The 60,948-nt window shown below is 45.4% G+C and overlaps 1 protein-coding gene across 1 annotated transcript; it reads left to right on the forward strand.

The window, feature by feature from the left end:
- The first annotated feature begins 15,068 nt into the window (after positions 1–15,068).
- On the forward strand, positions 15,069–59,108 carry ATP1B3 (ATPase Na+/K+ transporting subunit beta 3). The gene is made up of 7 exons (XM_077291208.1): positions 15,069–15,407; positions 44,167–44,295; positions 51,702–51,806; positions 54,039–54,229; positions 55,302–55,352; positions 56,962–57,045; positions 58,218–59,108. Exons 1-7 carry the CDS (start codon positions 15,299–15,301, stop codon positions 58,386–58,388), a joined length of 840 nt encoding a protein of 279 aa, XP_077147323.1. The 5' UTR covers positions 15,069–15,298; the 3' UTR covers positions 58,389–59,108.
- Positions 59,109–60,948: the final 1,840 nt, after the last annotated feature.

Here is a 60,948-nt window from a genome sequence, read left to right on the forward strand (position 1 = left end):
ATGGAGTGAGTGTGTGTCAGGGTGGACACACTTCCAGGTGTCCTGGCTGGACACTGCAGAGTGGCCTGTGTGTTGGACGGTTCCACGTGGGGACAGACGTCCTGAACAACACACAGAGACCATCTTTAGGCTGGAGAGCCTACATGCTGGACATAGCACGGTCTGTGTGCCCACAGACGTGAGAGAGCGGAGCTCTACTATGGACATTGGGGAATCACCTGTCTGACGTAAGACTGTTTACCTGTTGTTCCTGTTGCAATGTGGTTTATGGAGCAATAAACCTGTGAACTTTTAAGGAAACGTGTCTCCTGAGTGTCATCCGCCGCACCTAAGCGAGTGTCCCCTAGACCCGTAGCGGGTGAAACGCTACACAGCCTTCAGCTTATCTGCATTGTTGGGTCTTGTGTCTCATCTTCCTCTTGACAATACCCCATTGATTCTCTATGGGGTTAAGGTCAGGAGAGTTTGCTGATCAATCCAGCACAGTCATACTGTTGTCTTTAACCCCTTAATCTCATATGAGGTACTATCCCGTCGAGGTGACCTGGGACTTAATTCCCAGTGACGGGATAGTACGCCATATGCAATCGGCCGCGCTCAAGGGGGGAGCGCGGCCGGGAGTCAGCTATCGCAGCTGACATCCGGCACTATGCACCAGGAGCGGTCACGGACCGCTCGTCTCACATTAACCCCCGGAACACAGCGATCAAACATGATTGCAGCGTTCCTGGGGCATAGGGAAGCATCGCGCAGGGAGGGGGCTCCCTGCGGGCTTCCCTGAGACCCTTGGTACAAGGCGATGTGCTCACCTTGTACCGAGCGTCTCCTCCCTGCAGGCCCCGGATCCAAAATGGCGGCGGGGCTACTTCCGGGTCCTGCAGGGAGGAGGCTTACCAGCGCCTGCTCAGAGCAGGCGCTGGTAAGCCAGGAGCAGTGCATGTCAGATTGCTGATCTGACACAGTGCTCTGCAAAGTGTCAGATCAGCGATCTGTCACTATATAGTGATGTCCCCCCCGGGAAAATGTGATAATGTAAAAAAAAAAAATATTTAGATGTGTAAAAAAAATAAAAATAATTCCTAAGTAAAGAAAAAAAAATATTGTTCCCATACATTTCTTTATCTAAATAAAATAAAACAAACAATAAAAGTACACATATTTAGTATCGCCGCGTCCGTAACGACCCGACTTATAAAACTGTCCCACTAGTTAACCCTTTCAGTGAACACCGTAAAAAAACAAAAAAAACGAGGCAACAAACAACGCTTTATTATCATACCGCCGAACAAAAAGTGAAATAACACGCGATCAAAAAGACAAATATAAATAACCATGGTACCGCTGAAAACTTCATCTTGTCCCGCAAAAAACGAGCCACCATACAGCATCATCAGTGAAAAAATAAGTTATAGTCCTCAGAATAAAGCGATGCAAAAATTATTTTTTCTATAAAATAGTTTTTATCGTATAAAAGCACCAAAACATAAAAAAATTATATAAATGAGGCATCACTGTAATCGGACTGACCCAAAGAATAAAACTGCTTTATCAATTTTACCAAACATGGAACGGTATAAACGCCCCCCACAAAAGAAATCCATGAATAGCTGGTTTTTGGTCATTCTGCCTCACAAAAATCGGAATAAAAAGCAATCACAAAAAGTCACATGCCCGAAAATGTTACCAATAAAAACATCAACTCGTCCCGCAAAAAACAAGACCTCACATGACTCTGTGGACCAAAATATGGAAAAATTATAGCTCTCAAAATATGGAGACGAAAAAACTATTTTTTGCAATAAAAAGCGTCTTTTAGTGTGTGACAGCTACCAATCATAAAAATCCGCTATAAAAGTAAATCAACCCCCCCCCTTCATCACCCCCTTAGTTAGGGGCAAATAATAAAATAAAAAAAATGTATTTATTTCCATTTTCCCATTAGGGTTAGGGCTAGGGTTGGGGCTAGGGTTACAGTTAGGGTTAGGGCTGAGGCTAAAGTTAGGGTTAGGGCTGGGGTTAAAGTTAGGGTTAGGGCTAAAGTTAGGGGTTGGGGCTAAAGTTAGGGTGGGGGCTAAAGTTAGGGTTTGGATTACATTTATGGTTGGGATTAGGGTTGTATCAGGGTTAGGGGTGTGGTTAGGGTTATGGTTGGGATTAGGGGTGTGGTTAGGGTTGGGATTAGGGTTAAGGGTGTGTTGGGGTTAGGGATGTGGTTGGGATTAGGGTTAGGGGTGTGTTTGGGTTAGGGGTTCAGTTACAATTGGGGGTTTCCACTGTTTAGGCACTTCAGGGCTCTCCAAACGCGACATGGTGTCCGATCTCAATTCCAGCCAATTCTGCATTGAAAAAAGTAAAACAGTGCTCCTTCCCTTGCGAGCTCTCCCGTGCGCCCAAACAGGGGTTTACCCCAACATATGGGGTATCAGCGTACTCAGGACAAATTGGACAGCAACTTTGGGGTCCAATTTCTCTTGTTACCCTTGGGAAAATAAAAATTTGGGGGGCTAAAAAACCATTTTTGTGGGAAAAAATGATTTTTTATTTTCACGGCTCTGCGTTATAAACTGTAGTGAAACACTTGGGGGTTCAAAGTTCTCACAACACATCTAGATAAGTTCCTTGGGGGGTCTAGTTTCCAATATGGGGTCACTTGTGGGGGGTTTCTACTGTTTAGGTACATCAGGGGCTCTGCAAATGCAACGTGACGCCTGCAGACCAATCCAAGTCTGCATTCCAAATAGTGCTCTTTCCCTTTCGAGCTCTGCCATCTGCCCAAACTGTGGTTCCCCCCACACATGGGGTATCGGCGTACTCAGGACAAATTGGACAACTTTTGGGGTACAATTTCTTCTGGTACCCTTGGGAAAATAAAAGATTGGGGGTGAAAAGTTAATTTTTGTGAAAAAATATTTTTTATTTTTACGGCTCTACATTATAAACTTCTGTGAATCACTTGGTGGGTCAAAGTGCTCACCACACATCTAGATAAGTTCCTTAGGGGGTCTACTTTCCAAAATGGTGTCACTTGTGGGGGGTTTCAACGTTTAGGCACATCAGGGGCTCTCCAAACGCAACATGGCGTCCCATCTAAATTCCAGTCAATTTTGCATTGAAAAGTCAAATGGTGCTCCTTCCCTTCCGAGCTCTGCCATGCGCCCAAACAGTGGTTTACCCCCACATATGGGGTATCGGCGTACTCAGGACAAATTGTAGAACAACTTTTGGGGTCCATTTTCTCCTGTTACCCTTGGTAAAATAAAACAAATTGGAGCTGAAGTAAATTTTTTGTGAAAAAAAGTTAAATGTTCATTTTTATTTAAACATTCCAAATATTCCTGTGAAACACTTGAAGGGCTAATAAACTTCTTGAATGTGCTTTTGAGCACCTTGAGGGGTGCAGTTTTTAGAATGGTGTCACACTTGGTTATTTTCTATCATATAGACCCATCAAAATGACTTCAAATGTGATGTGGTCCCTAAAAAAAAATGGTGTTGGAAAAAGGAGAAATTGCTGGTCAACTTTTAACCCTTATAACCCTAACAAATAAAAATTTTGGTTCCAAAATTGTGCTGATGTAAAGTAGACATGTGGGAAATGTTACTTAGTATTTTGTGTGACATACAGTACAGACCAAAAGTTTGGACACACCTCATTTAAAGATTTTTCTGTATTTTCATGAGTATGAAAATTGTACATTCACACTTAAGGCATCAAAACTATGAATTAACACATGTGGAATTATATACTTAACAAAAAAGTGTGAAACAACTGAAAATATGTCTTATATTCTAGGTTCTTCAAAGTAGCCACCTTTTGCTGTGATGACTGCTTTGCACACTCTTGGCATTCTCTTGATGAGCTTCAAGAGGTAGTCACCGGGAATGGTTTTCACTTCACAGATGTGCCCTGTCAGGTTTAATAAGTGGGATTTCTTGCCTTATAATTGGGTTTGGGACCATCAGTTGTTACCGCAGGTAATATCAAAGAAATTTTACCACTATCATGAAGCCCAATATGTCACGAGAAAACAATGTCAGAATCACCGGGATCCATTGAAGCGTTCCAGAGTTATAACCTCATAAAGGGACAGTGGTCAGAATTGTAAAAATTGTCCTGGTCATTAATGTGCAAACCACCCTTGGGGCTTAAGGGGTTAAACCAGGTATTGGTACTTTTGGCCGTGAGGACAGGTGCCAAGTCCTGCTGGAGAATGACATTTCCATCTCCAAAAAGCCTGTTGGCCGAGAGAAGCATGAAGTGCTCTAAAATTTTCTAGCAGATGGCTGTGCCGACTTTGGTCTTGATAAAACACAGTGGACCTACACCAGCAGAGGACATGGCTCCCCAAACCATCACTGATTGTGGAAACTTCACACCAGACCTCAAGCAGCTTGGATTGTGGCCTCTCCACTCTTCCTCCAGACTCTGGGACCTTGATTTCCAAATGAAATGCAAAATTTACTTTAATCTGAAAACAACACCTTGGACCACTGAGTAACAGTCCAGTTCTTTTTCTCCTTGGCCCAGGTAAGATGCTTCTGGCATTGTCTATTGGTCATGAGTGGCTTGACACAAGGAAAGCGACACTTGTAGCCCATGTCCTGGATACGTCTGTGTGTGGTGGCTCTTGAAGCAATGACCCCAGCAGCAGTCCACTCCTTGTGAATCTCCCCCAAATTTTTGAATGACATTTTCTTAACAATCTTTGCAAGGCTGCGGTTATCCCCATTGCTTGTGCACCTTTTTCTACCACACTTTTTTCTTCCACTCAACTTTCCATTAATATGCTTGGATACAGCACTCTGTGAACAGCCGGCTTCTTTAGCAATAACCATTTGTGGCTTCCCCTCCTTGTGGAGTGTGTCAATGACTGCATTCTGGACATCTGTCAAGTCAGCAGTCGTCCCTATGATTGTGGAGCTTACTGAAACAGAGACCTTTTTTAAACTCTTAGGAAGCCTTTGCAGATTTTTTTTTGTTAATTATTCTAATTTACTAAGATAATGACTTTGGGGTTTTCATTGGCTGCAAGTCATAATCATCAACATTAACAGAAATAAACACTTGAAATAGATCACTCTGTTTGTACTGACTCTATATAATATATGAGTTTCACTTTTTGTATTGAACAACTGAAATAAATTAACTTTTTGATATTTTAATTTAGTGAGAAGCTCTTGTATATGGTCAAGTGACCACCCTCTCTCACCAGCAACACTGAAGTATACAGACAGCGTACGGTGCACATGCTGTAAGGATTCCGAAATCTGCAACGAAAGACCGCAAATCCCCTTTAACCCCTTCCCGACCTTTGACGCATACGCTGCGTCATGAAAGTCGGTGCCTTCCCGACCTGTGACGCAGCGTATGCGTCATGGAGGGATCGCGCTCCTGCAGATCGGGTGAAAGGGTTAACTCCAATTTCACCCGATCTCCAGGAACAGGGGGAGTGGTGCTTCAGCCCAGGGGGGGGTGGCTTCACCCCCCCGTGGCTACGATCGCTCTGATTGGCTGTTGAAAGGGAAACTGCCAATCAGAGCGATTTGTAATATTTCACCCAAAAAAACGGTGAAATATTACAATCCAGCCATGGCCGATGCTGCAATATCATCGGCCATGGCTGGAAAACCTAATCTGCCCCCACCCCACCCCACCGATCGCCCCCCCAGTGCTCCGGTGCGCGGTCCGCCCCCCTAATTCGTTCTGTCCGCTCCTCCGTCCTCCTGTCCGCTGCCCCCTCCCTGTGCTCCGGTCCCCCCCCCCCTGTGCTCCGGTCCCCCCCCCCCCGTGATCCGATCACCCCCCCTTCATACTTACCGGGCCTCCCGATGTCCGTCCGGCTTCTCCATGGGCGCCGCCATCTTCCAATATGGCGGGCGCATGCGCACTGCGCCCGCAGAGTCTGCCGGCTGGCAGATTCATTTCAGAAGTATTTTGATCACTGCGATATAGCCTATCGCAGTGATCAAAATGAAAAAAAAAGTAAATGACCCCCCTTTATCACCCCCATAGGGACAATAATAAAAATAAATAAAATATTTTTTTTTTTTTCTGCTAGGGTTAGGGTTAGAACTAGGGTTAGAATTAGGGGTAGGGTTAGGGTTAGGGGTAGGGTTAGGGCATGTGCACACAGTGCGGATTTGGCTGCGAATCCGCAGCGGATCGGCCACGGATCCGCAGCGGATCGGCCGCGGATCCGCAGCGGATTGGCCGCTGCGAATTCGTAGCAGTTTTCCATCAGGTTTACAGTACCATGTACACCTATGGAAAACCAAATCTGCTGTGCCCATGGTGCGGAAAATACCGTGCGGAAACGCTGTGTATTTTCCACAGCATGTCAATTTTGTGCGGATTCCGCAGCGTTTTACACCTGTTCCTCAACAGGAATCCGCAGGTGAAATCCGCACAAAAAAACACTGGAAATCCGCTGTAAATCCGTAGGTAAAACGCAGTGCCTTTTACCTGCGGATTTTTCAAAAATGGTGCGGAAAAATCTCACACGAATCCGCAAAGTGGGCACATAGCCTTAGGGTTAGGGTTGGAATTAGAGTTAGGGTACCGTCTCACAGTGGCACTTTGATCGCTACGACGGTACGATCTGTGACGTTCCAGGGATATCCATACGATATCGCTGTGTCTGACACGCAGCAGCGATCAGGGACCCTGCTGAGAATCGTACGTCGTAGCAGATCGTTTGGAACTTTCTTTCGTCGCTGGATCTCCCGCTGTCATCGCTGGATCGTTGTGTGTGACAGCTATCCAGTGATGCGTTCACTTGTAACCAGGGTAAACATCGGGTTACTAAGCGCAGGGCCGCGCTTAGTAACGCGATGTTTACCGTGGTTACCAGCGTAAAAGTAAAAAAAAACAAAAAACGTACATACTCACATTTCGGTGTCCTTCAGGTCCCTTGCCGTCTGCTTCCCGCTCTGACTGTCTGCCGGCCGGCAAGTGAGAGCAGAGCGCAGCGGTGACGTCACCGCTGTGCTGTGCTCTCACTGTACGGCGGCGCTCAGTCAGAGTGGGAAGCAGACGGCAAGGGACCTGAAGGACACCAAAATGTGAGTATGTACGTTTTTTTTTTTTACTTTTACGCTGGTAACCACGGTAAACATCGGGTTACTAAGCGCGGCCCTGCGCTTAGTAACCCGATGTTTACCCTGGTTACCCGGGACCTTGGCATCGTTGGTCGCTGGAGAGCGGTCTGTGTGACAGCTCCCCAGCGACCACACAATGACTTTCCAACGATCACGGCCAGGTCGTATCGCTGGTCGTGATCGTTGGTAAATCGTTATGTGAGACGGTACCCTTAGGGTTGGAATTAGGGCTAGGGTTGGAAATAGGGTTAAGATTAGGCTTGTGGTTAGGGTTAAGGATAGGGTTAGGGTTGTGTTGGGGTTACAGTTGTGGGTAGGGTTGGGATTAGGGTTAGGATTAGGGTTGGATTTAGGGTTACGGGTGTGTTGGGGTTAGGGTTGTGGTTAGGGGTGTGTTGGGGTTAGGGTTGTGATTAGGGTTATGGCTACAGTTGGGATTAGGGTTAGGGGTGTGTTGGGGTTAGTGTTGAAGTTAGAATTGAGGGGTTTCCACTGTTCAGGCACATCAGGGGTCTCCAAACGCAACATGGCGCCACCAATGATTCCAGCCAATCTTGCGTTCAAAAAGTCAAATGGTGCGCCCTCCCTTCCAAGCCCCGACGTGCGCCCAAACAGTGGTTTACCCCCACATATGGGATACCAGCGTACTCAGGACAAACTGGGCAACAACAATTGGGGTCCAATTTCTCCTGTTACCCTTGCAAAAATAAAAAATTACTTGCTAAAACATAATTTTGAGGAAAGAACAATTATTTTTTATTTTCATGGCTCTACGTTATAAACTTATGTGAAACACTTGGGGGTTGAAAGTGCTCACCACACATCTAGATAAGATCCTTTTGGGGTCTAGTTTCCAAAATGGGGTCACTTGTGGGGTGTTTCTACTGTTTAGGCACATCAGGGGCTCTGCAAATGCAACGTGACGCCCGCAGACCATTCCATCAAAGTCTGCATTTCAAATGTCACTACTTCCCTTCCGAGCCCTGACGTGCGCCCAAACAGTGGTTTACCCCCACATATGGGGTACCAGCGTACTCACAACAAACTGGGCAACAAATATTGGGGTCCAATTTCTCCTGTTACCCTTGTGAAAATAAACAATTGCTTGCTAAAACATCTTTTTTGAGGAAAGAAAAATGATTTTTTATTTTCACGGCTCTGCGTTGTAAACTTCTGTGAAGCACTTGGGGGTTGAACGTGCTCACCACACATCTAGATAAGTTCCTTGGGGGGTCTAGTTTCCAAAATGGGGTCACTTGTGGGGGGTTTCTGTTTAGGCATATCAGGGGCTCTGCAAACATAACATGATTCCCGCAGACCATTCCATCAAAGTCTGCATTCCAAATCGTCACTACTTCCCGTCCGAGCCCCGCCATGTGCCCAAACAGTGGTTTACCCCCACATATGGGGTATCAGCGTACTCAGGAGAAACTGGACAACAACTTTTGGGGTCAAATTTTTCCTGTTACCCTTGGGAAAATTAAAAAATTCTGGGCTAAAAAAATATTTTTGAGGAAAGAAAACACATTTTTTATTTTCACGTCTCTGCGTTATAAACTTCTGTGAAGCACTTGGGGGTTCAAAGTGCTCACCACACATCTAGATAAGTTCCCTTGGGGGTCTAGTTTCCAAAGTGGGGTCAATTGTGGGGAGTTCCTACTGTTTAGGCACATCAGGGGCTCTGCAAACGCAACGTGACGCCCGCAGAGAATTCCATTAAAGTCTGCATTTCAAAACGTCACTACTTCCCTTCCGCTCCCCGACGTGTGCCAAAACAGTGGTTTACCCCCACATATGGGGTATCAGCGTACTCAGAAGAAACTGCACAACGACTTTTGGGGTCCAATTTCTCCTGTTACCCTTGGGAAAATAAAAAATTGTGGGTTAAAAAATAATTTTTGAGGAAAGAAAAATAATTTTATATTTTCATGGCTCTGCGTTATAAACTTCTGTGAAGCACTTGAGGGTTCAAAGTGCTCACCACACATCTAGATTAGTTCCTTGGGAGGTCTAGTTTCCAAAATGGGGTCACTTGTGTGGGAGCTCCAATGTTTAGGCACACAGGGGCTCTCCAAACGCGACATGGTGTCCGCTAATGATTGGAGCTAATTTTCCATTCAAAAAGCCAAATGGCGTGCCTTCCCTTCCGAGCCCTGCCGTGCGCCCAAATAGTGGTTTACCCCCACATATGGGGTATCATCGTACTCAGGACAAACTGGACAACAACATTTGGGGTCCAATTTCTCCTATTATCCTTGGGAAGATAAAAAACTCCGGGCTAAAAATCATTTTTGAGGAAAGAAAAATATTTTTTTATTTTCATGGCTCTGCGTTATAAACTTCTGTGAAGCACCTGGGGGTTTTAAGTGCTCACTATACATCTAGATTAGTTCCTTGGGGGGGTCTAGTTTCCAAAATGGGGTCACTTGTAGGGGAGCTCTGTTTAGGCACACAGGGGCTCTCCGAACGCAACATGGTGTCCACTAACGATTGGAGCTAATTTTCCATTGAAAAAGTCAAATGGCGCGCCTTCCCTTCCAAGCCTTGCCGTGCACCCAAACAGTGGTTTACCCCCACATATGTGGTATCGGCGTACTCAAGAGAAATTGCCCAACAAATTTTAGGATCCATTTTATCCTGTTGCCCATGTGAAAATGAAAAAATTGAGGCTAAAAAATTTTTTTGTGAAAAAAAAGTACTTTTTCATTTTTACGGATCAATTTGTGAAGCACCTGGGGGATTAAAGTGCTCACTATGCATCTAGATAAGTTCCTTGGGGCGTCTAGTTTCCAAAATGGGGTCACTTGTGGGGGAGCTCCAATGTTTAGGCACACGGGGGCTCTCCAAACGCGACATGGTGTCCGCTAAAGATTGGAGCCAATTTTTCATTGAAAAAGTCAAATGGCGCTCCTTCGCTTCCGAGCCCTGCCGTGCCCACAAACAGTGGTTTACCCCCACATATGAGGTATCAACGTACTCAGGACAAATTGGACAACACCTTTTGTGGTCCAGTTTCTCCTTTTACCCTTGGGAAAATAAAAAAATTGTTGCTAAAAGATCATTTTTGTGACTAAAAAGTTAAATGTTCACTTTTTCCTTCCATGTTGCTTCTGCTGTTGTGAAACACCTGAAGGGTTAATAAACTTCTTGAATGTGGTTTTGAGCACCTTGAGGGGTGCAGTTTTTAGAATGGTGTCACTTTTGGGTATTTTCAGCCATATAGAACCCTCAAACTGACTTCAAATGTGAGGTGGTCCCTAAAAAAAATGGTTTTGTAAATTTTGTTGTAAAAATGAGAAATCACTGGTCAAATTTTAACCCTTATAACTTCCTAGCAAAAAAAAAATTTCTTTCCAAAATTGTGCTGATGTAAAGTAGACATGTGGGAAATGTTATTTATTAACTATTTTGTGTCACATAACTCTCTGGTTTAACAGAATAAAAATTCAAAATGTGAAAATTGCGAAATTTTCAAAATTTTCGCCAAATTTCCGTTTTTTTCACAAATAAACTCAGAAATTATCGACCTAAATTTACCACTAACATGAAGCCCAATATGTCACGAAAAAACAATCTCAGAACCGCAAGGATCCGTTGAAGCGTTCCTGAGTTATTACCTCATAAAGGGACACTGGTCAGAATTGCAAAAAATGGCAAGGTCATTAAGGCCAAAATAGGCTGGGTCATGAAGGGGTTAAAGGGGTTCCCCAATGTTATAAATCGTATAGGGATGAGACCAAACATCTCTTTATGATCCATGAAAGACCAACCTCTGAGACCCCCAGCAGTAAAGGGAATGCAGTGCTGGTGGACACTACACCCCATTTCAATTTGTCCCTGCGCAGCTTCCCGCAGCTAAGTGAACAGAGCTATGCTGCAGCTCCCTGCACAGATGAATGGCCAGGCTCTATTATTTAATAAAAACCAGTGATCAGGACACTGTGCTGTACCACCACTGCATAATTTTCATTCCCAAGATTGCTGGGGGTGGATCGAGAGGTCAGAAGAACCCCATCAATCATAAAGTGATGGCATAATGGCATACCCTCCCATACCATTGCTTTATGCATACTTGTCAACAATCCTGAAATGTCTGGGAAAATTCCATATAAAGGATAGCTCTCCAGACTCATGGGAAAATTGACAAATCTCCAGTTTGGATTTTGAAGCCTCAGCCAGAAAAAGGTAAAACTAAAAAAATGTTTTTTATAATTCACTTTAGCATTGGAATGTCACATAGTCATGTGATCTCATTGCTTGTGTCAATGATACCTTGTGCATACGCAGAACCGATGCAGATCGCTGGTGTAGGATAGGAGGGAAATATAATGGTGTCATAGAATAACATCAACTTTAATAATTAAGAATGTATTTTTTATTATTTTTTTTATTAGAATTTTCTTCTATGCATCTCCGACAACCCTTTGTAATGGTTTGGTTTGGCCACCTGCATTTAAAATCCACTGCTATCACTACATGACACCCACTGGTTCGATTGGATCTGTGATGACCGGCCATGATACGCCCATTCCGGTCACCCATTCACCAGATTCTCCATTTCCACGGTGCTGCTGAGCACAAGGCTCGTTCTTTTCTCTACCCTCTCCCGTCACCTCTTCAATGAGCAGAGTTCACTCAATGAAAGGGCCATGTATACATTCAGTTTTTGAAGGTCACTAAGATCAGGAGCCAATTGGGTGAAGGGTCCTCCGAGTGACCTCACATGGTTAACGAAGGGGAGTCACTGATGGAAGAGAAGAAAATAGCAGAGAACGTCACTTACTAAACAAGATTTTATACAGAAGTTACCAGTCATTTATCAAACTGATCACAGAGGCCTGAGGCAGGTGCAACCACTGGTCAGTGGGGCTATGTGGCTGTAAAACAGGGCTCTGCCGGGGCACACGGAGTGCCTGACATTGGACACACATCAGGTCTCTCCCACATCCCCCCAATACATGTACCCCGAGAACAAAATGACCCAATGTCCCAATTCATTCCCAATATCTTCTGTCTGCATACACGTTAGAGGATCAGCTGGACATTTTGCCCCCAAACTAGTGACAACCACAGTGCCCCCGAAACTAGTGACAGCCACAGTGCCCCCCAAGCAAGTTACAAGAGTGTCCCCAAACTAGAACTAGTGATAACCATAGTGCTCCAATCTAGTGACAGCGACAATGACCCCAAATTAGTGACAGCGACAATGACCCCAAATTAGTGACAGCTACAGTGCCCCCAAACAAGTGACAACCATAGTGCCCCCCAAACTAATGACAGCCGCAGTGCCCCCAAACAAATGACAGCCGCAGTGCCCTCCAATCTAGTTACAAGAGTGTTTGGGGGCACTGTTGCTGTCACTAGTTTGGGGGGCACTGCGGCTGCCACTAGTTTAGGGGGCACTGTGACTGTCACTAGTTTGGGGGGCACTGCAACTTTCACTAGTTTGTGGGCACTACGGCTATCACTAGTTTGGGGGGCACTGCATCTGTCACTAATTTGTGGGGCACTGTGGCTGTCACTAATTTGTGGGGCGCTGCAGCTGCCACTAGTTTGGAGGCACTGCGTCTGTCACTAATTTTTGGGGCACTGTGGCTGGCACTAGTTTGGGGGGCACTGTCACTGTCACTAGTTTGGGGGGCACTGGGACTGTCACTAGCTTGGGGGGCACTGCGACTTTCACTAGTTTGTGGACACTACGGCTATCACTAGTTTGGGGGCACTGCAGCTGTCACTAATTTGTGGGGTACTGTGGCTGTCACTACTTTGGGGGGACACTGCAGCTGTCACTAGTTTGGTGGCACTGCGTCTGTCACTCATTTGTGGGGCACTGTGGCTGGCACTAGTTTGGGGGGCACTGTGACTGTCACTAGCTTGGGGGGCACTGCGACTTTCACTAGTTTGTGGGCACTATGGCTATCACTAGTTTGGGGGCACTGCAGATGTCACTAATTTGTGAGGTACTGTGGCTGTCACTAATTTGTGGGGTACTGTGGCTGTCACTAGTTTGGGGGGACACTGCAGCTGTCACTAGTTTGGTGGCACTGCGTCTGTCACTCATCTGTGGGGACACTGACTGGCACTAGTTTGGGAGGACACTGCTTATGTCACTAATTTGGGGGGCACTGCGGCTGTCAATATATTGGGGCACTGTGGCTGTCACTAGTTTGGGGGGCACTTTCTCTCACTAGTTTGGGGGCCACTGTGGCTGTCACTAGTTTGTGGGACTCTGCTGCTGTCACTAGTTTGGGGGGCACTGCGGCTGTCAATAGTTTGGGGGGAAACTGCAGCTGTCACTAGTTTGGGGGCAGTGTCTGTCACTAATTTGTGGGGCACTGTGGCTGTCACTAGTTTGTGGGCACTGCGGCTGTCACTAGTTTGGGGAGCACTGTGGCTGTCACTAGTTTGTGGGGTACTTTGGCTGTCACTAGTTTGGAGGCTCTGCTGCTGTCACCAGTTTGTGGGGCACTTTGTCAATAGTTTGGGGGAGACTGTGGCTGTCACTAGTTTGGAAGGCACTGTAGTTGTCACTAGTTTGGGGGGCACTGCGGCTGTCAATAGTTTGGGGGACACTTTCTGTCACTAGTTTGGGGGGCACATTGGCTGTTACTAGTTTAGAGGGCACTGCAGCTTGCAGCTGTCACTAGTTTGGGGGGCACTTGCAGCTGTCACTAGTTTGGGGGACACCTGCTGTCACTAGTATGGGGGGCTCTTCTGTCACTAGTTTGTGGGGCACTTCGGCTGTCTCTAGTATGGGGGCACTGCGTATGTCACTAGTTTGTGGGGGCACTGCGGCTGTCACTAATTTGTGGGGGCCACTGCGGCTGTCACTAGTTTGGGGGGGCACTGCGGCTGTCACTAGTTTGGGGGGGGGCACTGCGGCTGTCACTAGTTTGGGGGGGGGGCACTGCGGCTGTCACTAGTTTTGGGGGGGCACTGCGGCTGCCACTAGTTTGGGGGACGCTGCAGCTGCCACTAGTTTGGGGGGCGCTGCGGCTGCCACTAGTTTGGGGGACGCTGCAGCTGCCACTAGTTTGGGGGACACCTGCTGTCACTAGTATGGGGGGCTCTTCTGTCACTAGTTTGTGGGGCACTTCGGCTGTCTCTAGTATGGGGGCACTGCGTATGTCACTAGTTTGTGGGGGCACTGCGGCTGTCACTAATTTGTGGGGGCCACTGCGGCTGTCACTAGTTTGGGGGGGCACTGCGGCTGTCACTAGTTTGGGGGGGGGCACTGCGGCTGTCACTAGTTTGGGGGGGGGGCACTGCGGCTGTCACTAGTTTTGGGGGGGCACTGCGGCTGCCACTAGTTTGGGGGACGCTGCAGCTGCCACTAGTTTGGGGGGCGCTGCGGCTGCCACTAGTTTGGGGGACGCTGCAGCTGCCACTAGTTTGGGGGGCACTGCGGTTGTCACTAGTTTGTGGGGTACACTGCGGCTGTCAGTTTGGAGGGCACTGCGGCTGTCACTAGTTTAGGGGCACTGGGGCTGTCACTGGTTTGGGGGCACTGCGGCTGTCACTGCATTACTTTGTGGTGTGACTTATATTTAAAGGGGTTGGGAAAAGTCAGAAAACTAGCAGCACTATAGAATCGGCGGGTGCCCCATACAAGAGATGTCCGGCCCCGTCGTACACACCAGCAGCCGGTGGTCCCAGGTGGAAGCACATACATGCATGTCAGGAGCCGCCGGCTCCGGGATGGGGGCACATGTGACCAGACTGCAGATGTTGGAGGGCAGCACCAGTTCCCGCTTCACGATGACGCGCTCAGGCGGGGACGCGCACTGCTTCATTCTACCAGGCTCGTCCCCGCATCCATCTACACAAACCGCCCGCTAGCAGGCTGGGCGCGATCCCCGTTATGCAGCAATAATTCTGATTGGTCTCTAGCTCTTTGACCACGCCCTCCTGCGCAGGGCTTCCCTCCACTAGTCTTTAAAGTCACGCCCATAGTTGCCTGGTACTGGGTTTCCAAAACGTTAGACTCCGCCCTAACTTTCCCTAACTGGATTCTGATTGGCTAAACATCAATACGCCCCGAATCTGCTGTGCCGGGGAATTGCGTGCTAGTGCCGCAGCGGCCTCAGATTGGAGAGCGGCCGGCGGGGACGTAGTGGTCCAGGCTGCAAGTCCACGTTATCGAGCGCATCGCAGCTCCGGGAGTCTTTGCTTCACCCACCCCGCCATCTCCAGCAGCACCATGGCCAAGGAGGAGAACAAGGATGCGGAGCAGCCATCGTCTGAATGGAAGCAGTTCATCTACAACCCGAGAAGTGGGGAGATCCTGGGCCGCACAGCCAGCAGCTGGGGTGAGCGCTGCCGCCGGCATTCATCTGGGGCGGGGGAGCGCGGCCGCTGCAGGGGGCGCTGGGATTGATGGGATGGATGGCTGCGGTGACTTTCCCTCCCTGTAATGCAGCTGTGCATCCTGACTGCAGGCAGCGGTCACATGGGGCAGAGTCCTGCAGAGGTGACCGTCACTGAGCTGCCACCGATCATCAGAGAATGCCTGTCACACTGAGCATATCCGAGGGCTGATACAGGATGATGGGAGGCATTGTGGGAGTAGTAGTGCTTGCAGTCTATATTGAGGGGACAGGTGATGGCCCCCTGGGGAGACTTCTTCGGATTTTTTGGTATTGATGACCTCTGCTGTTCTCATTGATACATTTGCAGAGGCTGTATTGCGGCTTTCTCCTGTGTAGTGTCTCTGGAGGGGCTCTCCCCTGGCTGATCGTTTCTTGAACACTTATGTATTACACGTATGTGAGCTATGGTGCTATAAAATCGACAATCCTGGATGTAGCGCCCCTAATGGTGCTGTACGATCCCTAATCTTGGATGTAGCGCCCCCTAATGGTGCTATAAAATCCATAATCCTGGATGTAGCGCCCCCTAGGGGAATGGTGCTGTACGATACATTATCCTGGGTGTAGCGCCCCCCAGCCCCCTGATATGGGATGGAGACATGTTCTGGGGGATAACTGCGGTGATAACCTCTCCATAAAGTGGTGACCTCTGGTGGGGGACAATGTGTGCCATCACTATTGGGGTCCTATTTATCGGCTATGGGATGACTGGGGACATGAGCCGTGCTCCTACAAACTTGGTACAGTGTGATGATGGGGTGGGAAATGCTCGTCAAGGTGTGGCACCAGGGCATCCTGAGCAGTGACAGGAGTGACGTTCCCAGACCCCGCATCATTCTATTATCATATCTTTTTGTGTTTTTCCATTGTGGGCTGATCCATCGCCTGTGACTAGATAACGCACAGCTGTCGCGCCATGGTCGGTGCTGGCACAATGACGTTGCTTTGCCCATCGGCATCCTAGAGCCTCCATCTCCTCATCATTGCAGAACACCTGGCATTAACCATTTGTTGGCTGCGGTGGGGAAGGCTCTGTATCGGTGGTGTGACCCATCATGGTGGATGGGAGGCGGTGGGGGGCGCCTCTGAAGTCAGCCACATTGGATGCTATAAATAGCGCTCTGTGTGACTGTGGATGGGAGACAGCAGAGGGGGGCTGCCATCTTATTCCACATTGGCAGAGAATCCTTACACCCCCCCTCTCCCTTCGTCCCCGCTCTTTAATTTGTGCCCCCCTCGTCCACATTTTATAAGGAGATGTGGGGGGGAGGTCGGCAGTCATCGCAGCATCAGCTCCTTCATGGCTTCCCTTTTGACCGTCTTGGTGGTTTTTTTTTTCTCCCCATCGTTTTGTTTTGAATGAAGCTCTCAGCCTCTGGAGGAGATGGAGGCAGGGGGGATGGTCTGTCACAGTCACAACTGCAGATCTGCTGCAAGACCACAATCTGTTAACTCCTTGTCATCCTGATGGGATAACGAGGAATCCTGTAGAGGAGCATTGTCAGCGTCCCCGGGCAGCGCTGCATTTACTATTTATTGTCAGCGTCCTCAGGTAACGCTGCATTTACTATTGTCAGCGTCCTCAGGTAACGCTGCATTTACTATTTATTGTCAGCGTCCTCAGGTAACGCTGCATTTACTATTATTGTCAGCGTCCTCAGGTAACGCTGCATTTACTATTATTGTCAGCGTCCTCAGGTAACGCTGCATTTACTATTATTGTCAGCGTCCTCAGGTAACGCTGCATTTACTATTATTGTCGGCGTCCTCAGGTAACGCTGCATTTACTATTATTGTCAGCGTCCCCGGGCAGCGCTGCATTTACTATTTATTGTCAGCGTCCTCAGGTAACGCTGCATTTACTATTATTGTCAGCGTCCTCAGGTAACGCTGCATTTACTATTATTGTCAGCGTCCTCAGGTAACGCTGCATTTACCATTATTGTCAGCGTCCTCTGGTAACGCTGCATTTACTATTATTGTCAGCGTCCTCAGGTAACGCTGCATTTACTATTATTGTCAGCGTCCCCGGGCAGTGCTGCATTTACTATTATTGTCAGCGTCCTCAGGTAACGCTGCATTTACCATTATTGTCAGCGTCCTCTGGTGACGCTGCATTTACTATTATTGTCAGCGTCCTCAGGTGACGCTGCATTTACTATTATTGTCAGCGTCCTCAGGTAACGCTGCATTTACTATTATTGTCGGCGTCCTCAGGTAACGCTGCATTTACTATTATTGTCAGCGTCCTCAGGTAACGCTGCATTTACCATTATTGTCAGCGTCCTCTGGTAACGCTGCATTTACTATTATTGTCAGCGTCCTCAGGTAACGCTGCATTTACTATTATTGTCAGCGTCCTCAGGTAACGCTGCATTTACTATTATTGTCGGCGTCCTCAGGTAACGCTGCATTTACTATTATTGTCGGCGTCCTCGGGCAACGCTGCATTTATTATTATTGTCGGCGTCCTCGGGCAGCGCTGCATTTACTATTATTGTCGGCGTCCTCGGGTAACGCTGCATTTACTATTATTGTCGGCGTCCTCAGGTAACGCTGCATTTACTATTATTGTCGGCGTCCTCGGGCAACGCTGCATTTACTATTATTGTCGGCGTCCTCGGGCAGCGCTGCATTTACTATTATTGTCGGCGTCCTCAGGTAACGCTGCATTTACTATTATTGTCGGCGTCCTCAGGTAACGCTGCATTTACTATTATTGTCGGCGTCCTCGGGCAACGCTGCATTTACTATTATTGTCGGCGTCCTCGGGCAGCGCTGCATTTACTATTATTGTCGGCGTCCTCAGGTAACGCTGCATTTACTATTATTGTCGGTGTCCTCAGGTAACGCTGCATTTACTATTATTGTCGGCATCCCCTGACACTTTATTGCTACCTTCCCTCTAGTTTTGCTGACATCCTCGGACTCGTACATCACTCTAACAGCCCCACAAAGCTCAGGACAACCCTATGAATCACTGATTGATTAGAATCATGTTCCCAGGAGTCATTCTGAGGGACGTTTGCACCATCGGTGGTAACTACATTTTCCTTATGGATTATATAAAATAATCCTTTTTGATCAGGACGTTTGCACAGACCTCCTGCGGTGTTTGCCCCATAAAGGACCAAGGTCCTAAGGCCGACTGTACACAGAAGATGAATGAGCTGACATGACTCCCTTTGATCATAGATTGCTGACGGCAGACTACAGTGATCCTTCATGATGGGATCATTGTCGGCTGAAGTGTGATGTGTATGACTTGATTGGCCGAGCGATTACCATTTTGTACAAGCCTGACTAAAGTTTTTCTAAAAAAAGAAGTCTTGGATCTGACATGTAGATGTTCAGGTCACTCATAAAAAAACAGCAGATATAGATTCATCAGTCTGACAGGTCTGAATCTTTATAGGGGTTTTCTGGGACTTGGCACCCACCATCACTAACACGCTCAGTGGGATCTGGTGTCTCCACCAATAGGATGACTGAAGATCCCAAGTAAATAGAGCTTGCAATGCCATTTTTAGCCACTTGGTAGGAAAAGAAAGGATGGTGTTCTGAGATGTCGGTAGGGATCCAAACGAGGATTCAATGAAGGTAATAATGCGGCTTATTTCCAGCGCGTTTCAGTCATCCAACTTCTTCATGTGAAAAAAATCATAATATTGTAGTTTTTCCTGATAAAGTTGGATGACTTCAAAACGTGTTGACAATAGACCACATTGTGACCTTCATTGAATCTTGGTTTGGATCCCTACCAGCAGCAGAGCACCCATCCTTCCTTTTCCTACCTGGCATCATATTGGTTTGTCGGACCATGGTGCTGCAGCAGTTGGTACTTTATGCATTTTACACTATATGTTACGTATAACACAACTGAACCAGAGGAGCTTTACCTTTCCTCTATTATCTCTGCTCGTTGGATAAAACCCTATTGTGCTTTCCCTAGTCACTCCGCCATCTTCAGCCGCTAGACTTTCCATCGAGCAGTGACACTTTGCAGCACCTTTACCCTACTGATCGGCTGGCACTGTCTGGAGTCGGACTAACAGAAATCTGATATTGATGGCCTATTGTTAAGATATATATTGAAGTTCTGGAAAATCCCCTTAAGGCCATGTTCACACGTTCTGTATTTGGTCAGTATTTTACCTCAGTATTTTTAAGACAAAACCAGGAGTGGGTTATAAATGCAAAAGTGGTGACTAGGGTTGAGCGACTTTTGCTTTTTTAGGATCGAGTCGGGTCTCGTGAAACCCGACTGTCTCGAAAGTCAGATCGTGTGAAATCGGCCGATTATTGTGAAAAGTCGGGGGCCAACCGAAACACGAAACCCTCTCTCCCTCTCTCTCCCTCTCTCTCCCTCTCTCTCCCTCTCTCTCCCTCTCTCTCCCTCTCTCTCCCTCTCTCTCCCTCTCTCTCCCTCTCAAAAATGGCGGGGAAAGCGTCATATGAAACGCGACTTTGGCGCGAAGATCGCCGACCGCATGGCCGATCCCACAGTGGGATCGGGTCGGGTTTCATGAAACCCGACTTTGCTGAAAGTCGGCGACTTTTGAAAATGTCCGATCCGTTTCGCTCAACCCTAGTGGTGACGTGTGTCTATTATACTTTTCCTCTGACTGTTCCACTCCTGGTTTTGGCTTACAAATGCTGAGGTAAAAAATTCACCAAATACTGAACGTGTGAACGTGACCTGAGTACAGCCACCATTACAGTGGAAAGGGGGCAGATTGCTGGTTGACTCTGAAGCGAATTGCTACCTGCATGGCCAGATGTAATGGATTGTTGGTGGAATATTCCGTAATGGGCAATTCTTCTAATATCCAAAATATTAAACGGTAAAGTGCTAAGAATGTCACTTGTCATCGAGGATGTGGATTACTGAGATCAGCGCTAGTTTAAGGTCCCTCTGTCCAATGTAAAGCTGACCATATACATAAGTCTAAACAATGCATGAAATCCTTCTCCTTGTGAGGTTTCAGTGTCGCACAGCTACTAATCATGGTAAATGTGGCCATTTTGCCGCCTCTAAGTTACCTCTTCCGTGGCACGACAGCAGAAATCCCAACTTGAGGGATTTCAGCACGAGCACATTTACATTGTCATTAACTGCAGTTTGGGCAGCACGCTGCTGGATCGGGATGTGCCCAATTACTGACTGCAGCGCTGGCTTTCCTTTTGCAGGGTTCAGTAAAATTCCTTTATTATGACATCTGACAATTCAGATTCTCTGATCATTTAATCTGTTTCCAGCACCAATCTGCAGCGTAATGTAGAATTTCACAAGACTGTAGCAGAGTGAGGGTATGTGCACATGATCAGTAAACGCCGCAGGCAGGGCCGGCTCCAGGTTTTTGAAGGCCCTGGGCGAAAGAGTCTCAGTGGGCCCCCCCTTTAACACATACCACAAATCATGATGCACAGATACAGCAGAGAAATATAGCACAGCCCACGTAGCATATAGCACAGCCCACGTAGCATATAGCACAGCCCACGTAGCATATAGCACAGCCCATGTAGCATATAGCACAGCCCACGTAGCATATAGCACAGCCCACGTAGCATATAGCACAGCCCACGTAGCATATAGCACAGCCCACGTAGCATATAGCACAGCCCATGTAGCATATAGCACAGCCCACGTAGCATATAGCACAGCCCACGTAGCATATAGCACAGCCCACGTAGCATATAGCACAGCCCACGTAGCATATAGCACAGCCCACGTAGCATATAGCACAGCCCACGTAGCATATAGCAGTGTGGGCACCATATTCCTGTTAAAAAAAAAAAAAAAAGAATTAAAATTAGTTATATACTCACCTTCCGGCGGCCCCCGATCCAGCCCAGGCCTTAGCGATGCTCCCGCCAGGTCCGTTCCCAGTGATGCTTTGCGGCAATCTGGGGTCATTTCGCAAGGCATTACTGGGAACGGAGCTGCCGAGAGCATCGCGAGGATGGGGAAGGCTGCCGGGGACGCCGGAAGGTGAGAATAGCACGATTTTTTTATTTTTTAAATTATTTTTAACATTATATATTTTTACAATTGATGCTGCATAGGCAGTATCAATAGTAAAAAGTTGGTCACACTTGTCAAAATGGGCCCCCCGTCTCGCTAGGGCCCCGGCACTTGCCCGGGTGCTGACGCCGTCCCTGGCTGCAGGTTGGAAGTGCTGTACTTGTGCGGCGTCCAACCCACAGGGTCCAGATGTTACAGCATATTGGATGGGATTTCAAGAAACCCCATGAACACTGTCCAGAAACGCCCCTGGCTCACCCGCGGAGATGGACATGCGGCGCGTCTCTCCAGACCGCAGCATGTCTATTTAGCTTGCGGAGACATTACTCTCCAAGATAAATCTCACCCGCACAATGAATTGGTGAATCCGCACGGTTCAGTGATCACATGCGGATTCCTCTGTGTTCAATAGACGGCAGCGCTTTAGATGCAGTGGACATATGCTGCGTCCAAAGCGCTGCCTGTTACTGATCGTGTGCACCTACCCTAAGATCTGGAAAAGCTGCAACATTTCCATCCTGATTTTCACAGTGGCAGAAAAGTGGAGATTTTAACTAGTAGTGGGGAAAGTCATGTAAATGTGGTACAGGTTTTTATACCTCATTGTTTGTTCTGCAGATTTTCAACTCTGCTTTGCAATGTATAGGGTAAAAGCAGCTAAAGTTTTGAGACACCCCCCCCAACCTCGGTCTCGCATATCTCTATAAAAAAAAAAAAGTGACCTGTAAATGTGATTTAAACCCTTAACACTTTATTTTTTTCTATTGGTTTTTACAACCTTTCATATATGTTAATATGATGGTCTTATTGTCCAGAATATTTGGTAATCTGGCACATATAATGTAGCGTCATCATTGTAAGGAATGTTGCGCTATGTATGTGGTTTTTCCAAGAGTTAATGAGCATTTATGACTCCCAGGCTACCACTTGGACTAGGTGCACATGGAGGTTTTTGATTTGAGTTAAAATGAAAAATAAAAAAATTTAAGTGAAAATTTTTAGGAATCGCTCCTGTTTTTGGAAGCGTTTTTCTGTAACTAAAGCGTTAACTGGAGGGGTTTTGGGGAGGTGTGTAGTCTTTGTTACATAAAGTTTTTCCTTTTATTTTATTTTTTTTTGGTAGCCTTTAGATTGCATGGTGCCTAGTTTGGGAGCAGATTACATCAGGGTCCAAATGAAGTTGACTGCCCCCCCCCCCCCCTTTTTTTTTTTTTCCCACCCATAAATCAATAACCTATGTGAAAATAAGCGACTTTGTAATATATCTTAGAGAAATCTGTTTTTCTCCTCCAGGACTGATCTCTCATTCTCCATTCCCAGGTAAAATCTATATTCAGTGGAGACAGATCATTACATTACTGAGATAGGAGATGGCAGTGGCTTCTGATAATATTACATGTAAAGTCGGGTGGGAGGAGCTCTGCCTCTAGCTCCTCCTTTTAATGGCCCCTCCCCCTCTGCATAGAATTTCACCGGTACCAACTGTCATTTTCTAGAATAGTAATGGGTAAACTCTGTATTCAGTGAAAATAGATAGAAATATATATAAACAATTCATTTTATAAATATATTCTTTTTTTTTTTAAGATTTTTTACAAGAATTGGTGAAGGAAGCAGATTTCTCTGATGAGATATATATTACAAAGCTTCTTATTTTCATGGGTATTTTTAAGGCCCTCATTATACAATAGATTAAAGGTGATAAAAAGGAACAATTTCAACTATAATATTAGTCAAGTAAAATCTTAAGAACAGATGGTCGATCATTATTATTTTATTTATCTATTTTTTTTTAAATCTGTAAGATGTTTCATTCCCAAAAAAAAGGGTCGGGGGAAAGATTGGTCGTCCCTGAATAATATTCATTGGAGGGGAGAATGCAAAAATAAATAAATAAATTGGGCAAGAAACAATCTTTCTGGGGGCAATGTCACTGAACTTGTTGAATGACTAAAATATGTATGGCAGCGAGTAGCTATAATCTAATGCACGGTGGTCTTTCCTTCTATAAGGCATCCAGGGTGGGTTCACCTAAGGTTTGTTGGGTTGGGGATTGGTGCAAAATCCTAGTGCATTAGTTGTCATAGCGACCAGTTTTCCACTGCCATTTTGGAAGGTTCTGTTGAAAATGGAGTCCGGTTGCTATGGGGAACATCACGGGTGCAATGCCTCCCATGTGATAAAGGACTTCCTTTATGCGGAATTGGGCTGGGTTCATGGACTTGGAGTACAGACCGCCAGGTGCTGACCGGCCGCCGGTCTCATGACTTCTATGTGGCTGTGTGGATGTTGAGTTTTTTGGACCAGGAGACTCGCGGGCAGTCAGTCAGCGAGCGCTTCTGTGTATGGAAAAGTTGGATGAGATGCTTGCCAGCTGACTGCCATCGAAAGGTGCATGAGAGGGCTTTAGAGTTGCACTTTATCCCTTTATGACCAGAGTTTGCATATGGTTTAGTCGGCCATTTTGTGGCCTACACAATTAAAATGAATGAAAGCCCACAGTGACGTATAATTAGGCTGTAACCTGTCCATATGGACGAACATGGCCGTGATTTACATGCCTGTGGTACTGTTTCCAGTAATGTAGTGGCCATGTATATGGGCTGAAGAACTCTGATTTAACAAGAGAATGGATGAGGTAAAAAGGACAAGTCACTGCTGCTGGAGCCTTCAAAATGGCCTCCGTTAGTAGGCCACACAGAGGTGCGTCACAGATACAACAACGTCTCCTTTCGGGCCTGCTTTCTTTGGTCAGCAAAGGGTTTACCCTATTCACACTTGAACAGTTGTGACCCCCAGAAGGTTTGCTCCAGGTGAGCTCTGCCGCCATCTCCTCACATATAACCTTACACTGGAAGATGCTCGATGATTTATTTTAGTGCCTCTGTGCAAGAGGATACAAATGTGCCCCCCTCGGTGTGATGCCCCGTGCAAATGTCACCGCTGCCAACAATGCTGCAGCTATGTCCGTTTCCAAAGTATCCCTCTGGCATCTCCGTGATAAACGGAGGTCCCCGTCTTTAAAAATAACGTAAAAATGGACCCCCACCTCTCCGGTTTGGGGGGCACCCAATCACCAGAGTACATTGCTGCTGCTTTAAGAGCTTGGGAAGGGGGGAGCTGTCTTCCTTTTATAACTGTTCCCGGCAGCTCTTGTGATGTGCCGCCTCCCCACAATTGAAATGGAAATAAGACCCTGGTAATGCCGCTGACTGAGAGGAAGGGAAATTTCCACTCCCGCTGCTGCTGTCTTGTGATTTCAGAACCCAATCAGCCCTTTTTTTTCTTGCCTTTTCTCTTCCTCCCTCTTTTTATTCATTCCGTGCGTAGGTCGAATGAATAGGTGAGTGTCACAGTAACCGTTACAGAACCCGCATGAATTCGCCGGCTCTTTTCTTAGCTGTTCTGCAGCTTTTCTGGGTTAACCTTCTATCTGCCAAGAGCTTGGTGTGATGCTGCCGAGTCCTGTGTCGGCTCTTCTGTCTTTATTACCGCTCGGATTTTATCTTACACTACTGTTGTTTTACAATAACGACCCCTGATGAAATAGTGCCGCCATATTCTGCAGCACTTCACAAATCCGATCAACATCACTACGACAGTGATGGGGAAATGGAACGGATTCTGCCTCTCAGAGCTTATAATCAAAGTTGTGTTTTTTTTGTTTTTTTTTAAAGATCTCTACATTTTCGTTGAAGGTTTATCCAGCTGCGCACACTTCCGCAGAAGGGAAGCGAGCAGTGTCGGTGACATCTACAGAGGCAGCACGGTGGCTCAGTGGTTAGCACTGCAGCCTTGTAGCGTCGGGGTCCTGGCTTGAAATCCCACCAAGGACAACATCTGCAAGGAGTTTGTATGTTCTCCCCATGTTTGCGTAGATTTCCGCTGGGTAAATTCCTCCCTCAATCCAAAGACCTAGTGATAGGGAATATAGGTTGTGAGCCCCGATGGGGACAGTGGTGATGATGTCTGTAATTAATGGCGCTATATAAATGATAAAAATAAATCATGTGCCGAGTCACTTGCACTAGTGGGACCTGTTATATTTTATTAGAAATTCTGACTTGACAAGGCAACGATCTGTAGACATGAATTTGCTGTCACCCTTGCCTGGAAGTGAGAAGACCTAGATTGCCCATTTTGCTTCAGATTCACTACGGTGCAAGTAACGGGGCAGCCATGCTCCCTTATTGGGCCAGACTTGAACCGTGGCGGCAGCATAGTGTGTATTTGAGATCAAAGTGGCTAAACTGCTTCCGGATTACAGCTGCGATTGCCGACAATCTTCTTGAAACCAAAGATGGCGCACTCCTTTACATGCACTTGCAGCCATTTGGTGCTGTGAACTCCTCCATGCTGCAGCCGTAACGTGAAAGTCCAGCATACAGCTAGACGCTGGTTGTACCGCAGTGATGGCTGCAAGATTACATAAAGGCCACATATTCCTTTGGAGCATCTGTGAGTAGCAGAGCTGACCTTGCCGGACGAAGAAGGGCAGCGTAGTGTCACCGTTATCTGTGACTTACGCTGGACACCTGGTGACCCGTAAAAGTAAATCGATGCAAAACTTCCTTTATCCTACTTTACTTAGACCATAACTTCTGATAATCTGGCATTAGTCAGCCTTGTAATCCAGATTATTTAGTAATCCAACGCTTTGATGTCCTGTCAGCACCAGATTAGAGGAAGTATATTGACTCGTGCACAATCGGACACTGGTTGTTAAACTTCTGTTTCCCCTACATTTTACAACCTTCTGCACTCTGGCCTACATGTGTCCTCTGTGGTGTCCTGATCGTTGGGCAAAGAGCAATCCCCCGCAGTATAATCTTCTGATCAGGATCTCCCCCCATTATTGCAGTGCCGCAGTACAGATCTCAGCGCCTCCACGACCCCTCATTAATGCACTGCAGTCGTTGCCGGAGTGCAGGTATAGATCCGTGTGCTGTGCTGCACTGCGCTGTTCTGTGGACGGGTCTTGGCTCTGGTACCTCTCCCAACTTGCATCCCCCTTTCCTCCCTCCCCTAGCAGAAAATGGCCTCTATTCATGCAGTATTAATTAGGTGAAGTGGAATTAGAAGATTTGCTAGTTCTCAGGGGGCTGCGACATTACCCTGCAGAGCAATTCTCATATCTGGCCAATGAAAGGGTAACTTGCTGCCGGCATAATTCCCAATGTGGTTTTATATTTTACTCTACGTTGCAGTTAAGTTGATCTCCATCTTTGCCGGTCGTTGGCTTGTAATACATTTTTTTTTTTTTTATTTCTATTCCCAATGTGAAGACCCCAGTTCCCAAAAGCAAATTGTGTTTTAGTTTTTTCCTATTTTACTGGTCCAGTTGGGTGTCAAAAAAGAGGCAAAAGTGGCCCTCATAGTACGTAGAGCCCATGTAATTGTGAGCTCCCTGAAGAAGTGCCTGAGAACTAGAAATGCTGTGTGTCCTCCGTGTATACGAACTAGTCGGCCTCTTATTATAGATTACAGAGAAATAGCCTGCGCTTCGTTAAATTCTCCAACTATTTTATCAGCTTATTCGGACGGTAGCAATTTTCCCTAATGAATCAGTAGGGGGAGATAAACGAGCGGTATCTGACCCTTGACTGGAGACGGGTAGGAGTAAAATGGCAGTCTTTCTCATACACACTTGGTTACCAGGTTACGTCGTAGTCCTCTAAAAAGCCCCAATTGTGTATGGCCAGCGTCGGAGCTCAGAGACCTAGTATTTGTGGGCATGATCCACCATGTCTGTGGAGACAGTAAAAGGATTTCCTCATGACAACCCCGTACATGTTCTATTTGGGAATATGGACATTATTTTGGGACCCCCACTCTAAAAGTTAGCACAGGGAGCTGCTCTTATGGATAGGCTGTCTATGTAGTGACTGGAGCTGACCTTCTGTTTGGTGGTCATTTATTTGGAGCTGTTGCCATGTAATACTTCATTTATCTTGCAGCTGTTTGTGGCGCCATTTGTAAAGAGGTGTTCAGGCGACTACAATATTGATAACCATGCCCTTGGATAGGTCTTCAGCATCAGATTTGTTGGGGTCTAGCATTCATCACCCCCTCACCATTCACGAGTTATACTCCTGTAGATCAGAAATGGGTGACCTAGCCAAAGCATAATCAATTTTATGTTCTCAGAAACCCCCCAAAAGTGAACAGCTTGGTCTCCCACAACTTGCCACATGCTGTTCCTCCACTCTTCTACCTCGCTCCACCGATTGGTGTGGACATCGGCCAACAATTTTCTGTTTCTGGCACAGCCTACAAATAATGTCAGAATTGCAAAAATATTGCTTGCTTCCTTTGCCGTTGGTAAACGGGCACTTTGCGTGCCTACAGTTTTTTAGAAGTGGGCCTCCATGTGGCAGCACAGCTGACTCAGCGTACCACAGACAAGGGTTTGTGGAGCTAGTCTTTATGCCGGACGTGTCGTGTTTACCTTGTTTAGTGCAGGAACGATGGCGGCCAGAGTACAGTTTATTCACCGTGCCGTCCTAGTGATTTGTCCTGACAGCTATTGTTCTGGGGATTACATTTGCTTCCTGTATTAGACCGCATTAAAATAGTCAAAGGTAAGAAAGAAAAAAATGGACCTTTTTTCCACAGTGAACAAAATTTTAGCAGTTGTCAAGAATGTTGCGTTGTCACCTCCCATCGTCACTCCTCGTCTTGACAGTGTAATGCACGTGGGAAAGAAAATTCCAGAAAACAATATTCTATACCCTGCATTCTGATGCCAAAAAACAAAACATTTTGGCTAATATTTAAAAAAAAAAAAAAAAAAAAAATTATACGAAACCCTCCCAAGATCCAGTCCTGAGTTTCTGCTGTTGCTCTCAGTGGCGGTAGACGGCAGAAGCAACCGCCGGAGACTGTGCTGGACCCAGGAAAGGTAAGTAATGGGGGTTTTTTTTCCCCTTTTTCTGAGATTAGTCGGATACCCAATAAGGGTCTAGATTTTTTTGTCTTGATGTGCAGTATTAGCTGCCATACTGCTGTGTTCATGTCCTACATTAGCACATCAGCCCCTGAGCACATTTGTGAAGGTCTCATGTTGCCTGTTGTGGGCAGTCGGCTTCTGGAGGACCGAACACTTGGATCCTGTACTGTCTGGCCTCCTACATGTGTGTGTGGGGGGGGGGGGGAGACTTGGACGGCAATCTACGCTTCACATACTTCTGCAGTGTAGCAGACCTGGTTTCTAAAACAATTTTAAGGCTTTGACCCTAGTAAGATGCATTCCCAAAGTTTTATTTAAAAAAAAAAAAAGCTTGCTCCTGAGACTTGTTGGTAAGTGCTGGAATAACTTGCATAAATTGTTAGATGGTGAAACTGGTACCCATCAGTGCTACAATCTGTCCATGATTACTGCCTGCATTAAGGCTTAGGCCGGTTTCACATTAGCGTTTGGAGGAGCTGCGGAGGGCTGCAGACTTCCTCCGTGAAGCCCCACCCTCGGCCACACCTCCGCCGCTAGCTCCGCCTACTTCTGCATGTGGCCTGCGTACCTATCTTTAACATTAGGTACGCAGGTCGTGCCGCTGTATGCTGATGCTTCCGCAAGCGTCGTTTTGACGATGCGGTGACCAGCGTAGGATGCAGCTTGTAGCAATTTCTTTTTTTCTCTGCATCGTCAAAACGACACATGCGGAAGCATCCGCATACAGCCGCACTTCCTGCGTACCGAATGTTAAAGATAGGTACGCAGGCCGCATGCAGAAGTAGGCGGAGCTAGCGGCGGAGGTGCGGCCGAGGGCGGGGATTCATGGAGGAAGTCCGCAGCCCTCGGTAGCTCCTCCAAACGCTAGTGTGAAACTAGCCTTAGCACTTATCAATATACTCGATCATGTCCCAAGCAAGTGTTAAAGGGAACCTGTCACTAGGATCTACCTAGTAAGCTGTCTACATGGGCACATAGGTCCTAGGAAGATGAATAAACTGATTGTTGATATCTGCGATGCGATGTCTTATTCCAGAGAAATCCACCTTTTTTTCTTATATGTAAATGAGCTGTTCCAGGGTATGGGCCGGACATAGATCTGCAGGAGAATCTGCCTCCAGAGATTGTTATTAGTGATGAGCGAATGTGCTAGGATAAGGTCTTATCCGAACATGCTCGGGTGCTAACCCAGTGTCTTTGGCGTGCTCAAAAAATGTGTTTGAGTCTCCACAGCTGTTGAACAAAGAGACATGCAGCAGCGGGGACTTGAACATATTTTTCAAGCACGCCAAAGATGCTCTGTTAGCACCTGAGCATGCTCAGATAACCTTATCCGAGCACATTCGCTCATCACTAATTATAAATGAAAGGGGGAGTTACCACTGTGATGAGTAATGGCCGCTCTCCTGATCTCGCTGCAGAGCTGTGTGTGATTTATACCGGACACATCTCTGGGTTCTCCTCGGCTTCAGCGCCATCTCACAGGCAGACATGGTTGCATTATTGTTACAGTACAGCAGAGCTATAAGATCTGACACGTAACATATTTAGGATATTTTTTATTTCTATAGCACCTACATATTCCGCAGCACTTTACATTTTAGAGGGGACTTGTACAGACAATAGACATTACAGAATATCACAACTCAACACATACCAAAAACAGTGAGGGTCCTGCTTACAATCTGAGGAAATAGGGGAGACACAAAAGGTAAATGATTGTCGTATATAGTCCAGCCATGAATATAATAAATGAGGTATTCACAGAACGCTGCATGAACCGGTCACCAGCCATTATGTGTACAAGTAAAGACACAGGGCTAGTAAAGAAATTGTCCACTACTTGGACAACTTCTCATACCCCACGCTTGGGTCCTAATAAAATAAAGCTTATACTCACCTTTCGTGTTGGCGCCGTTTCTGTGATGTCAGTACTCGCTCTCCCCGGGGGCTCTCGTGCTGCAGTTGTGACATGTGACCCCCGAAATGCTGCGGGCCCTGGGTGGGAGAAGTTGGTGCCCCAGGGGTGCTATGCTCCAGGCCGTGGGTGCCCCAGTGGTGATATGCTCCAGGCCGTGGGTGCCCCAGTGGTGCTATGCTCCAGGACGTGGGTGCCCCAGTGGTGCTATGCTCCAGGACGTGGGTGCCCCAGTGGTGCTATGCTCCAGGCCGTGGGTGCCCCAGGGGTGCTATGCTCCAGGCCGTGGGTGCCCCAGTGGTGCTATGCTCCAGGCCGTGGGTGCCCCAGTGGTGCTATGCTCCAGGCCGTGGGTGCACCAGGGGTGCTATGCTCCAGGCTGTGGGTGCCCCAGGGGTGCTATGCTCCAGGCCGTGGGTGCCCCAGCGGTGCAGCGCTGCAGGCTCTGGATTGGCAGTGAGGCAGAGCAGAGGGCAGTGGTTTCCCGGCTGCTTTCTTCATGAAGCCTTGTTCAGCCTCTGGTGGCCATCTTCATGAAGCTTCAGGGAAATGGCCGCCTACAGCACCGCTTGCACAGACTGGGATCTTGGCTGGGCTGAGATCCCAGTCTGTGCATGCCCCGCCTACTACAGCCCATGACTTCAGGAAAATGGCCCCCGGGAAAGCAGTGCACTCTACCTCACCGCTGACACCGGGCCCACAGCACCGCAGCGCCGGCTTCCTGAGGAAGGGAACCTGCCTCCTGTGATCCCGCTCCACCGCCGCAACACCGGTAAGCTATATTAGTACTTTAAGCTGCACCCACCATTAACCCCCCAAATGGGTGGGGGGTGCATCTTATCTCATTTAACTACCATATTTTTCAGACTGAGGCGATATACTAGGCTAAGAAATCAATTTTTAGGTCCCGCTTTAGACTGTGGGTATTGGGAAATAATTAAATTGTTGTCGATAGTGTATTCCAAAGAATTATCGCAGCACTTGAAGTCTTGGAGTGGGAGGTTCAAACTATTGAAGATGTTAGTCTTGGGCCGTTAGTGGGTGCAGGTAAGGTAATAGGCAGAGATGAGGGAAGAGATATAGGGTGGTGCAGAACTGTAGAGAGCTTTGTGGGTGAGAGTGATAAGTTTATATTAGACCCTGTAGAAGATGGCTGAAAAAGGGCAGCACCACTTACCTGCCCAGGTTTCTGAACAAATGCACTACAGGATGCAGCCAACCCATATAGCAAAGATGTTGCAAAACACAGGTGCAACATGGGCAGGTAAGCAGTGCTGCCATTTTTCAGCTGTATTTTTGGAGGATTTTTGGTCCTCTTTTGTGGCTTTGCTACTATGTTTAGTGATAGGACCCGCAAGCGTGAGGACTCTTGACGTTGGGTTGCGAGCTTGCATATCTAGGCCAAAATATCGACCAATACCTCACATATTTATATGTATTTTGTAGGCTTTATTTTTCAAGGTGCAGCCAAGCCCAGCACGTTGGGTCTTGTATATAGGGGTGTTCGCATTGGGATGCATTGAGAGTGCTGGCCAGCCTGCCTAATCAAATAGTAGGGGCGTGACTGATAGGCTGAGAACCAGACACCCCTATACAGGCCTCTATTGTGCAAATGTATACTAAGCCGTCACCCCCTCCATGAACTGCTAGGCTTTGAGTGGCTGATTGAGACTGATTAGTAGAAAGTTGCAATAGTCCAGACGAGAATGGTTAAGAGCTTTTACCGAGTCAAAAGGTTAGAAAAAGTTTAATTCTAGAGAATGTTTTTGAGGTGTAGGTGACGTGATCGGATGTGGGGAGTGAAGGAAAGATCTTAGTCAAATATGACCCCAAGACATCGGGCATGTTACTGGGGAGTAAGGCTATGTGCACACGTTGCAGATTTTGATGTGTTTCTGCAGCATTTTTGGACCACCGGAATTGCATCAAATCCGCAGTGTAGTGAACAAGCAATGTTAGTCAATGGGAAATTGACAATTGGTGTGCACATGCTGCGGAAAAAACTTGTGGATTTGCAGCGATTTATTTTCCACAGCATGTCAATTCTTTTCGCGGATGTGCAGCGTTTCTGCACCCATTGACTACCATTGTGTCAGGTAAATCAGTAGCAGAACTGCAGGTTTAAAAAGATCTGCGATTTTGCTGCAGAGTTGGGTGCGAGAAACTCTTCCGATCGGGAGGAGGAAGAGTGTGTGGGCAGAGACTGTGTGTGTGTGTGTGTGTGTGTGTGTGTGTGTGTGTGTGTGTGTGTGTGTGTGTGTGTGTGTGTGTGTGTGTGGTACTAGTCCCATCCGGCTATGCCGGATGATGGGACAGCAGTAGTCAGCTGCTATGTAAAAAAAAAAAAACCCATATACACATACAGTACATACAACATACAGTGTATACTCACCATGCACCTAGTCCCCGAAGACCTCAATCACCTGTAAAAATAAATAAATAAATAAAAATAATAAACCAACAGTATACTCCCTGATCCGATGTAATCTATTTAATAACGAGTGTCCCACGACAATCTCCCTTGTAGAGCTGTCACATCGGCAGATGTGACCGCTCTCCAGGGGCTCTGGTGATGGTGACAGCAGGTAATCCTCTACACTGTATCCCTCTGCCGAGTTCAGCAGAGTTCATACTGTAGCTTGTGGCACCGCTGTGTGGGAAAATTCTCATGCAGTAGTGCCGTAGAGTGAGAACATGAACTCATTGAACCTTCAGTGATAACACTGCAGGAGCCATTGTCTCCTGTCAGTGTGTCACTAGAGGCCTATAGAGCAGTCACATCTCCTGATGTGACCGCTCTATAGGGGAGATCGTCGTGGGACACTCGTTATTAAATGGACTGCGTCGGACGAGGGAGTATTTTTTGGTTTATTTGTTTCTTTTTTACAGGAGATGGAGGGCGTCACAGGAATTAGGCGTAGCAATAAAGATGGCAAAAGTGTGTTGTTTTATTTCATTAAAATACTTTATTCTGGCTGTGTCTTTATTTAACCCTTTAACATCTATAGGATTAGTAATGGATAGGTGTCTTATTGAAACCTCTCCATTACTAAGCCGGCTTGATGTCACCTTACAATACAAAGCTGATATTAACCCCCTATTACCCCATATGCCACTGCTACAGGGCAGTCGGAAGAGAGAGGCTAAGTGCCAGAATTGGTGCATCTTACAGATGCGCCATTTCTGGGGCGGTGGTGTGCTGGTGTTTGTAGCCAGGGAGGCCAATATCCATGGTCCAAGCATTCAAGGCAGATTGGAGAGTTTGATAAGAGGGAGGCCGATTAGTAGAGAATTACAATAGTCCAGACGACAATAAATAAGAGAAACAGAGTTTTTGCAGAGTCGAAAGTAAAACCGGGGCGAATTCTAGAAATGTTTTTGAGGTGCAGATAAGAAGAGCGAGCCAGTGATCGGATGTGGGGGGTGAAGGAAAGCTCAGAATCAAGGATGACCCCCAAGGCAGCGGGCATGTTGCTGGGGAGTAATGGTGGAACCACACACGGAAATGGCAATATCGGGCATAGGTACATTAGTAGAGGGAGAGAACACGAGGAGTTCAGTTTTTGACAGGTTCAGTTTCAGATATAGGGAGGACATGATGTTAGAGACAGCGGTAAGACAATCACTGGTGTTTTCTAAAAAGGCAGGCGTGATATCAGGAGAAGTGTATAATTGGGTGTCATCAGCATAGAGATGGTACTGGAAACCAAATCTACTGATTGTATACTGCCCCTATTGGACAAACAAAGAGAAGAGCAGGGGGCCTAGGACTGATCCTTGAGGAACCCCAACAGTAGGGGGAAGGTGAGAGGAGGAGGAGGAACCAGCAAAACATAGTGAAGGATCGGTCAGAGAGATAGGAGGAGAACCAGGAGAGAACGGTGTCCTTGAGGCCGATGCCCTATCTATCTATACAGTGGGGCAAAAAAGTATTTAGTCATTCAGCAATAGTGCAAGTTCCACCACTTAAAAAGATGAGAGGCGTCTGTAATTTACATCATAGGTAGACCTCAACTATGGGAGAGAAACTGAGAAAAAAAAATCCAGAAAATCATTGTCTGTTTTTTTAACATTTTATTTGCATATTATGGTGGAAAATAAGTATTTGGTCAGAAACAAACAATCAAGATTTCTGGCTCTCACAGACCTGTAACTTCTTCTTTAAGAGTCTCCTCTTTCCTCCACTCATTACCTGTAGTAATGGCACCTGTTTAAACTTGTTATCAGTATAAAAAGACACCTGTGCACACCCTCAAACAGTCTGACTCCAAACTCCACTATGGTGAAGACCAAAGAGCTGTCAAAGGACACCAGAAACAAAATTGTAGCCCTGCACCAGGCTGGGAAGACTGAATCTGCAATAGCCAACCAGCTTGGAGTGAAGAAATCAACAGTGGGAGCAATAATTAGAAAATGGAAGACATTCAAGACCACTGATAATCTCCCTCGATCTGGGGCTCCATGCAAAATCCCACCCCGTGGGGTCAGAATGATCACAAGAACGGTGAGCAAAAATCCCAGAACCACGCGGGGGGACCTAGTGAATGAACTGCAGAGAGCTGGGACCAATGTAACAAGGCCTACCATAAGTAACACACTACGCCACCATGGACTCAGATCCTGCAGTGCCAGACGTGTCCCACTGCTTAAGCCAGTACATGTCCGGGCCCGTCTGAAGTTTGCTAGAGAGCATTTGGATGATCCAGAGGAGTTTTGGGAGAATGTCCTATGGTCTGATGAAACCAAACTGGAACTGTTTGGTAGAAACACAACTTGTCGTGTTTGGAGGAAAAAGAATACTGAGTTGCATCCATCAAACACCATACCTACTGTAAAGCATGGTGGTGGAAACATCATGCTTTGGGGCTGTTTCTCTGCAAAGGAGCCAGGACGACTGATCCGGGTACATGAAAGAATGAATGGGGCCATGTATCGTGAGATTTTGAGTGCAAACCTCCTTCCATCAGCAAGGGCATTGAAGATGAAACGTGGCTGGGTCTTTCAACATGACAATGATCCAAAGCACACCGCCAGGGCAACGAAGGAGTGGCTTCGTAAGAAGCATTTCAAGGTCCTGGAGTGGCCTAGCCAGTCTCCAGATCTCAACCCTATAGAAAACCTTTGGAGGGAGTTGAAAGTCCGTGTTGCCAAGCGAAAAGCCAAAAACATCACTGCTCTAGAGGAGATCTGCATGGAGGAATGGGCCAAAATACCAACAACAGTGTGTGGCAACCTTGTGAAGACTTACAGAAAACGTTTGACCTCTGTCATTGCCAACAAAGGATATATTACAAAGTATTGAGATGAAATTTTGTTTCTGACCAAATACTTATTTTCCACCATAATATGCAAATAAAATGATAAAAAAACAGACAATGTGATTTTCTGGATTTTTTTTTTTCTCAGTTTGTCTCCCATAGTTGAGGTCTACCTATGATGTAAATTACAGACGCCTCTCATCTTTTTAAGTGGTGGAACTTGCACTATTGCTGACTGACTAAATACTTTTTTGCCCCACTGTATATAGATCTATCTGTGTGTAAACATTTTTCTTCAATGGAGTATGTAAATGAAGAGGTTGGACAAGAAATGACATCACAATTCTTTTTTTGTTGTTAAATAATAGATCTTTATTTAGCCTACAAATCCACAAGGAAAAAACGCATCAAAAACACTTCAAAAACGTGCAGATTTTTACCTTCGTTTTCTGCCAAGAGACGCAGAATGTGCGTAGAAAATTCCACAGGCATATCTGCAACGTGTGCACATACTAATGGTAAAACCACACACTGAAATGACAATATCGGGCATAAGTAGGTTAGTGGAATGAGGAAACATGGCCTTCAGTTTTTGACAGATTCAGTTTTAGATAGAGGGAGGACATAATGTTGGAGACAACGGAAGACAAAGTTCAGTTCTACTGTTAGGTGCCATTACATGTCTCACACTGGTAACTCTTCCTTTTATTTAAAATAATCTCTGGAGGCAGATTCTCGGGAAGATCCGTGTCCGGCCCATAGATCTTTTACATATAAGAAAAATTGTGATTTTTTTTTTTTTTTTTTTTTTTCCTTTCTTTCTTTCTGGAATAAAATATTGAGGTATCCTTTTATTCAATTTTCCATGATCTGCGCGCCCACATAGACTGCTTAGTAGGTTTTATCCTACTGAGAGATTCCCTTTAAAATAAAGTGAACAATCCCTTAAAGAGAACCTGTCGGCACGATTTTGTAACCTAATGGTGCTGTAATACTGATTACATAGATACCTTTGGGGGAGAAATCTGCTTTGCTGTTCTTCTGTAATGAGCATTTGAAGTTTTCTACTAATTGGGTCTTCTCGTCTCTGTCTGATTCCCCGGCCCCTCCGCCTGCCTCTGGTTTGTGAATGACAGGTCACTTCTGATATTTCAGGAGGCCGGTCATTCACAGGGCTGAGTTTTTTGCCAGTTAGTTTTTGGTGCCCAGTGGCCGGACTGTGCGCTGGGTCTTCTCCTCCCTGCATGTGAATGACCGGCCTGAGGGTGGAGGAGCCCGGTCATCCACATGCAGGCAGAAGACCCAGTGCACACTTATGAATCTGCTTTATGGGTAGGTTCACACAGGAGACGTTTTGGCATCGGATCTCGCTTCAAATGAGTAGTAAATCCTTATGTTACTTGCAGATTTGCCACAAATTTCACCCATTTTGCATTGAAAGGGCGAAGGAGTAAAAATCTGCAACCACTTGATACACTGCTGACTGTAACATCTATACCACATATCAATTCCCACACGGAAACCTCATTCACCAGCTCTGGAGGGTTTTCAGATTCCCCCTGCCAGATACTGTAATTTGCGGCTGGTTTTACTTGTGGAAGTTTCAAGTAATTCTGTCCTTTGTGCACCTGCTTATATGGTGGCCATGTACAACACAAAAGTAGCCTGATGGTTGAGCAATCATTGAATGTGCTATTGTCTGGTGAATGGTTGCTGCTTCCAGGCAGTCCCATCCCTGATATAGACTGTTCGTTATACAACCCGGCCTAAAAAAAAATAAAGGGAACACTTAAACAGAATAGAACTCCCAAGTAAATCAAACTTCTGTGAAATCAAACTGTCCACTTTGTCAAACAGTGTTGCTTCCTATCAATGTCACATGCTGTTGTGCAAATGGAATAGACAACAGATGGAAATTATTGGCATTTATCAAGACACACTCAATAAAGGAGTGGTTCTGCAGGTGGGGACCACAGACCACATCTCAGTACCAATGCTTTCTGGCTGATGTTTTGGTCACTTTTGAATGTTGGTTGTCCTTTCACACTCATGGTAGCATGAGACACTCTACAACCCACACAAGTGGCTCAGGTAGTGCAGCTCATCCAGGATGGCACATCAATGTGAGCTGTGGTGAGAAGGTTTGCTGTGTCTGTCAGCGTAGTGTCCAGAGGCTGGAGGCGCTACCAGGAGACAGACCAGTACACCAGGAGACATGGAGGCGGCCGTAGGAGGGCAACAACCCGGCAGCAGGACTGCTACCTCCTCCTTTGCAAGGAGGAACAGGAGGAGCACTGCCAGAGCCCAGCAAAATGACCTCCAGCAGGCCACAAATGTGCATGTGTCTGCACAAACGGTTAGAAACCGACTCCATGAGGATGTCTGAGTGCCTGACGTCCACAGATGGGGGTTGTGCTCACAACCCAACACTGTGCAGGACTCTTGGCATTTGCCACAGAACACCAGGATTGGCAAATATTTCCCTGTGCTCTTCACAGATAAAAGGTTCACACTGAGCACATGTGATAGAGTCTGGAGACGCAGTGGAGAGCGATCTGCTGCCTGCAACATCCTTCAGCATGACCGGCTTGGCAGTGGGACAGTAATGGTGGGTGGCATTTCTTTGGAGGGCCGCACAGCTCTCCATGTGCTCGCCAGAGGTAGCCTGACTGCCATTAGGTACCGAGATGAGATCCTCAGACCCCTTGTGAGACCATATGCTGTTGCGGTTGGTCCTGGGTTCCTCCTAATGCAGGACAATACCAGACCTCATGTGGCTGGAGTGAGTCAGCAGTTCCTGCAAGATGAAGGCATTGAAGCTATGGATTGGCTCACCCGTTCTCCAGACCTGAATCCGATTGAACACATCTGGGACATCATGTCTCGCACCATCCACCGTCACGTTGCACCACAGACTGTCCAGGAGTTGGCAGATGCTTTAGTCCAGGTCTGGGAGGAGATCCCTCAGGAGACCATCCGCCGCCTCATCAGGAGCATGCCCAGGCATTGTAGGGAGGTCATACAGGCACGTGGAGGCCACACACACTGCTGAGCATCATTTCTTTGCCTTGAGGCATTTCCACTGAAGTTGGATAAGCCTGTCACTTCATTTTCCACTTTAATTTTGAGCATCATTCCAACTCCAGACCTCCATGGGATATTAGTTGTGATTTATGTTGATCATTTTTAGGTTTTATTGTTCTCAACACATTCCACTATGTAATGAATAAAGATTTACAACTGGAATATTTCATCAGTGATATCTAGGATGTGGGATTTTAGTGTTCCCTTCATTTTTTTGAGCAGTGTATATTATGATAAACTAACAAGCGAGTAGGGAATATTGTTTCCATAAAAGATCATTATTTGCAGACAAACGCAATCATGGCTGACTTAATTTCCGATGATTATCATTCCCTCTAAAGTGATAACCAACATTTTGTTTGATTTTGTTTATTTTCATCAGCAAAGTTTAATACCTGTGGGAGATTCTGCCTAATACTGTGACTGGCTGCGGCATCGGTCATGCACCAGAGATCTCCCTGCGCTGAGTAATGCGGGTACAGGGGGTCACACTGTGATTTCTGGTCTAGAGAGTGACAAAGTGTCCACCTGGTCCTGATCACTTGGTGGTCACGATACAATCCTATTCAGCTGCATTGTGCTGCCGTGTAGCAGCTTCACAGCATGATGTTTGGTTACCTGACATGTCGCTTTCTAGCTCCAACCTAATGTTCCCTCCGAAGATCAGACTGTTGCTTGTCCCTTCCCCATGCTTTACACTGTAGCTCTGCTTTTCATATTTGCTGCAGTCCCTCTTACTTGCCTCATTGTGCTCTCATCTTCTAATAACATACTATGCACTGCACATACACTTTATTTCTTTTCTCCTTTTTCTCAGGCACCTACCCACATAGAGTAGGATTATGATTAATTAATAAAGCACAATTGACTCCATGATGTGTGTGTGTGTGTACACTCTTCATCCAAAGCGCTGCTACTTCCGGATCGTCGGCACATAGCCTGAGATTTCTGAAAGCTCATGCACATATTGCTTATTTTTTCCTTGTAGATTTGCCTTGTTTGGGGCAGACAAGTAGCCGGGTATTAACAGATGTTGATTGGGCCATCACCGTCACCTATGCTTATGTCAATGTTGGAGGTTAATCTCGTTTTCTCCCCGGTGACCCATTCTACTGTGCAATGAGGAGTTAACTGAGAATCTATCAGTTTGCTGCTATGACAGATGCGGCACTTGTGACTTTTTTTTTCCTAAGCTCCTCTCATTGATTTATGACCACAGATTACCTCAAAGTGGAATGTGCAGTGACACCAGGAGCCCATAAAAGCAGAACAGTGCAACATTTTTAAAGGGGTTTTCCATTACTTGGACAATCCCGTCTCGATCCTCATGCTTGCCCCCAGTAAAATAACACTAAAGCCACGTTCACACGTTCTGGTTTTGGCTTACAAATACTGATGTAAAATACTGGAGTGGTTGAGAAATGCAGAAGTGGTGACGTGTTTCTATTATACTTTTTCCTGTACATGGTCTTGTACTCCCCTCTGGTGTCAGCACTGGCTTTCCCGGGGACCAAGTTACATTGTCACATGATCCCTACGGCCAATCAGCCTTGGCTTCACTCTCCCTGCCTCCAGACAAATCACATACATCAAGAGAAACATAGAGGAGCCTCAGGGATCACATGACATAATGTCGAGTGATCCCTGAGAGAGCCAGTACTGACACCACAGGTGAATGTAACTGTTATTGACTGGGGTGACTGAGTAAATGCATGCATTTTTGTTAAAAACCAGCCCCAAACGTGACTAACCTCTTTTAAATAGGGCAAAGTTAGACTGCATTCACATGCAGCGGTGCGTTCGTGTCCTAGAACCCCAATCCCTCCACCTGCGCCCACTGCTCGCCTTGGTCTGCGGTTATCCTCTCCTTATAAGTGATGGCTCATGAGCTATTGCCATAAATTGTTCACCTTCATCCTGACGATGACTACAGGGTCCGGCGGAGGAGACTCTGGAGCCGGTCTGTCCTCTGTAATGACTGCCGTATTCAGCTGTGTCGGGGTTACACTTCCATACTCGCTCGCAAGCTAAGCGGTACAGCCCGCTCCATGAAGGTTTGATCTGTGTCGACTTTTGGTGGGTTAGGAATACATTTTAGGAACATAATTGAATGGAAAGCAATGTAATGGTAGCTATTTATTACTTGAGGGACTAGGCATGTGCAGAAAAAAGTGGAAGAAACAATGGGGCCGATTCATTATTGCATTTGCGCCTTTTTCTGCTAGTTTTTGAGGGGTTTTTTGTTGTCTGTTTGGGGGTTTTAGCCTGTTTCATCATTTTCGATTTCTGAAAGTGTCTTACTTTTTTTTTTTAATTTACTTACGGTATTTTTCTGGTGGAACAAGTTTCATTCCCTATCCCCACCCCTAGAATTTTTTTGGGGGGTCAAATATTTGCCTAAATTAACAAAATTTCCAGCTTTCTGCCCTAAAATTTCACATGAGATTAAAGGAATAAAAATAAAAACATTTTTGAGCTTGGGCAAAATTCCTGAACCGTGTTCACCCACTGAAGAATGTAGAGCAAAAAAAAACTGCTGCAAGTACCACAAGACAAAAAAAGAAGAAAAGCGACTTAAAAGAAAATCCAAAGATTGAATCTGAGTCCACGGTCTAAAAATACTCAGACGAAGGCTTCCCAATTGTGGCTTATTGTAGCCAGCTGGCACTTGTAATGGCGCAGGAGCCGCTGATCAGATCTACAAATATAAGGAATCTCTGTACATTATTGATCCTCAACTCATCAAAATTAATTTTACATGAGACCGTCTTTATTTTGCCCAATGGGATTCTTAGCCAGTAATGTTTCCTAAAATGGATCTGCGTGATGGGCACAGGGTGCGGCGGGCGGCGTCCACTTCACAGCTCCCTGCAAACCTCTTCAGCCGACAAGTGACTGATGTGCTGGAACAAGAGGCCGTGTCTTTCAGCCAAGAGATTACTTGTTGGGAATGTCCAGAGACCGAAGAAAGGTGTGGGGTTTTTTTTGTGTTTTTTTTTGTTTGTTTGTTATGCTGATGATTTCCAACTACCGTATTTACTTTTCCAGTATATTCACATTATATTTTTAGGCTTCCATTATTTTTTGTAATAGTATTTTTATCTTACGAGCTGCATAAAATGAGACCAGTATAGTTAGTTTTCTCCTGCTGATGTGACCTCAAATCCCCGTGTAGTATGCAGATTATGGAGCGGATATGCCAAGAATTCACTCTTTTGTGTTACTAGTAATCCGTTTGTTGCTATTATTTTAGGTGAGAAATCGTGGTCGACCCTTTGATTTGCATCTATGGGCGCCACTTTTTTTTTTTTTTCTTCCTTTTTAATTTGCTGTCGACAAATGTTCACAATGGTCAGAAACAAGTGGTTAGGATACTGGGAAGATTCTTTGCCATATGGCTGGTATTTGACTGAAATGAAAAGCAAAGTGTCAAGAAGGAAGGGAAAGGAGAAACCTTTTTTTCTTGTTGCAATGTCTCTTCACTAGTTCAACTGATGGCCTATAAAAAGGTATGTTATTATCAAGGTGCCACATAAGAAATATCTCATGATGGGTAAAATCAGCGCGCTGTCTCAGGACCTTTGCAACCTTATTGTTGCACAATATACTGATGACATTGGTTACAGAAGAATTTCTAAACCACTGAAGGTTCCAGTGAGCATGGTTTTGGGCTATAATCCAGAAGTGGAAAGAACATTATTTCAAGTGCTCTCTGCAAGATTTCAGACAGGAGTGAAAAGAATTACCAGTTGTACAAGAGCGAAGGACCACCTGCGGAGCACTACAGCAAGACCTGGAATAAACAGCTACAGTTGTCTCAAAGAAAATAAGTAGTGCACTCAACCTCCCATGGCCTGTATGCATGCTCACCACGCAAATCTATATTGCTGAACAAAAAGCATGTTCAAGGACGTTTAAAGTTTTTCTTTACAACATTTTAGACAAGCCTGTAAAATGCTGGGATAATAGTCTGGTCAGATAAGACCAAAATTGAACTTTGGTTGCCATATTACGGTACACGCAATACTTAGAGGCCAAAGGGCACTGTATAGCACCTCAAAAAGCATCATACCAACAGTGCAGTTTGGAGGTGGGAACATTGTGGCTGATTTTCAGCATACAGCACTAGCACACTTCATATAAGTGAAGGAACGATGAATGGATAAATGTACAGAGACATTCTTGTTAAAAATCTATTGCCATCTACCAGGATGATACTGAAATGTCCACCCCCGTTTCATCAAGACAATGATACCAAATACACATCCAAGGAAACTCTCAATTGTTTTCAGAGAGTGAAAATAAAGCTGCTAGAATGTCCCAGCCTATCACCTAACCTGAATCCAATAGACAATTTCTGGAAGGAACTAAAGCTGAGAGTCCATAGGAGACCACGGGATCTTCAGGATATGAAGAGTGTTTGTGTGGAAGAATGGGCCAAAATCACAGCTGAGCAATGCAGGCGACTAGTTTCTCCATACAGGAGGCATATTTAAGCTGTTATCACCAGCAAAGGCTTTTGTGCAAAGTATTAAATACATTTCTGTAATAATATTCAATACTTTTATCCTGTGTCATTTCTCATTACTACACTTAATTTATGGACATGTATGGTTTGATTTCTTTTCCTGTGTGGAATGAATGAGTTGTTACTGACTTCCGGTGAGAAACATGAATGCAGAGCTGAGCATTCGTGGGTATGAGACAGTCATGAAGTTGTCGTACCAATGGGCAACGTGGGCCTCAAGTCCTGCACAACCCTTTTATTGCGTCTTGTTCTCCCACTAGTAGTGTCTTCCTCCATGATGGCACAGACTTTTTTTTTTTTTTTTTTTCTTTTTTTTGTGCGTTTATTTTCTGGCTTGTGCTCAGTCATAGGGAGCAAGGCTGATGTGTTTTAATAGAGAGATAGTGATTGATCTGCAACAAAATTAATGCGGATTTTACAATTTTTTTTTATTTTTCTGGTTATCCCCTTTTACGCTTTGATATTTTTGTAGCAGAATCTCTCCATACAGATCTGCCGTGGTCTTAATGTCCAAATAAAGCAAATAAAGCTGTTTTCTTGCTGGTGCTTTATTCAGATACGCTTTTGTGTTTTTGTTTTGTTTTAATCTCCTCCTTTTTAAAGAGCTTTAATAATGTGGATTGTGCATTAAATTCTCTGAACTGGCAACCGACCATCTACTGTGTGGGCTCCCCATTCCTACAGTGGTAAAGGTGGGACGCCGCGGGCCGAGCATTATTGTAGGTTTTCTATAATGACGGGGAGAGGAAATAACTGAATAAACTTTACACGGCGGCTCCAAGAAGATGATGTTGGCTCTACTTTACCATGTCGCTGCTACCACGCCTGACTTTGGGAATGTTTGGGTTACTTGTCCTTTTTATAAACTGTGTAAATCACTTTTAATAGCTGCTTGTCGGTGATGATGGTGAAGTAACTGCTCTGTTCCCTTCCACAGCTCTGATCCTGCTCTTTTACCTGGTCTTCTATGGCTTTCTGGCGGGACTCTTCACCCTGACAATGTGGGTAATGCTGCAAACACTGGACGACTCTGTACCCAAGTATCGGGATAGGGTTTCCACCCCAGGTAATGCCCTTTTGTACCTTTTTTTTTTGTAACCAGGACTAACATACTGATTCTACTTGTCAAACCTGCGGCTCAACTTTCCTAATTCCTTTCCTCCCACAACCCATATGTGAATCTGACCTTGGCTCCTTAGTCCCATCCTTGTCTGCGTGGCTAATTATGATAATTAATTAGAATAATCTAAGTTTCTCCAGTTTAAAATAAAATAATAAAAAAAAAAAAATTGAATGCCTCAATTTTTTTATTTTACGGACAAAATTTGTTTTTTCTTTTTCCTCTCCCCAAATTTTCCCTCCCTTAAATCTTCAAAGAACAGTAGTTGGTTGCACAATTGGGTGAGATCTTGCCTCCTAGCACTGTAGCTGAAGCTGCTTTCACGGTCAGACTATGGAGTGATGTCTTGACCTCAGCGGCCTCTGAGCTCAGGTCAGGGAGGAGACTCATGGATGGTCTGACACCAGTCCCTACTCAGACCGTACAGGTTGGACTTAGAGGAGCACACGCCAATTTACAGAAAAAGTGCTGTTGGTAGGTGTGCAATATTCATCACCCATACTTCCGCAGTACTGAAGGTGACCATGCTGGGCCGTGGATTAAGAGATCTTTTGTAGTCTCCTCTGTCACAAAGTCTATGCTCGTAGCGCCCCACATGGGCTTCACTGCAGTGAGTTCAGTGGTCGACTCCCTAATAGACACATTGTGAAACCAAACTAAACAAATCATAGTCATGAAATCCATAAAGGATCCATGCTGATGTATCAGTACCGTTATCTAGACTTCTGGCTATTACTTGACCTCCTTTTTGAAATGTTAATCTGTGAAGGAAGAGCAGATTGCTGAGCCTTGTAGGATTTATTATTCCCACACTTTAGCGGGAAGCGGTAGATCAGCACAAACTCTCCAGTTCAGATTATACACTGATGTATTCTTCTTGGGACTTTCGATTCCATTCTCTTTGTAGGACATAGTGGTTACGGAATATATTCATACCCTTTTAAGTTTTTCACTCTTTGTTTCATTGCAGCCATTTGGTAAATTCAAAAAAGTTACCGTATATACCCGAGTATAAGCCGACCCCCTAATTTTGCCACAAAAAACTGGGAAAACTTAATGACTCGAGTATAAGCCTAGGGTGGAAAATGCAGCAGCTACTGCTAAATTTCAAAAGTAAAAATAGATACCAATAAAAGTAAAATTAATTGAGACATCAGTAGGTTAAGTGTTTTTGAATCCATATTGAATCAGGAGCCCCATATAATGCTCCATAAAGTTTGATGGGCCCCATAAGATGCTCCATATTAAAATATGCCCCATATAATCCTGCATAAAGGGTAATGAGGACCCCATAAGATGCTCCATAGAGACACTTGCCCCATATAGTGCTGCACAATCGTTATGGCCCCATAAGATGCTCCATACAGACACTTGCCCCATATAGTGCTGCACAATTGTTATGGCCCCATAAGATGCTCCGTACAGTCACTGCCCCATATAATGCTGCACAATTGTTATGGCCCCATAAGATGCTCTGTACAGTCACTTGAACCATTATAATGCTGCACAATTGTTATGGCCCCATAAGATGCTCTGTACAGACACTGCCCCTTATAATGCTGCACAATCATTATGGTCCCATACAGATGATCCGTATAGTCACTGCCCCATATGCTTTTGCTGCGATAAAAAAAAAATAATCACATACTCACCTCTCTTCGCTCAGGACCCCAGCACTTTCAATATTTACCTGCTCCTCGTACGGCTCCGTCTTCAGCACTGACGTTCAGCAGAGGGCGCGCACTGACGTTTAGCAGAGGGCGCGCACTGACTACGTCACCGCGCCCTCTGACCTGAGCGTCACAGCCAGAGGACGCTGATGACGGAGCTGCACCGGAACGAGGAGCGGTAAATATCGCGCAGCGCTGCGCAGCGCTGTATACTCACCTACTGCTGGCGCAGTCCCTGCGCATCCCTGCTTCTTCCAGCGCTGCATCTTCTTCCTGTATTGAGCGGTCACAGTTACCGCTCATTACCGAAATGAATATTCATATTCATTACGGTAATGAGCGGGACCATGTGACTGCTCAGTACAGGAAGAATATGCAGCGCTGGAAGAAGCAGGGACCGTGCCAGCAGTAGGTGAGTATAATTAGATAGCCCCCGTCCCCCCTCCCCTGCGACCCCCGGGTATGACTCGAGTATAAGCCGAGAGGGGGACTTTCAGCCCAAAAAAATGGGCTGAAAATCTCAGCTTATACTCGAGTATATACGGTAATTTTTTTTCTCATTAACATACTCTGCACCCCATCTAGACTGAAAAAAACAGAAATGTAGTACTTTTTGCAAATTTATTAAAAAAGAAAAACTGGATTATCACATGGTCATAAGTATTCAGACCCTTTGCTCAGTATTTGAGTAGAAGCACCTTTTGAGCTAGTACAGCCATGAGTCGTCTTGGGAATGATGCAACAAGTTTTTCACACCTGGATTTGGGGATCCTCTGCCATTCTTCCTTGCAGATCCTCTCCAGTTCTGTCAGGTTGGATGGTGAACGTTGGTGGACAGCCATTTTCAGGTCTCTCCAGAGATGCTCAATTGGGTTTAGGTCAGGGCCCTTGCTGGGCCAGTCAAGAATGGTCACAGAGTTGTTCTGAAGCCACTCCTTTGTTATTTTAGCTGTGTGCTTAGGGTCACTGTCTTGTTGGAAGGTGAACATTCAGCCAAGTCTGAGGTCCAGAGCACTCTGGAAGAGGTTTTCATCCAGGATATCTCTTTACTTGGCCGCATTCATGTTTCCTTCAATGACAACCAGTTGTCCTGTCCCTGCAGCTGAAAAACACCCCCATAGCATGATGCTGCCACCATGTTTCACTCTTGGGATTGTATTGGGCAGGTGATGAGCAGTGCCTGTTTTTTTCCACACATACCGCTTAGAATTATCACCAAAAACGTCTTTTTTTGTCTCATCAGACCAGAGAATCTTATTTCTCATAGTCTGGGAGCCCTTCATGTTTTTTTTTTTTTTTAGCAAACTCTATGCTGGCTTTCATATGTCTTACACTGAGGAGAGGCTTCCGTCGGGCCACTCTGCCATAAAGGCCCAACTGGAAGAGGGCTGCAGTTTGTGGAATTTTCTCCCATCTCCCTACTGCATCTCTGGAGCTCAGCCACAGAGATCTTGGTGTTCTTCTTTACCTCTCACCAAGGCTCTTCTCCCATGGTTGCTCAGTTTGGCTGGACGGCCATGTCTATGGTGGCAATTGTGCTCTTGGGAACCTTGAGTACTGCAGAAATTTTCTTGTAACCTTGGCCAGATCTGTGCCTTGCCACAATTCTGTCTCTGAGCTCCTTGGCCAGTTTCTTTGACCTCATGATCCTCATTTGGTCTGACATGCACTGTGAGCTGTGAGGTCTTATATAGACAGGTGTGCGCCTTTCCAAATCACGTCCTATCAGTTTAATTAAACACAGCTGGACTCCAATGAAGGAGTAGAACCATCTCAGGGAGGCTCACAAGGAAATGGACAGATGTCACTTAAATATGAGTGTCTGAGCAAAGGGTCTGAATACTTATGACCATGTGATATTTGTTTTTCTTTTTTAGTAGAATTTGCAAAAACTTCTACATTACTGTATTTTTTTTCAGGCAAGATGGGGTGCAGAATGTACATTAATGTGAAAAAAAAAAAAGAACTCTTTTGAATTTGCCAAATGGCTTCAAAGAAACAGAGTGAAAAATTTAAATGGGTCTGAATACTTTCTGCACCCACTGTATAAGAACATGGCGTGCGAATACTCCGGGCCCAAAAGACCTATAGTAGGGAGTGGGGGAGTGAGACTGCTCGTACTTTACAAATAGTGTGTGTTGGGGCGACAGCGCTTCCACTAGCACTATAGCCCCTTCATGGTTAACACCGCTCCATACTGCCAAATACTGCACATTTAATGGCCACTGTGTTTAGTACTACATCCCATTCACTTAAGACAAGGCTGTAATACCGAGGAAGGCCGCTACTTAAGGTTCTGAATTGTGCCTGGTATAATGAAGGTGACGCCACTTTCGCAGGAGTGCATCGCAAACAACTGTTCAGCGGAGTGGTGGGATTCTACATTCGGATACAATTAGTGGGGTGTCTTTTGGCTAGACAATCACATTGAGAAGTGGATAACTCCTTTATAGCCTACCCAGTCTTGCATCTGGACTTTCTGGAGCCTTTGTTTGTATGATGTAGAAGGGGAAGACATGTCATCGATGCTGTCAATCTGTACTTGATATTTATGCAATTGATGAGTTGGAGGGCAGAGTGCCCCCCACATCTCTGCACAAACAGATTATTATTATTTTTTTTATAAAGGGGTTGTCCACTACTTGGTCAACCCCTTCTTAATCACTGCCCCCCTTCCTTATAAAATATCTCCAGTGCCGGCACCGTTCCAATGGTGTAGGCACTGGCTCTTCTGGGGCTCACGTGACATTGTCATGCTATCCTTGCAGTCAGTCGGCGGGCGGCTACTTCACTGGCTCCACCTTCTGACATCCCGAGGAAGGGAGAGCTGTGGTGATCGCTCAAATCCTCCAGTGCCAAACTGCTGGAACGGCGCCAGCACAGGAGGTGACTTCAGGTGTTATTTTATAAGGAGGGAATAGAGTGATTGAGAAGGGGTTGTCGGAGTAGTGGACAATCCCTTTAATCCTCGGTTTGTTTAACTCCTATTTAAATAGTACCTGACACCAGGTCAAAAGTGGACAGTTTTTGTTTTATATTCCCACTGGTTCTCCGATTATTCCATATTTATATTTATTTTTCTCTTAAATCAGCTATATAGTTCCAGAGACATGGGCCTTTTTATTTAATGCTAATATTTAGCAATTTTACAGAGTGACTTGGCTCAATGCGATAATGCAAAGCTGCCTAAGTACACGCCCCAGAGGATCCTGTGAACAGCGCACCCTTAGAAGAGACACTAAAATTTCGCATGATATAAAATTGCCCATCTCGCTGGAACCGTAAAACAAAGTTGAATTATCCGGGAATAAAATATAAGCAGAAAGTGGCCACTTTTGGCTCGCTGACAGATCCTCTATTCATTTTGCAGTCCTTTTTTGGAACATCTCAGTGCTCTGATAATTTTGTGAATCCATGTTGTGGCATTGTGCTTCGTCTACTTGATAATGTACTCATCCTGTTACATAACCAGTTCTCTCTCCGCAGTGCTCGGGCCATGGGTCTCGGTCACTACACTTGCCGAGTGTGCTGCCCGTCTGTGGTGTCGACACTATTATTAATAATCATCTGATCGGAGGGGTCTGATTTTGATTTTAGGATATTGATCATTAATGGATGTGTGAGATTTTCGCAGTAGGGTTTTCATAATCACATTGTGAGAAGTTGGGGTACCTCCATATTTGCGTTGTGTTTTGATGACTTCCTGATAATCTGTACATCTCGTGACTGACCCCCAACTTTCTAATTTACATTTGTCCTCGAATCTTCCAATCTAATTTTCCATATTTACCAATTATCCAGAATATTTTATACTCCGGCATCTGTCTGGTCTGATTAATTTTTGAATAAAGGGAATTTTCCTGTGAGCAGCTCACGATTACTTCTCCTTCTGCCATTTCGTAAGGCCTTCGGGCAGGACACGAGGCGTTCTTGTGAACCTGGACTGACAAGTATCCTTTAAATTTTCCTAATGGCCGACGCTCGGGCCGCTTCTGCCATTTCTGACCTTAGTTGATCTGACATTTAAGCTCCATAATATGACTTATGATATATTTTTCTAAAACCATTGTGTCTGTGTTAATAAATATCTAGGATTTCCTCTTTTCCCCTCCTTATGGCTGTGGTTGTTGGCCGTATTCTGGGCAGATGTGAGGCACAGAACACAATACAGCACCTTCTGTCTCTTCACTTCCCTGGAGGCCATTTTCACACAGTTTTTAGGAGCTTGGTATATGGTGGGGTTAGGGACCTTTTCTGTGGGTTTCCAGCGGCTTTTTATTTTTCCTGACATATTTGCAATTTTTCCTGGACTTTAAGTCCTGTAGAGTAGTTTACAGAAGGAAATTTTAAAAAATTACACAGAAAATTACCATATATGCTTACAGGCTGAAAAGACTCTTTCAATTCATTTGTTATAAAACAATTTGCTGGTCTTTTGAGAGTTTCTTCTGCTTCAGGTCTTCAAAAAAAGAAAAAAAAAAAAAAAAAAAAAAAAAAAAGCTGGTGGGAGAGAAGTGCATGCCACTTTTTTGCCGCAGAACAAGATGGAAATCCATCCAAACTAAGCAATGTCCAATCAACATGCAGGGAAAAAAACCTCATCAAAGGCTCTTCAGGAGATGAATAACTTCTCCAAAAACTGACCTCTGAAAGTTTCTGCCAAGAAAACTTGTCTTTTTTTGACCGCCTCAAAATGCGTGGTGGAAAAAAGGAAACAAGTGTGCATGACTCTTCTTTTTGAAGCTGATCGTGATGGGAAAAACTGCTTCTAACTAAGCGCTGTCCAATCAAAACAAAGCCAGAAAAACGTATTTCGGGGGGGGAAGTAAAAAGTATTTTGTGAAGCAGTTTCTGCTTTAAAAAAAATAAAATAAAATAAAAAATTGTCCTTTTTTTTTTTTTTTTTTTAACGCTCCTAAAATTTAGCGTGAACATGGTCTACAGGGGGTGTGAGATGTTCCAGGCCGTGCTCTAAGGCCTGGCTGTAGTCTACACCACAAGCTAGAGACAAGTGTGGGCTATACATGCAGCAATCTCACGGCCAGCGCAATATTTTTTATTTGTTTTTGTAAATGTCATTTTTTACGTTTTAACCCAGCATCAAGCTGATGGATTGTTATATCTGAGTCACATGATTTGGTTTATAAACACCCCCTAGGTACTATGTGCTGCTTCTGTCCTTTTTAATGCCCCCCCTGACAACAAGTTCAGTGAGCAGCGTTCATCAGCGGCCCGCACCTTCCCCCTATGGAAGCACAAAAGCTTTTCACACCAAAATTCCACATGACATCGTCAATCCCACAGCGGGACACACACGGCTTTGTGAGACCTGACCCGCCTGTCTCCTGGGCATCGCGCACTCTGAGCACCCTATTTATAAAGGCTCTGCTCCACCTTCCACCAGATCTATACGCGATTACAAAGATTTCATGGAAGACTGACTTTGAGATGCAATTCCTTCCATGTTGGATCCCGTCACCCCACGTTGCCTTGTGTCATAAAATTCGGATGTTGATTTATTTTATGATCTCCACTCTTTTATATTTGATTTAAATGCGATGATCAATAATCCGTCACCACAATAAAATACTCTCCGCTCTGGAAGTGATTTACTTCACTTTATTCTGTAATAATACAGCTTGATTTAATCACTTAAATGTGACTTTTCCTTTTTTATGTTAGGTCTTATGATTTCTCCAAAATCAGCTGGCTTGGAGCTTACATTCAGCAAGAGTGAGAAGTCTTCATATGATGCCTACACTAAGGTTCTTCACTCATTTCTGGGGCGTAAGTATCTGTCTGACACATCAGTGACCTCACTGAACTCTTGGTGCACATCTGTTTGTATAACACCAATACTTTCCTTTAGCAGAGTGCTTCCTTCTACAAGCCGAATGATCAGGGTAACAAAGGAGAGCTGCTGCAGATGACCTGATTCCCTGCAGATTCTCTCCAGTGTTTTCCTACAATTGCTTCCACTGTAAGGGTGCCTTCACATTTTGCTCAGGCACCTGTTCCTTGTCCCTGTTAGGGCTTGCATCCGAACCCTCCCACCCACAAAATGGGATTCGGGCGTATGTGCCGACTGCATCATTTTCGGGCATGTACACCTACTGTGGGCGTACACTGATGAAGTCTACTATGTCTGTCTGTCTGCCTCCAGTAGGCCTACACTCCCGAAAATGATGCACGACAAAACACACGTTCACGCTGTCGGCACTAATAGTCTATAGCCCTGTCCACGTGATCATTTAACAATCAAATTAAAATCCACACCAACGCGTATGTTGTCACGTTTTGCCATTGCATCTTTTCTGAATTTTTGACGCTATGTGCAACTACTTCTAAACAGGGCTGTGAAGTCGGTAAGCCAAACCTCCGACTTCGACTCCTCAATTTCCATGACTCCAACTCTGACCCCACCAAAATGGGCTCCGACTCCACAACCCGAACGGGGCTGTGGAGTCTATAAGCCAAACCTCCGTCTCCTCAATTTCCATAACACCGACTCCACCAAAATGGTCTCCGACTCCACAGCCCTGCTTCTAAATAATGCTGTTTGGGTGACGTAAGGGAATTTTTGGTTGCTTTCTTTTTTGTCTTTTTAAAATTGTGAAATCTGACATTAATAATTAATAAACATTGTGTATATCAAGAGAGTAAAATAGGCTGTCATGCAGACAACAGGTGTGGCACTGCTCACCTAGTCGTGTTGTGTGCACAACACTTAGACGGGCTCAGAAATAAGGCGTCCAACTGCTGCTGTTTTGCAGGCTGGCAAATACAACTGTAAAACAAATGGATATTGAGAAGCGGATATGCTGCGCTGCCGACGTTCCTATAAATGCAGATGTCTAGAATGTAGAACTGGTAATGCAGTTTTATTCTCCAATGCATTTTGAAGTGCACTCCCTTCAGGAGAACCACAAGTTTTCCTGATGAAGTAGTGAGTGCACTTCAAAACCGCACTACCTGTTCTACTTACTGCGCTGCCAATGTTCCAATTAATATATATCCACTTCTCCATACCTATTCATTATATACTGAGTGGAACCTATACATAGATCTATAGTAGCACATGGTGGTAGACCAGACTAAATTTGGCCTTCAGCTAGCATGGGGCATACAACATTTTGGTACTGGTGTAGGTGCTGCAAAATTCCCTTTGTGGCCACAATGCACGCCAAAATTGTCCAGCTTTTCCCTTCTAGGAGACTCCTTACTACAAACACATTTGGTATAGACTTAAAGTATTATTGTTACGAAGATTCCACCTATGAACCATCAGCGATAACTCCTATGATCGGTGAGAACATTCTGGCACTGCTATGACATATTTGGGCTCAGTACGCAATCTCTGGAGGTCCTATAGCGAAGCAATGGAGATGGAGGCTTGCATGCTCAAACATTGTGATATTTAACTGGGGACAACGGCAAGATCAACCCCACCACTGGTCTAGACGTGTATATGATGAGTGCTCTCTTCTTTCCAGAATGCACTATTAAGGTGCACTATAATATGAAACTCCTCGTTTCTCATCACCAAATACTCCATAGCTCCCGTTGGTTGATTGTATAAATAACAATTAGGACCTAGAAGAAAGGAATTCTGGATTTTTAGCCAAGATTCCTTTTTATTTTGCCAGAAAGCCCATTAGTCCTACTACCTCAGGGTTACAGCAGTTTTTGTGCTTTGCCTTCAAGCAGTGAAATGGTTACATGTGCCTTTCTTGGACATGCTGTGATCAGGAGGTCAGTTGTTCAGTTCTCAGCAGGGCCAAAGTGACCTTCTGTCCTACTAGAAGTGAGGCAGAAAAATATCTGCAAAGACTGCGATTTCCAACATTTTAACTCTCGGACACATAACAAGCTATTTCTTCACTGTTGGTCTGGGTCAGATTAAAGCCCCGCTCTCTGGTGTTTACACATGTGATGGATTTAGGAAGCATGTTCCATGTTGATTGTACTAGGGTGACCTGGCGCAGTTATTTGTGAAGATGTTGACCTTGTGTCTTCCAGCGTACAACGACTCCATACAAGCTTCAAATGTGCCATGCACGCAAGGCCACTACTATGAGCAGGATGGAGTGGAGGAAAAGAAGTCTTGCCAGTTCAACAGGTCCTTGCTGGGACCTTGTGCCGGACTTGAGGGGAATGAGTACTTTGGGTACAATGAAGGGAGCCCATGTGTAATAGTGAAAATGAACAGGGTACGTGTGTTATGAGATATTGAGATCGCATAGAGATTGTGGTATAAATGGCATAGTCAGGAGTAACACTGCCCATCTGACGTTTATTTCTTGAGGGAGGTTGGCACAGATGTAGTTTCTATAGTTAGATGTCCTACCATACATTTATTTTTTATTTATTTTACTCATTTATATAGTGCCATTAATTCCGCAGCGCTTTACAAACATTATTGGCACTGTCCCCGATGAGGCTCACAATCTAAATTCCCTATCAGTATGTCTTTGGAGTGTGGGAGGAACCCAGAGAACCCAGAGGAAACCCAGGCAAACACGGGGAAAACATACAAACTCCTTGTAGATGTTGCATTTGTGTAGACTTATTATCTTAGGTAAAAATATGCCCCAGTCTTACAAATGTGCAGATTTGACAACCTTCCTTATTAATGTGTGCATCTGATGGCATCTGTTTTGACTGGATCTCCTAGACCCAACAAAGCTAGTGTACTTACTATGAAAATCCATGTCAGAATGGCAGTGTAATCCTTGTTAGAAGATTAAAGTGCCTCTGCCCACCTAGCCCGATTGGCGGCTCCTCAGTGTCCCTCCTCCCTGGTGTTGTGAAGAACTCTCACTGCTCAGTACAAGCTGCAGTTGTTAGGGTGGGTGAAGACTGAATAGCTCTTATGTAGCGTATATAGCCTTTATGAAATGCATTTTCCAATTAAATACACCAGCCTCATTGGCTCTAAGGGATCAATTTTATATTGTATGCACTGTTGTATTTTGAGAGCCAAGGTTGACTAATTGGGTAGTCTCCTGATCAGGTTCTCTATCGGTTAGGTTAGTTCACAGGTTAGCAACCTGCAACACCCTAGCTGTCAAGCAAGTAATCTGTCAAGACATGCTTAAGGTGTCTGCAGCAGTAAGGGGTCACGTAGGGGACAACCACGGGTCTTTTACAACAGGCAAGTTCACTAGTGGCTTGGGAAGCGGGCCTGTTTTAGGTAGGAGTTTAATTGTAAATGTGGTAATCTCTGCTTTAATCATTTTCTAGTTACACAGCTCTGAACTAATTTATCTTTGACTGTTTTAGATTATTGGATTGAAACCCCTTGGAAATCCTAAAATAAACTGTACTTCTAAGGTAAGTGTTACATAAACCGCTATTAATCAGGGGAAAGGAATGTTTCCTATAATAAGGATTCCTCCGAGACCACCGCGGTGCTTCTATCATCTGATCAGATGGGATCGTGGCACCATTTTCCTTTCTTCTACTGCTCACTAGAGTATGTGGGACATTTCCCACAATTCCATGGGGCACTGCTGGGGTATGCAGGACACAGCGGGGCCTGTTCCTGTGTCAGCGGCTGTACGCCAGCACCCTTTACCCCCTGTCATACAGTCACACCCATACTCCTTCCCTCACGGGTTTTGTTTTTCTTCAGGCAGCTGTAACTTTGCTCCATCCACTCAGTTTGTGAGAGCAGCTGAATACACAAAGTCACCGTGTTCATCAAAAGCCGTGGAACAAATGTTCATAAATCCTTCTAGTATCTGTGCCTTGTGGTCATCTGCTCGTGACACAAACGAAGTTCCTGCTGCCTCCGGTGCATTTTACTGAAGTTTTGAGATAAATACCTAAATGTTGGCCCCAAATAGACCTGCATTTGTTTCAACACTTTAAGGAGCCATCTGCTTAGAACATCGTATACCTAGAAGTAAATCCACTGAACATACAAGTGAGTCTGTGCCTTGCATGGTCCGAGTAGATTCACTTACAGATAAGTGAAATTGTCCAAAAGTGAAGAACAAGGTTTGGACACAATGATGGAAAGGAGATGGTAGAGTCCTGGAATGGCAGTTCTCTCTCCTTACCTTGTGGTTCTATATATTGCTGAAGACCACTGAGGCCATGGACAGATGCTCTGAGGATGCCCTGTACAGTTATGGCAGAGAGATCTGCTCGGAGATGAGATAAAGACTATAATGGTGAATGTCTACCTATGCTGGTGTCAGAACATTGCCAATCTTGCCAATTTAGTGCCCATTCGAAATCTGTAAGGGCGCACGCAGACATCCATGGATCTCTGCCCGATTATGGCCAGCAATGCATGGACTATCCTTGGTTCTCCTGCCTGGAGCATGATAGCCTCATAGATATGACTCTTGTTCTCCAATCGGGAGCCCCACAGCCAGTCCGTGCATTGTGGTCTGTGATCAGACCGAGATCCATGGACGTCCCCTAAGGTTTTCTCTGATATAACTGATTGCTGACGTCTGTTTCCCTCAGTAGCGTCATCCCCACACGACCCGAAGGTTAGGGTCTCGCCAGTGTAAATTCTCTCATCTGAAAGAATCTGTTCAATTGAGCAAATCGCACTCTACAATTTTTATTTTTTTTTTTCTCTCTCCACCGGACGAGCTGTGTCAAAGGAAAGAAAATGGATATGTGCATGGCCCCATAGAATAACATGGGGATGGGTGCTACACGTCAAGACGACAGATCGCACTCATCCGATTATTATGGTTGTCTGCATGAGCTCGTTTATTTCAGTGGGGAGAGGAGAATAAAATACTCAAACCATTGGGCAATTAAAGAGGCTGATGAAGCCAAGCACAGGCGCTCGGGGCACCCTATCGTACAGATCTGTGCACCCTCCCACCTACTTTACTTCCATCTATCTCCTCCCAGATCCTTGATTGATAGCTCCTGTTTTACTGACCAGGACTGACGTCACATTTCTTTTGTGCAGGCAGAGAACATAAGCCTGCAGTATTACCCAGAGTACGGGAAGATCGACTTGATGTACTTTCCATACTATGGCAAGAAAATCCACGTAAGTGTATGAATGCCCGTTCTGTTTCATTCTTGACTCGTTACATTAACCTGAAGTGTTCTGTGACATTTGCTTTGGCGTTTGAGTCGATGTCCACGTCATTGCTTGTAGACACCCATCTTAATGGTCTGTGGGAGCTGACAGCTTATTAAAGTGATGATATCACAACAAATAATCCCATGAGTAACGTCAGTACTTGGATGTAGATCATGGCTGCTTAGCTGGTGGCCTCGGGTCAGATGTGACTCTTGGGATTTCTTCCTGATCACTCTCAGACTGTACACGGCTGCCAACATGTCCACATCTTACAGATTGCTGTGAATGTGAGGAACTTGGCTGCTCCATTATCAGTTTTCACAAGCAAAAACACTTCTTTGATCTCTAAAGTTTCTTTGAAAATACGTCATTGACTATAAGTGGTGCAGCCTATGAATACAACGTCCAGTAAGAAGTAATGACCTCAAAGCACATCTCCAACCAAAACAAAAGGTCAGAGACTTCCTAGAATTTGCACCGATTTGTTTATATAACATCATTTATGGACAGCTCTGGATGTTAGACACTTTCAAGGTTCAGAAAATGTGTCCCCATGTTTTACTCGCCCTCCCCAGGTCCAGTGTCGCGTCTCTGCTAGTGCTCTTAGGTGTCTGTTATTAGCTTCAGCGCTGAAAACAGGAGCAGCAGTGGGAACCTCTGTGCTGGATCTGGGGAGGATGAGTAAAGCAGAGTTTAAAAAAAAAAAAAAAACTGGCGGAGGACCAGTTTTCTAAAACTATAAATCCTCTTTTAATTACATGAATTGCAGGCTCCACTGCTGTTCTTATCCTGTAATTTTTGGAAACTTATACACCCAATAATGTAGTAAATTCTAGATTTTCTTGGCATTATGCCATAGATAATCACCTGCCTTATTGAGGTGCGTTGCAACTTTCCCCACGAAAGCCAACAAAGGCCTGAGTCTTATGGCTGCCATCCATCACCTTGTAAGACTTTGCATTGATTCCGGGGGACAACTTAGATGACAAGGCCCCTGGCGGTAGCACGCGGTGTCTCCAGACCTGCTCTGGATTCTGCTTACTGGCTATGCTGGCTCATGTCTAGAGCATATCCTTGAGTTGCTGCATCCAGTCCTTCTGTTTGTCTGGATATAAACCTGTCTATTCTCTCTGCAGTTGAATTACGTACAGCCGCTGGTTGCTGTGAAAATCACTCCTTCCAATTCCACCGGCACATCGGAAATAGTGCTCGAGTGCAAGGTTCACGGATCCCCCAATGTGAAGAATGAAGATGATCGAGACAAGTTCCTTGGTCGAGTGATTTTCAGAGTCCAAATTAAAGATTAAAATAGGCAGCTGAACAGTGTCCAGTTGAAGACATTAGATTATTTTTATTTTATTTTTTTTAATATTATTATAATTTTTTTTTTTTTTTAATCAGCCATACCTGCTTTTGTAGGACCTGAAACCATCTGGGAAGATAATGTAAATGGCACATGATTCAGGGTAGCATAACAGTGTGCTTCCACCATGATGCTTTAACCTCTTCTGTGCTCAGAGAGGCAGCTTAGAGTTTCGACGGGCCTTTCCAGCGGTGAAGAGGTTAAACTCGTCCTTGCACGCATTTCTCTGCCCCAGTGCGGAGGGGCCAGTTTACAAACAATAAAGGAATAAGTAAATTATCATTTCATATTAGGGGACCTGTAAATAGCTGATTCCGAACATAATACTGGTGGTGTTCGTCCTATTTTTGATGTGATTTTATTCCCTCCCCGAAGCCCCTCTGTGAGTGTTACAAGCTTAATGTGTTGTGCTATGTAAATATTTAATTGAGTTAACACTGGTTTAACGGTCATATCTCAAAAACGCCTACACAGTTTTAGGGAACAAAGGAAAAATGACAAATAAGTGAATGGTACCTGACCAACATGTACAGACAAATAAAAATGGAAAAAAAAATTAAAAAAAAAATGGAAAGATTTTATAACCTCTGCAAGAATTGTGTGTCTTGTGCAGATGCCTTAAGTCCTGTATGAAAAAGCAAAATAAAGTGGATTTTAAAAGTGAGGATGTGTTCTGGAGTGGATTTGTATCAATAACACACTACCTACACAGGTTTGGGGAGTAGAAAAATTTACCATAAGAGGTTAAAGCAACCCCTCCAGGTTTAATGGCTGTCTTTAAGGGGCCTTAATCCTCAGCGATGGGGATAAACTGACTAATGTTCCCCCACGGACGATAATGCCGCTGGTGTTGGCTGTATTTGACAGCTGACACCCTCCACAATCAGTCCTCATCGGGGAGCATTGACTGTGATCTCGTATGCCGATACTTATCTCAACCTGAGATTCGATCGCCGTTAGCTTGTGGGTTAAAAAATAAATAAATAAAAATTTCCACATACCAAGATGATTTCCTCATTTAGTTTCCCCAAATGGGGTTATTTGTAAGTTTTCTGCTTCTTTTGCCAACTCATTGCATTCAAATGGTGGGATGAGAAATTGTGTAACACATTTATGGGGTTCATTTTCTCTGTTTATCCCCAATTACAAACTTGGGGCTAAAACAATATATTTTTACTGGAGACTTTTTTTTTTCTTTATCCTTTTGCATATCCAAATGTTAAAGTTCTGTAAATGCTCAACACACATGGGTGAATTCCTTGAGGGTTCTAACTTCCAAAATGGGGGTCACTTGTGGGGGGTTCTGCAAATGTCACGTCATTCACAATGTGCCCAAAGAGCAGTTGTTTTAACCAGGTGGGATATTCCACTTTCTGGAAAAATGTTATAACTTTTGGGTCTCTTAACCCTTGTGAAAATTAACAGTTTGCAGCTAAAGCAATATTTTAATGAAAAGAAATGCAGTGCAGCTTTGAAAAATGGTTTCACTTAATGGGGTTTCCGATATATATAGGATTTTTACCCTTCGCCACGACAGCACCCACATGAGAGAGGGGATCCGCCCATAGGAACAGGAAACCTACAGAATAAAAGGAGGCGGTCCCCTCTCCTCCTCAGTTTTGGTTTCCTGTTCCTATAGGAATCCCAGAATACCTGTAGAGAAGAGGATTCCTGGACCAGAGCATCCACCTGTGTGGTATCTGAGGAACAGCAGGGGCTGCGGTACCAGATGCAGCGATGGGGAAGCCCCTGCTTGCAGCCTCCCCCCTCGTCTGATCACCTGTCTGGGTCCAGGGTGGGCCGCCCAGTTCCACGAGGACGCGCACAGGCACTGCAGCGGTGAGACGCCGGCCGGCTTTTTTTAAAAACTTCTGGCATCTGTCCTACCGGGCGGTGATGGGAGCCGGCGCGTCTCACCCGGAAGTGATTGGAACGCTTCTGGGGGAGGCAGGAGATGTGGCGCCAGTTTTAAAAATGGCTGCGCGCAATGGAGCCGGCGTGTGCAACATGTCTTCGCCAGCTGATGAAGCGCACCCATCCGCAGTAGCGCAGCGTCCTCCCAGCAAGGAGGGAAGCGCTAAAAGTGATAGCAAGAGTGTGACGGGGTGTACGGCAGAGCAAGAAGGGACAACAGGCCAAGGGATGATTCCACAGATTTATTATCAAGAACGCTGGAACAACACATGCAGGTAGATCTACAGAGTCCACAATTAGTCCAACGGAACAGGTTCGGGGCACCTCCCAATAATCCTTGTGCCAGCTAACAAAACAATAGTCCACACGAGTCCAAGGGATCACAAAACAATCCTACGAACGACGAGATATGTCCTCAGCTCAAGTCTCGCCCCGTTCACTTCCGCAGTCACAGATGGACATGGGGTCTTGCCTCAGCTAAGAATCCCCACTCCTTCTCCTTCAAAGGTCAACTCACATCCGATCTCAAAAATAAGAATGGCTTGTCTGAGCTCCTGGGATCCGCCCATGAAGGGGGTAGGGGTCACACC

This window comes from Ranitomeya variabilis, chromosome 2 (genome assembly GCF_051348905.1).
Source record: "Ranitomeya variabilis isolate aRanVar5 chromosome 2, aRanVar5.hap1, whole genome shotgun sequence".
NCBI classification, from domain to species: Eukaryota; Metazoa; Chordata; class Amphibia; order Anura; family Dendrobatidae; genus Ranitomeya; species Ranitomeya variabilis.

Bases quoted from the DNA above. Each gene is read 5' to 3' on its own strand.
- ATP1B3 (XM_077291208.1), top strand. From the start codon at position 15,299: ATGGCCAAGGAGGAGAACAAGGATGCGGAGCAGCCATCGTCTGAATGG. The intron at 15,408-44,166 runs GTGAGCGCTGCC...TCCCTTCCACAG, and splicing joins CCGCACAGCCAGCAGCTGGG to CTCTGATCCTGCTCTTTTAC. The intron at 55,353-56,961 runs GTAAGTGTTACA...TCTTTTGTGCAG, and splicing joins AAATAAACTGTACTTCTAAG to GCAGAGAACATAAGCCTGCA.